This window comes from Motacilla alba, chromosome 2 (genome assembly GCF_015832195.1).
Source record: "Motacilla alba alba isolate MOTALB_02 chromosome 2, Motacilla_alba_V1.0_pri, whole genome shotgun sequence".
In the NCBI taxonomy this organism is placed as follows: domain Eukaryota; kingdom Metazoa; phylum Chordata; class Aves; order Passeriformes; family Motacillidae; genus Motacilla; species Motacilla alba.
The window spans coordinates 124057269-124129357 of NC_052017.1; positions in this window are offsets into that span (position 1 = coordinate 124057269).

Here is a 72089-nt window from a genome sequence, read left to right on the forward strand (position 1 = left end):
AGAACTCCAAATATTTACATAAATACACTAATTTTCAACCCATCACTGATGCCTCTGACATAACCAATGAAAAGATTTAAGAGATTGCTTTTGTTAGGCAAAGCTTGTGGATTGTTGGCAGACATTTTCTCTCTACATTAGTTTAGAAGAAATGCTCACTGCATTTCCTTACTTATTTTCATTCCAAAAGCATGAGCTGACCTTCAGTTCTTTTTTACAACACACGCACAGAGTTCAGATTATTTTGGAAGAGAAAAAACATATTGGGTTTCTCTTGCAAATGAAGAAAATGTCTCTGTTTGGGGCTGCCTGTGGGTCTCTGCTTTAGGCTGCAGTTTATAAAGCAGTGGTCAGGAAATCAGCAGCTGGCTGGATAAATAAAATAACAATTGCACTTTGGAAACAATTTCTAACACAAATTGGAAAGTAATGACAGATAGTGGCATCAAATCTTTTTCTATCAGCATGCAACTATTTAGCTTCCTTCTTTCAGCCCAGTAGTAGTATTGCTGAGTAACCAACTGAATTACTAGCCTACTATTTGTACCTAGAAGAAATTAGCTACAAAGCTCCCAGAAGAATGGAACATTATTTAGTGTCTGAGAAGTGACTCTGGCTACCTAAATCTTTGTCCTGTCGTATTTAAAGTAAGGTTTCTCTTATTTTTAAATTTACTATAGATATTTTTTTGGTAATGTGTTCACATCTGTTAGCTCCAGTTTCTAATTTTGCGTCCAATTTTTCTCAATTTTCTCAATATAAATGTTAATTTTAAGATTATCATTATCTTCATTTACATCATGTTGCTAATGTGGAGTTATGGTTTGAAAAAAGCCCACTAGTAATAAGTGAGGAAACTGAGCCAGCAAGCCACTCTAAACATAGACATCATCTTCTGATAAATAAAGGTCTAATTAAAGCTGATGGCCCATTAGGGGTGATCACTTTTCTTTCCTTTTTTTTTTCCCTTCCATTTTTCAAAAGGATAAGAAAGCTGCTGTTTGGCTTATATCCAAAACACGGTTCATTTGCAATGATCCTTAAAAGTGTAAGTCAGGGCTTAGTCTAAGAGGAATAAGAATGTACAAGAGAATAAAAATGCCAAAGTGGCTTCCTGAAAACCTAACTCCTTTGTAAGCAGAACAATGAGGTATGAGATACAATGTATTACTTATAATTAAGCATGTAACACTCTCATCATCTTCTTTATTATAAAATAAAAGGTAATGAAGGGAAAGAGAAATTCTGATGTCTGTTTTAGTGTCTGCTGGACTCCATTCAGAAGTTGCCTTTCTCAGCTCACCCTCTGCTTTGCTACTCACAACTGCTTTCCACATGGACATTATTATTCATCTTGGATCTGCATACTGGAAAGCAGTCTGGGTTTATTCCTTGTCAGCCATCAATAACAGGTATTTGGCGTCTGGTGGACATTTCTGAGAAAGTTAATTTCTTGCTTGCTTATCCTGTAAGCATATGTAGCAAACCTCCTAGCCAGCAGCACTGCAATCTCTTCCAAAGCAATTGTGTTCAGGTAATGGGTAGTTAGAGAGATAATGCCAATTTTGTAACTCTATTTTGAAGGATCCTGAGGCAATTAAGAAAGTTTATGCAGTATAGCTCTTATTCACCTCCATCACAACCAGTCACAAGAGGAAGTTTAGAATGACTTGGCTCTATATGTTATGTATTTTACAATACTTCTCTGAATATCAATGTGATTCTAAGTTAAGAAAATTGTGGAATAAACTGTAGAATATTCTTACCAGTCCAAACTAAACCCCTTGGATTATATGGAACTTTCCTTTTTCATGTTGCAAATGTCTTTCTCTAAATGATGAATTAACATTAGGAATAGGAATATTTTGACTGCTATTCCTAATAAAGCGCTAATTTTATGTCCAAGTTTCAACCAAGAAACTTCTAAGAGAAGTACAAGAACCATCAATGTGAGTAAGTCTGGAGTGATCCACTCCCTGAAAAAGACCACTAACCCTAAAGATCTGAAACATTTTTTGATATTTTTTCATATTTTTTGTCACTTTTCTCCTGGATAAGAGGACTGGAAAAAATGAGGTGACATATGCACAGATTTCCATATTCCACTCCTGACAGTAGTCTTCTCTCTTCCTACTCCACCATCACACAGAGGAGGACGAAGGTGATTATCTTGTGTAAATAAAAGCTGTTTGTAGTTTCTAGGGCAATAAGAAAATTCTTGCAAGTATCTTAATGTGAAGGAGCCTATTGTATATACCACTTAAACAGATAGCCTAAATCCTACAGGGAGCACAGTGCAAGAAATGGATGCAAAATTTTCTTTAGCTACTTTGTAGAAAACATGTATTTTCAGGAAGGACAAAGAAGTAAGACCTTTGGAGTACTGATGTGCCCTTGTGGAAGATCTCAGATCCTAGAACAGTCATGTATAGCATCACATGCAGAACTCATGCAAGTTAAAACAGTTTTCTTTGAAGAGATATAGAAATTACCTTAAAGGACAGGGAACAAGTTACTACATCTATAAAATCTACTTTGATAGGACAACAGCATTAGTGCAGGTGTTCTGAGTTTATTGTTTATCCATACCCCAACTGACTCCTTGCTGTGCTGTTTCCTAGGGATCTGTGTGTCATCAACATCTCTTTTCATCAGTGTGGGAGTGAGCACAGTAAGTGCAAAATGTGCTACACCTGCTGTGTACGCACAGGAGAACACTGATGAGCATCAGACTTCCTCTGATATTGGAAGAAAACAACAGTCCCTCCTGACAGAAAATTCAGGTGGTAGTAACTTACCCTACTTGCTAACTGTCTCCCACAGGAGCATTTTAAAACAATGGGTAGTAATATTCATGTGTTTGTTTTTGCCCAAAATTTTTAGAAGAGAAGAAGTTAAGAAAATATGAAGAGGCTGGAACACCAATTTGTTCAGCCTTGGCTGAGGTTCATTTGAACATAGATATTGCACTGAAAGGGAAAACTAGGATTTTTCATTTTAAATTGTAAAAAATTAAAAAAAAAACCAAAAAACTTGCTATGATGACATAGCTGATTGGCTCGAAAGATATAATAACATAAACTTCATTTATAAAATTGAGCTTAGTAATATGACTTAGTCATTAGTAGAATATTTTTTAAAAATATCACTTTAAAAAGAGAATTGAAACAGTCTTTTCAAAAGCTTCAACCATGTATGAAAAATTGACTTTAAGGAAATATAATTTTTACATATTTCCTGGAAAACGGTACTTTCCACAAATCAGGGGGAAAACGTTGAATCAATACAGTTTTTCAGAGAGGCTAGTTGTATGAAAGAGGGGGACAAAAAAAACCTCTGTTATGTTTTACTGTACCAGGTTGTATATTTTGGTTTATTTTGCTGTCTTTTTAATTTATATGTGATGCTAGCAAAACATGATCAGTGTACTTGTTATTTTATTGCTTGGAAATTTCTATGTCCCAATGTATTTCCAATATCATTCTTCCCCAAAGCACTCTATATTACTTTCCTGGGACCACAAACACACAGGCACACCCACCCCTATGTGTTGATACACATACTTTCAGACAAGGGGTATTCTGTAGCATGATATTTTATGAAAATCCTTCTGTCAGGATTTTCTTCTCCTTAGAAGCTGAGAGGCCTCAGGAACAAAATGTAAACAATTATTGTCTGCTCTTGTGGAATGCAACAGGTGCATTGTTGATTGGTCCAGATTAGGTGTTTCTAATTAATAACCAATCAAGGATGCAGCTGGCTCAGGCTCTCTGGTCAGTCATGAGACTCTGTTATTCATCCATTCTATTCCTGTCTTGCCTTCTGATGATTCCTTTCTCTCTGTTCTTTTAGTATAGTTTTAGTGTGGTATTTTTAATATAATATATATCATAAAATAATAAACCAGCCTTCTGAAACATGGAGTCAAGATTTCACGTCTCTCTCATCCTTGTCCTGGCTGCCCTGAACGCCACAGTGTTCTTTAGGGGTTGGTATTGATACCAACGCTGTTTAACCTCTTTATTGGTGACACAGGCAGTGGGACTAAATGCACCCTCAGAAATTTTTCCAATGACACCAAACTGTGTGGTGCAGTCAGCAGTTCCCAACTGGAGGGGAGGGATGTCATCCAAATGGACCTTGAGAGGCTTGAACTTATAGCAACCTTCCAATACCTAAAGGGGACCTTAAATAAAGCTGGAGAGGAGTTTCTTAGAAGTTCATGTAGACCAAGGGGGAATGAATTTAAACTGAAAGATAATAGGTTTATATTAGATATTAGGAAAAAATTCTTTACCTGGAGTGTGCTGCAGCACTGGAACAGGTTGCTCAGAGAAGCTGTGGCTGCCTCATCCCTGAAAGTTTCAAGGCCAGGTTGGATAGGGCTTTGAGCCCTAGATGGAAGGTGTCCCTGCCCATGGCAGCAGAGTTGGAACTCAATGATCTTTGAAGTCCCTTCCAATGCAAACTATTATATATAATATACCATGGTTAATATACTATAACCTGTGGTATAGATTTACAACAGTTCCTATTTTATTCTTTGCTCTTTAGGTTTCATGGATTTTAAAATTATCAGTGAAAGAAGAAATTAGTGAACAATGTTCAGTGAAATAATGTGAATAACAATGACATAAACATGTGAATAATTCATTGAAAACAGTTGATAATAATATGTCTATTTAGAAATAATAATGCACTAAGTAATATAGTATAAAACACTATGAACTTACTAGGTTCACATACATTTTATTGTAAAAAATCAGATCCAGGTCTCCATGAATCATCCGGACGAGGCTGTCTAATTGTAGTCACTTTCCTTGGAAAATTCACCTATTTGCATATACTGGACATCCTTGCCAATATCTAAAATATCTCCCAGTACTAGTCTGTATTTGTACTTACCTATGATGCACCTACAGAAAGATCAAGTTCAAGATAGATTCTGCAATCACGCTTGAAACTTTTCAGCTTGACAACTTTCATACTTTTTTACTTATAGTTATTCTACACAGTGCAGAAAATAAAAATATGGTTGCAGTATCCATGGAAGAATAAATGATTGCTCAGTCCATTGCCGATGCTCTCCTCAGAAAAGATCTAAGTTAAGCCATAGTCAATCTTATGTATTCTTTATCTTTGGTGGTCTTTCTGGGTAGTTCTGCTACTTAAAAATATTTTCCAAATTTGTCTCACTCTGCTACTAAAGCTCTTACAAAAAAACACAGGTTTTTGCAGTAGAGATAACATCATTTGGAACTGACTTCTTATTTGCTGAATTGAATAGATAGGCTTTTCTACTCTTTAATCCTTTAAAAGAATACATTTTGAGGAGCTAATCCAATACATAATCTCAAGGAGCAACTGGAATGAGCAGCTAAACGTTGTCTCTTTGGTTAACTCCAGGCTAAATTCACTATTTTAGTACTCTGGACTAGGTTCTTTCATATACTCTCTGTTGGTTAATGGAACTCTCACTTGTCTCTTCAATAGGGTTTAATATGAAATGTTTGAAATTGAAAAAAGGGAACATTTGAAATATCCTCTTAATAACAAGGACCTATTGTCACTCTGTTAAATCTTTATATATATATATGTATATTCCAACTGCAACAGTGAAATGATCTGTCAGAGTAGTAGCACCTGAGGGAGTAAAGGGCAGCAATCAGAACATCAGTTCATTATGTTTTCCAGTGACTCCTAGAATAACAGACTCTGCCTATATAATAGGTGTGAAGAAAATGGAACCAAACAAACAGGGAAACTGATTTGTCTTAACCTCCTTTCATTAGAAAATGGTGCCTCTATTCCTTGATCTGTCGCGTTCTAAGGTCTTTCAAAGGGAAGCTTTTTGCTAGATCCTTTGCCTTGCATGGCATAAAAAAAATTCATTAAAAAAATGCTGTCAAGGGATATTGCTTCACTGAGACTATAGTGAAAAAGAAAACTGCTAGAAAGATAGGGGATGGAAGAATGAATCTGTGTTAGCAATATCCCTAGTCACTGTAGACAGAAATTAACTGTTCTTTTGGCCACTTCCTAAAGAACCTCATTAATCATATATATATGTATATATATGTACATACACAACACATTTTCTTTGCTCTCCAAAAAGGGAAATTAGATTTTTCTAGTTTGGAGAATAAGAGAACTTTGAAGATTTGTGAATAACTGCTCACAATGTGTAGTTTGCATGAAGGCATCTTTCCTAAATCATTACAGAAAGACAGAATCAATTAGGATGGAAAATGCCTCTGAGATCATTGAGCGCAACCTATGACCAAACACTACCTTGTGAAATAGATTTAAGGCATCCAGCACCATGCCGAGTCTTTCCTTAAAGACCCTCAGGGACAGTGACTCCCCCACCTCCCTAGACAGCCCATTCCAATGTGTAATCCTCTTCCTATGAAGAATTAGGAAGAATTATGGAGAAATTCTTCTATGAAGAATTATGAAGAAATTCTTCTTCATTCAAAGGCATTAATTACTGGCAAATAGAACTGCTAGACAGTGAGATTGAGCTTTGGGTAACTAATTATCCGTGCTGCTTTCTACCCTGCTAAATAAAACAGGAATAATCAATGTGTCTAGGACCGAGAGACAGGCTATGTCCAGACTACACTGCACTTGTCCTTCTGGGCTGCATGTGATATTCCTAGAACTGTTGTACATAATTATCGTTTTCTGTGTGATGTTTTTATTCTAGGATTTTTAGAATGAAAGTAGCAAGGATGATTGACATTTGTTCATCTCGTGCAATAGGAACGATTCAAGAACCCTAATACTCTTCTCTGGTGCATGGGCATTGTCTCAAGACTGTATTTTTGGCAAAAAAAACATAGAATAAAACATGGCAGCAGTTATGTAGTAAGACAGAGGAGGTGAGGAATTGAGTGAGCATCCTGGTTCTGGTCAGTGTAATGGTATAAACAGTTTGTTGGTCCAATTCAGAGTGCTAAAGGTCAGACAAGCATGCTATTCTTCAAATGTGATGGACAACACATGGTTTATTGTGTGAGCTTTTTCAAATACGAAATACTTCTGACTTGAAGTATCCATTGCATGATTTTTCTCTGCTGCCCTTCTACAAGGCAGTATCTTGCATCTGTTGGAGTTAGAGCATCAACCACACTCTTCTAGGAATTCTCTATCCTTTACTTCCTGTCCAAACAGTCTTTTGAACTTAATAATTAATTAGTAATTCTAATTAATTAATTTAATAATAACCTAAAAACACATATGATCATTAGCTGATGATAATTAAAAGCTAGCTCTGCAGAGACCTGTGTCAGAATGGAGCAATTTCTGCTGGAGTTTTCTATGCTATATGTTTTGCCAGTGGCGAGCATTGCCAGGAGGTTGAGGGAGGTGATGCTGCCCTTCTACTCAGCCCTAGTGAGGCCACGTGAGGAGTATTGTGTCCAGTTCTGTACTACTTAGTACAAGAGAGCCATGGGGTTCCTTGCGCAGGTCTAGCAGAGAACTTTGAGCATAAGGGGACTGGAGCTTCTCTCCAATGAGGAAAGGCTGAGAAAGGGGCCTGTTCAGTCTCAAGAGGAGACTGAGAAATAAACTCATTAATATCTATCAGTATGTGAAGGGAGGCTGTCAGGAGGATGGAGCCAGACTCTGCTCAGTGGTGCCGAGCAGGAGGACAAGAGGCAATGGGCAGAAACTGATGCACAGAAAGTTCCACCTGAACATGAGGAAGAACTTCGTTACTGTGCAGTGACCACACACAGGAACAGGTTGCCCAGAGAAGTTATGGAGTCTCTGTCACTGGAGATATTCAAGAGCTGTCTGGAAACCATCCTATGCCGTGTGGTCTAGGATGACCCAACTAGAGCAGGGAGGTCGGACCAGATGACCACTGTGGTGCCCTTCAACCTTACCCAATCTGTGATTCTGACTCAGTCAAAGATTTTCTGGAATTTAGCAATATTTTCTCTGTTTGGAAATGTTCTGATGGTAATAAGTTTCAGAAGAAACATATCCTAATAACATTAAGATTAAAAATTCACTGGCCTTCTTCAGAACAAAAGCAAACTAATTATATGAGCTAAGTAAACATCATTAAAGGTACTTATTATTTGAGGGGTAAAAGATGGTTTGTTGTTTAATAATTATAATAGTAAGCCAAACTATGATATCCTTTAAGTCACTTTACAAATAAAGATGAGCATATGTTAGGTACGTACATAAATGCATGCAGTAATTTAAGCAATACGAACTTTGTAATTATCCCCTATCTATTATTGAATCTATGGGGAAGCTAATCTGAAAAAAAATCAGATATTTTTAATATAAGGTAATGGATGTAGGAATATGCAAATATGGACTTGAACACAGTTATAAAATGGAATATATGCAGCAAAGGCAAATTAAATGTGCAATTCAAAATATTTCTTTCCTAATATGGACCTATAAATGCAGAAATGTCTTAATTGGGATAATAGCATTATCTTTGGTACATTTTTCAGATATTCACTCAAATTGTTTGATGTGTAACTATATATTTATGTAGTTCAATGTGTTTGGATTTCTTCTAAGTTCAACTTTATTTCTGAATGTCTGGGCTATATTTCATCCAGGGTCAAATTCAGAACTGTTATTGTCTGTTTTACATTAAGTGTCATTTCCACAATATTCCACCATAGCAGAGCTTTATCTCTTAATTTGAAAATATTTTAATTAAATTTCCAACTCTGGGAAAAAAAAGAAAGAAAAATTCTTAAAGGCTTTCAGTATGAAAAATAATCACAAATCAAAGAAATGTCACCACAAGCAAATTTTTTTGTGTGGTTTAGAATACTCACTTATAATAAATAGGATATTACTCTATATATGGGTTTGCAAGGAGCTGCTTTACCTTGAGATTGAGATTTTTCTCTTGAAAATGAAATGGTTGGGAAATTGAAATGGATGGGGAATTCTATGTAAAATATACTATGTACTCATGATAATTTTTTTCTTTTTTGATTAGTGATAAATAAGGTCTCTGCTTGCAAATTTTTAATATAGAAAATAGCTCATTAAGGTAATTGAAATTTAAGATTTATTAATAGTAAGAATGGATAAGACATACTAGAACAGAAGGATCAGTATTTTTATAGTGGCAAAAGAAATCTTTGTGGAAACTGAAGGTGAAAACTATTTGAGAATGGATTAGTTAACAAGCTCTGTTTTGAGAGCAGTAGACTAAACAGACTATGCAGTGAGTTTTACTGATCAAGACATACATTAAGTGAGCAAACAGCTCCTTAGATCACCTTATGGAATTGAGAGATCCATTAATCTTACAAAATATATGCATAAGATTTTGAAAATAATGGTAGGAAAAAGAACCTAGGACTTGATATTAAAATTTCTAGAAATTTGAAAACTAAAATCTTAATAATTTACAGATTGTTTAAATGATACTTTGTTGCTATTGACTACTACTCTGTCAAAATTGCAAGGAGAGAAGACATGGTCTGGTTTTGGCAGAAGATATTGACAAATATATAAATATAAACTGATAGTGCAAATAGCCACTAAAAATAATGGACTTTATTGCTAATAAACTCAAAAGTACTTATTAATAATTACTGATAACATAGAATTTTAAAATTATATAAATAATCAACTTTATTTGTTTTTCAATGTGTCGATTTAACACCTACTATTTAGTAAGCTTTTTTTTTAATACAATATTCATTATACCACAGTTGTCCCTAAGGTAAAAGGCAGGCACAAATGGATAGCAAAATTTGCAGATATCTGGGATAATTTGGGATTGTGCTATTTTGTTGTCCCAGGTGGCTCTAACATTTCCAAGATATCCACATTCACCCACCACCTGTAAGCTGGTTGTGTGCAGAAAGCCTTTGAGGGAAGGTGCCTAGCAAGAGTGCCTGTGTACACCCAGGCAGAGCAATTCTATTTACACTGTGTTTTCTGGATGATGACAAAGTCTTCCAGGCCCACACCACCTTCAGCAAAGATTCACCTCTGCAACATGGAAATAGATATTTTCTGGGGCAATCAATATTTTTAGACTTCACCTGCTAGCCAGAAGGTGATGTAGGAAATGAAAACAGCAATAATTGCAGAGCAAAGCATGAAGGAATGGCTGTGGAGGGACACCAGTAGCTCCTGGTAAAATGACTGAAGTAAAATAAATAGCAAATACAAGATACCTGGTGATCCATCTCCATGCACTTAAAAGGAAACAATAGAAGACCATGAAGGTTCTATAATGAAACACAGCTTCAAAGTATCAATTAAATGTGCTACACAGTAAAAGAGTTATAAACTCCTCTTCATAGTTAAAACTAAATAATAACACCAGGAAAGTAAGCTGTATACTGTCTTTTATTTTTTATGTAATATATGTTACTGTTTCTATTAAGACTGTTGTACCAAATACATGTCTACCATAAGTTTATGGAATTAACGGAAGTCAATGGAGTCACTAACATTCATGTGAATTTGTCCCTTAATTTTCTAGACTGGTCATTTCCTCTCTTGAGCATCTCAGAACAACTCCATTTCATTTTGTCTTTGAACTCAGGAGGCATTCCAAAGTTTAGGTAAACTTTCCCTAAATATAAAAAATCTGGGGTGGGATGTGTATGAGTCTGTGGAGCTGGAGGGGTGGGGTTGGAGGTGGATTTTTCTTGTAAACCAGAACCCTGGGCCTGAGCTGCTTGTGTTTGGTAAGAAGAGAAGATATGAAAATTCAGAAGTGCATGGAAAATATTTTTTTAGCTTGGGCCATATCACTTTTAAATCTAGTTTGTATATAATCTTCATCCTGTATCTCAAATACTGTATTCCTTCCCTTATATCTAGTTTAGTTTGTAGCTCTTTTGACAGTACCTACAATGAGACTATGCCAGTATTTATTTTTACATATTGCATTTCAAACAGGATGCAGTTCAGTAAAAAACTCAGCTGTTTTCAGCTAAATTCCTGTTTTTCTTTTTAAGTTCTAGTGAAGATATGCAGGTGTTTGAGAACTTTCTTAATTGAAAGACATGCTTATAGTTGGGGCTTTTTTCCATTTGCATAAAATGAAATAAATAAACATGAAAAAATTAGTGTCAAAGTTGATTAGCAATATGAAGTGATAGACATTTTGTGAAGCACTTTTGAGCTATAAATGCTAATGCCTTTAGGCTCTTCTGTGGTAAATAGAGGGGAAAAGAGAGGTTTTCCTCAGAGCATCTAAGTTAAGGTTTCCAAGAATCACCTTCCCTCTCAAAAATCCCCACAAACCCTACAATTCTTCCAACAACTGTAAAGGCTGTCTGACAAAATAGCTGTACTTGACTACAGCAATTGTCAAAATGCCCTGAGTTATTTAATTTTTTTACTGAAACCACTAGCAGTGAAAGACATACAATAACTTTCTGGATAATTGGATCACATAGCAGGTTGCTTTCTTTTTGCTTCTTCAGAAGAGGAGGTTGTAGCTAGAGGAAATTTCCTGCTATTGACAGGCAGTAACTGAGCATCTGTGGCGGTGCATTTTCTCCCCCTTACCTCCTTTCCCAGACCCCACTGTGATCTGAGAAATGCTGGTTAGGCCTCAGCATTGAAAACAGCACCTGGTCTTAGCTCTTCCTGGGCTTATCAGAAACACTGTCTGCTCCCAGAGACTGCTAAGGAGCTCCTGTTTTCCTCATGAACAGCCTTGGAAAAAGTTCTTCTTGCTTGAATGGCATGACATTCCTGTTCTCACACTTTCAAAGAAACTGCTGACCCAAGCTGTGGCCAGGATGAAACATTATTGGGACCAATGCCCAGTCTCTTGTGACCCTATAAACAGTGATCCAAAATGAGACCCTTTGAGCTCTCCTGGACTGCAACAGGCTGCGACCAGCAACCTCCCTCTGAGGGGGAGGCCTCTCTTAGCTTGCAAACTCCCATGTTTGCTATACTTGGAGGGTTGCTGAGCAATGACCAATCCTGGGCTGATACCCTCACTCTTCCTCACTCCACACTCAACCCTTCAGCTGTTGGGAGATGCAAAAGCATCTGAAGTGATTATTCTATTTCACTGACCTCTGAGGGGTAATTTTCCCAGGTACCTTGCTTGCACTGGCTCATGTGCATGCACATGTGCATATGCTATAGCAAATCTGGGAGAAATGCTGCTTTCTTAGACGTTTCAGTATCTTGTATATTGAAGTGAGTTAGGCCTTTAAGTAAATTTGTGACTGAAAACTTAACCTTACGTAAATGCTGCTAAGTGTTGTTCTTTTGTTAAGTTGCTAAATATAATTTCAAAGCTGTAAATTATCTTAAATGCTTCTAAGTTTTATTCCTCTGGTAAATTGTCAAAGTTATGTTATAAATTAAGTTTACTATATAAGTTAGGTATAAGTGAAGTGTTGTCCTTGTGTTAAATTATTAGGTTTAATGTATAAGTTAGGTTAAAATACTGTTTGGTTTAAGTGCTGTTGAGCTTTTAGGCTGTGTTCCTATTTGTCCTATATATCCTTCCCTCATTGTCTTTTGTGACACACATCTAAACACACACACACACACACACACACACACACACACACGCTCTCTCACCCCCACCCAACCCTAGATAGTTATCAATTCATCACTGTTTTGATTGCCTGGATTTTGTTTGATTGTGTTGCTTGGTTTTTCTTGGTGTGCCTTGACTGTCCTGTAAGCAGTAGAGTGAATCTTGCCCATGAACTTTGTCATGCTCTTGCTTACTATTAAATCTGATTTTTGCTCATACCCTTGTGACTTTTCAAATGTTCTTGAACACTCATTCATAAGAGCATCTTGCAATGTAAGTTTGAAAGACAGCATTTTCCTACTAGTATAAGTAGGAGTTACCTGAGTTGTCCACTTCTGACAGTAAATAGTCAGGAAGGAGAGCTGTACAAAAACAATAAAAAGAAGCCTTTGAAATGCAAATTAAAAACAAACAGTAATGTGGGCCTGTTACTAAGTAGAGGGGGAACCCAGGTAACAGAAAATGCGGAAGAGGCAGAGTTACCAAGCACCTTCTTTGCATTGGCCTTCACTGGCAAGAGTAATTCCTCAGGAATCTCTGGCCCAAGAGATTAAGACAAAGGAACATTGGAAGAAAACTTTCCCTTGGTCAAAGAGGATTGGCCTAGAGAGCACATAGGTAAACTTGACATCCACAAATCCATAGGCCTGATGGGATGCATCCATGACTGCTGAGATAGCTGGCAGGCATCACAGCCAAGCCACTTACAATCATCTTTCAAAGGTCAGGGAGACTGGGAGAGGTGTCTGAGATTTGGAAGAAAGCAAATGTGTCCCCAGTCTTCAAAAAGTGCAAAAAGGAAGACCCAGGGAACTACAGGACAGTCAGACTCACCTCAATCACTGGAAAGATGATGGAGAGGCCATCTCTCTCCACATGGATGACAAGAAGTTGATCAGGCGTAGTCATCATGGATTCACTAAAGGCAAATTGCACTAGACTGTCTTGATTGTTTTTCACAACAAAACAGCTACCAGGATGGATGAAATGAGATCAGTGGATATTGTCTACCTTGACTTCAGCAAGACTTCTGACATGGTCTCTCACAGCATCCTCGCGGGCAAACTTAGGAAATGTGGACTGAATGAGAGGTCAGGGAGGTGCATTGAGAAATGGCTGAATGACAGATCTCAAAGGGTTGTAATCAGTACCACAGGGTCTAGCTGGAAGTTTCCCAAGGTTCAATACTTGGCCCAATATTGTTTAACTTATTGATATATCTCATGCTCACATTTGGAAGATAATCAGATTAAGAACATTTGTGATGAAGCAATGTAGCAAGATATTTACCTAAACAAATGGCTGTACTTTAGATAAATGTGTAGGTTGCTTTCAGTTAAAAACCCATATATCTGATGTCATTTAATATCATGCTTGGTTACTTTCGTAGCTGAGAATTTTGAAAATCTGAAATGAAGTTGGAGCAATAGGACATATCAGAGTCCAAGTGCAGTGCATGGAATGGCGTTCTATACTGTTACTTCAACTAAACTCCTTTCTGTTGAATTGTGGTTTTGGAACTCAAATAATTTTTTAAAAATTTAATTTCTTATTTTTATTATTATTTTTTTTTTTTTTCTGACAGGGCATGTTTTGCATGATGAGTAGCCATAATTTATTTCTCAATTGAATATGACAGACAGGACTGTGCTTGCTTTCTATGAAGCTACTTCCCAGAAAACCTTGGCTGGTGAAGGAAAGGAATAGATTTTATTAGATTGTTTGATAGCACACCTATCACTCTTTCTGACCAGAAGTCATTTTCATTTGCAATGAGCAATTTCAGTTACATGGTGCAGTTACAGCTGAGTTCCTTCACTAGTCCAGAGTGCAGCAGCAGTCAATGCTCTTTAAAGATATATGTTGTAGTGAAAGAGATGGATTTAGTAAGACAAGACATTTTCCCTCTGTGGGCTTTGTGATACATAAAAGTCTTGTCAGTCTGACATTTGCTACTTTGCTTTATGATTTTTCCCCACTTTCCTCTTCTGTACCTATGCTATCATTATCATCCTAGTTGAATGGTTCTTAAGTGCAAAGTAAGGTCAGAAGGGAGAGCTAGACGTTGCCACATTGCTCTGCTTTCTACCAGACAGCAGAAAAAAAGTCAGCAGGAGAAAGAGCATTTTTATTGTGTTTTGGATATTATACTACAGTTAAAACATATTAGCCATCTTCTGTATCATCCTACTTCCAGCCACTGATTATTCAATATATATTTCTAAGTGTCAAACACAGTAATTTATTACCTTGCTATTAATCCTCTTACAATCCAACAAAAAAGCCTCCCATTTATAGCATCAAATGTTCAGTCATAAGTAACTGGAGGAGAAACCTGAAACTCTCTTAACCCAAAGGAGGCTATTTAACCTGTCAATAGGATCAAGCAAAAAGCCCATCCCTATCATTAAGGTTCCAAGATTATCTCTTAGGATTTGAACCATTGGCTAGATAGATATATTTGTCATTTTTCATAGAAGCATAGAATGGTTTGGGTTGAAAGGGACCGTAAAACTAATCTAGTTCAAACCACACTCCCATTACAGGGACACCTTTCACTAGACTAGGCTATTCAATATCCAACCTGGACTTCTTCCTGGATACTTCCAGTGATGAGGCATCCACAGCCTCTCTGGCAATTTGTTCCACTGTCCCACCACTCTCACTAAAGAATTTCTTCATAATATCTAAATCTACCCTCTCAGTTTAAAACCATCCCCCCCTTGCATGTACTTGTAAAAAACCTGCTTTTAGTCCTGGAGAGCTGCTATGAGGTCACCTTCCCTAGAGCTTTCTTTTCTCCAGGCTGAACAAACTGTCTTAGCCTGTCTTCAGAGGTGAGGTTGTCCAGCCCTCTGACTATTTTTGTGGCTTTCCTCTGGTTTAGCTCCAACAGATCCATGTCCTTCCTATGCTGGGGCCCCCAGAGCTGCACACAGAATTCAAGGGGGGATCTCCTGAGAGCAACATAGAGGGACAGAGTCACCTCTCTCAACCTGCTGGACATGCTGCTTTTAATGAAGCCCAAGATGGTTTGGGCTAAAAGTGCTCATACTGAGGTCATGATAAGTTTCTTGTCATACAACAATCCGTCATCACCAACAAGCTCTTCCAGTGGGATTTTTTTTCAATGCAAGGGCTGGAAGACACATTACATATTGTATACCTTTACATATTTCATTATGTTATTACTCTTTTTCATTGAATATTAAATCAATGGGAGATAAGAGCATATAGTTATATTCTTAAGTATGCGCTGAAAAAAACCCATATTCACTGCATATAGCATCACCTTGCACGCAGCTTAAGAAACATTAGCTCTGTGTGACATTACTTGTTTGCCTCACAGGTCTACACTTACAAATTATGCAAGACTAATTGTCTTCCCCAAGGCTGGTTGGAACTACAGACAGTCAAAATAGTTTTTCATCATTTATTATCATTATTGCAATTTATCTTCCTATAAGGTTCCAGAGTGGAAGATTTGTCTAACTGACCATATAAAAAATGAAAATTTTAATAATTTTTTTTTCTGTTATGCAATAAAACTACTTCTTTGCCTCTTATTACTTCAGATTGATAGTTCCCAAAATCCTGGTAATTTTATATTCCATTCCAAACCTGCTGCAAATAATTGCTTTCACCATTCAAAGCATTGGAAAAAAAAAATCAATCTATGCTATCTTGACTTCTGTAAGCCCATTTAAATTGTGAGTATTTGGGGTGCTTGGACCAAGGCATTTCTGGTTCATGTTAGTAAAGTTCAATATGATTTCTCTCCCTAAAGAGTCTTAAATATAATCAGAAACTGTGATAAAATAATTTCTATTTCACAGTGTAATTTATCTATGGGCAAAGGTCATCTTTCAGTCTAAACTGAGTTCACTCACTTCTCAGTCCACTGTCATCACTGTGTCCTGGAATTACTATTTCTGAGACCCTGTGGACCCTCTCTTTTCTCATTTTTAGGTAGAAAGGTAGTTATTAGGACTATGAATGGAATCTAACTTCCATCTTGTAACTGCTCTCAATAGCACATATATAATATCCCTTCTGTGATCAATTTTATAGTGAAATCTATTATTTAGAAATATCTAGGGGTAATTTAAAAAAATTAAATCTCTACAGGTATGACTCTATAGCAGTCTCTAAGATTTAAGCATTATCTAATATTTTTCTGGAATGATAAAAGCAAATTCCAGGACAAGCCTCTTGAGCAGTAGGAACTTCTAAACCTTTTACTACTGGTCAGTTATATACCAGAAGGAAAATCCTGATGAAAACTTGAAGGAAATTTGAAGGAAATGAAAAAAAAACCACAAATCACCAAAAATATCTACTTCTGAAGAAAATAAATTTTCCCAAGGAAATTCTGAATAACTTTACTCAGAATAGTCCACTAAATGGTGAAACATACTTCCCTTAGTCTGCTGCTTTGTTTTTTCCCAAGTTAAACCCTTGTGATGGTGTTTATTTTGGTACATTCCATAAAACATTATATTAATGAAAACAACAGATATTTCTACATCTCAGAGAGCTGCTATTCAGAATTACTATTTCCCCCCTTCCTTATGGATTTCCCCAGCTGAAACATGTACACACATGCACAACTTTCAGATTTATAAATTGAGGAGACTAAAACTTGTAGAGCTTTTGAAACAGAAGCAGAATTTTAATGGAAACAATTTTTGCAATCTACTTGCCTGTACTGATAGTAGATCAATACCAAATTCAATACATGATTTCATTTCTTCTGCAGAAAAATTATACTTGTCAGTTCTAGTAAGTGAAGAAGGAAAAGTGAAAGATCATGACTAGAGAAATGCAATGCTTCTTAAGTTAAATTGTATACTGAATTGATATTTGTGCCAATATGGGAAGATTTAAATTGAAAAGTGACAGGTTGACAATGTATCTTTAAATTGACTAATTCTCTTTTAGTATCAGATCAATGAAATGTGCATTAGAGACACATGCCTACTGTGCAACGAAGCCCTACATCAGCTGTGCATGGATCGGATGTAGTTTGTTGCATGTCATGTCAAAGGCACTGAGTCTTAGGAAAGTAAATTAATCTCATAAATATTGCATAATTGCAAGTATGCTATAATCCATTTTAAAGGTGTCACAAACAAAATCACTATATTCACCATCACAATGATTTTTTTTTCTCATTCTTATTCTAAACACTATGTCACATTTCTAATTGCATTTTCAGCAATTTATTTCCTTTGTCTGTCCTGCAAAATTCATTCAATGTCAGTGCTATTATGCCATCAGTAAACACCTTGAACTTAAATTATTGCATTTATTCACACTTTTACTCCCTAAAAATTGCTGAAGTAGTCTATTCAAAAGCATAAATGTATTTTTTCAATTGTTTGAGTGCTTTGTTCTCATTATAAATTGTAAGAAGGAAACACAGCGTTCCTTATTTAGGTAATCCATGACAAATAAAATCTCCACAAATTATTGATTGCATATCCTTTCACAGAAAGCTGTATCTAACAAGACAGATGGTGTTTCCCTTGATTAAGAAGGTCTAATAAATACTATTCATATCATATTAACATGACACCAGCAGGTAGACTGTGTTACAGAGAAAATACATATAGACCTCATATTTTCTACTCATGTGCAAGTATTTTTCCTCAGTGCAGTTTCTGTATATTTAAGTAAGAAATACATGTCCTTTAACGTTAGTAACACCTGTCAAGATTGAGACCAATATTGTAGAAAGATTTTTCCAACAGCAATATTCTATTTTTGTCAAGGAGAGTATTATTTCAAAATTGTGTGTCGTGAAAAAATAACAAAAGACAAAAAATCAAAACAAGTGCTGTGTAACAAAACAATACATTGGTATCTGTAGGCATTTTCCTAAAAGGAAAAATACAGTTGCTTTGATTATTATAATAGTTTTCTGTTTTGATTTTAACAGACATAGCACATATTAATTAACCAACTGGAAAATCTCAAAATTGAAGCTTAGAAGAGAAAATAAGTTCTTATGGTGGATTTCAGGAATTTGAGATGCTTTATGATAAAGTATCACACTCAAAATGTCTTCTTAATAGAAAAGCCACCAATTACACATATTTAGAATAGTTTGCTAGGCTATTTGCCTCTGAGCTGAAAATCTGTACAGAGGAGCAGGGAACTAAAACACCAGTAAGATTTAAGCAGAGCCATTTTAAAATTGCTGTTTTTACGGGGAAATCACTTTTTACAGATTCTCCTGGAAGACTTCTCTGTTGGAAATTGTCCAGTAAGTGTTTTCCAGCCTTCTTTTGGATGGGAAATGTTCACTTATATATCCCTGATATTTAGGGATCAGTTCTTGGGTCTATGTTATCGGTAATTTTTCTCAGGCGGCTAATAGTGCCATAAAACCATTTTTCATTATATTAGGAAGTAAATCACTGAGAAGACACGTCCCACTGACACTGCCAGTTATCTCCAAGTGGGAAAATGAGACATTTTTCTTTTCCTTACATGAAGAATGTCATTGTTGACTTAAAAAAAGTCATGTCCATACAAATATATTTTTAGCATTTCAGAGTCCTCTGTTCCAGCTTCAGTGCATTGCTGCCACATAAGAAGGGTTATGACATCTTCTGGGTAAGCATGTTTTGGTTTGAGAAATTATGACTTTGGAAAACCCTCTAAGGGCTGGGTTATGAAGAATAGTTACATGCGCTAGTGTGGCAGCATGGGTAATTTTCCTGCAAAGGCTGCACTTGCACAAATGCCCAGGCTGCTACAAGAGGTGTCAGGCACCCCTGCTCCCATTTGCACATCCCTGTCTCTTCCTTTGCTCTGCCTGGACTGTATCTGTCTGCTCACCAAGGTCATACACTGGGGCAGCACAGAAGCAATCTGCCTCCCTTAGAATATTTTTCTGATTTAGTGACCTGAAAAGCCCACCAGACAATCAGCTAAGCAGCAGAACTCAGGAAAAAAAGGAAAGGATCTACTCTTTCTCTCAGAAGCCAGCTAGTATATTGATACAGACATCTTGAAAAATAAAGTCATGTTAAGTCAACACAAGCTGATGCTGTTTTCAAGGAAGTGTTTCAGCCCTCCCTTCTATCACTATCTCCATCCTAAGCACGGATCTGCAGAGCTGCACAGTAGATTTTCTGGGAAAATAGCCTTTACGTGAATTGTGGGCTCTAGAACAATTAATTTGATTTTACTACAGTTGTTTTGCTAAAAAATCATAACATAGCTGCACAAATATTTGTGCTAACATGTCTGGGAAGAACTTTTTTTGGCAGCAAGTCTAATTTGTGTCATGCCTTAAGTTTTAGTTTTCATATTTTTCAGATTCTTTACTGCCGTAGCGTGTGACTCTGAACTTCACATAAAGTGTTAGCAAGTTCTCTCCACAGTTTAGTCAGACAAAGCAATCCTTTTCCAGCCTGACAACCAAGGACACTGTTGCAGCTTCAGGTCCAAAAAGGATAAACAACAGCTAATTGAAAAGAGCAAACTCAGAGGATGGGAGTTCATAACCCGAAGCTGTAATTGGACAATTAACCCCAATCTGTAAGTGGACCAAAACTTATAAAAGTGTGAAAACTCATGTCTTGGAGTCCATCTTGGGTGGAGCCACAGCTGGGCTCTTGTACTGCCCAAGGTGTATCCTTTGAAAGCCTTTTTATTAAATACCTACTTTATTCCTTTAACTCTGCCTAGCCCCTGTAGCCCCAGGTAGCCTCTCTAGGCATCTCTAGTCTAAACTGCAGTTTAAGCATAAGGTTGAAAGGACCATTTAAACTAGATATTCTTAAATACAAGGAGAACTAGATGCATAAAATTACAGTATTTTGTTCAATTAAATTTGAGAAAGAAGTTGCAGTAACACTGGGGGCAAAGAAAGCAGTTCTGAAAATCATTAAAGAATGGGGATGCATGATGAATAGTCTGTGACCAAGTGGTCTCAATATCTTTTAGTTAAAAGGAATATGAGATAACTTGATTGTGTTCTGTATGCACCACACATAAATGCAGATTTGACATTTCCTAACTTTTGAGTGTTTGACTTGCAATCTTAATGTACTCTTAAAGAACAGATTTTCATATGTGCATACAGAGTATTCTCAATTTTTTATTAATTTTTTCATTATTTTTTTCAACTTTATCACTTAGTTCCATATCAGTATTTAGAATATTTCCTTATTTATACTTTCCAGACACATTTTTTATCATATTTAAATAAAGATGTTACAGAGATTAAACATGCAGTACAAATCATTAGTAAATAATGATTATGATAATTGTAATGATAATGATGATAGTGATAATAATAATCATCATCATCATCATCGTCACCATCTTCATAATCTTTGAAGTGTTTCTAATTTGAGAAGGAGTATCAAAGTCACTTCTTTGCTAGCTTTCATCACTTCAGTATCCTGAATGATATGAAAATCAATTTTTGTAAAAATTCAAACTGTATCCCTACATCTTTTTACAATAGAAGGGAATATTTAAACTCATGTCTTTCAGATTTTTTAGAGTATCGAAGAAAATACAGAATGTTAAAACAAGATGCATTCCTAGACTGTGTAGATGAAAATCCAGACTATTTATTTATTATATCTGGATTTGCAAAATAAAGTCTAACTTTTATGTTCAACACATTCAATATCTGTTATTGAACAAAAGATTAAGTACGAGGTAATAAAAATGAACATTTCATCAGTAATGAAAAGAACACGAGATATTTTTTCAGCATTTAGAAATACAAATACTCCTAAAAATCCAATACACACAAGTTTTAATAACCTAAGGTTACCTATACATATATAATGGTTTTGTTTGCATCATGGGTTTATTATTATTTTATTCTTCTATTCTATTTTCCCCTTAGTATTCTACAGAATACTAAGAGGAAAACAGCAGTACATTGTCTTTTTAAAATGAAGTATTACAGGGAAGGAGAATGAATATATCCATAACTGAAAGTATTGAATTGAAAAACTTTCTTTAAGGGCAGATGAAAGAGATAAAACTGAAATGAGATCATAAATTTTTGTAATAGTCAAAGCGGAAAAAGAGCAGAAGAAATTCATATACCAAAATATAACAGGAGACAAGTGACACCAGTTTTTAAATGTATTTTGTATATGTATTTTGCTGCTTTTAAGACTAGAAAAAGGACTGGAAAAATTTTGCTGTGTTGAATTGAAATGCAGCTTAATTTAATGAACATATTTTCAATGAGAAATATTTTCAAATCAAAATAACTGTCGTGGTTTGAGAGGAAATGAGTTTTTGGGAGGTGGTAGTGGTCAAACCAATAGGTGCCCAGATGTGGATATTGGCACCTGGTTTGACCATTGAGGATATGGATCCGCCTCTGAGAACACAGGGGTTAAAAGCGAGAGCTCTCAGGGGATCGCTCTCTATTGGTTCCGGTGGATGGAAGAGTTCAGACCTCCCCTGCCCAGCTTCGGGCTGGGTGGGGGAGGAGAAAACCACACGGCCGAGGGAGGTAGGCCGGAGCCTTGGGCAGAGGACGGGAGGCGATGATTTGGACAAGAGTGAGTTCCCCACATCATGGAAGATGTGGGGTGGAAGAGATGGAAGGGTGGAAGAGATGGAAGGGTGGAAGAACTCAGAGAGGCAGCGGGCAGCCCCCCCTTCCTCAGGAGAGAGAGAGAGTGAGAGAGAGGTGCCAGTGCTATCTTGAACTTGATAGTACCGGCCAGGCCGAGGAAGAGAAGTGGGGGGGGCAATGGGAAGCGTGCCCAATGGAGCTGGCGGAGAGCTAGTGTGGGAGTTTCGAGAGGAGCAGAGACTGTGATTTTAACCCTTCTGTGGGACGGTGGAAACCTGGCAAATGCTGATCCTCCGGGAGTCGAAGGAGGAGAGAGACGGATGAGAGGAAATATAGAAGTGTGATGAGAGCTGTGCAAGTGAAGAACGACGGAGAGATGTTGAGAAAATCCTAGGTGGAGGAGATGATGGAGTGGCTTTTGGCTGGACTTTTCTTGTATAGCCATGAACAGAATCTTTCCTGTAATACAGAGACTGCGTTTTAGGGGGAGGCGGTGCCAAAGAAGTGATGGTGAGACCCCTCGGCCCCAGGGGGTGAAATACTGGGGGGGACTGGTGTCCCGAACAGGAGGAGGCGGTGCCAAAGAAGTGATGGTGAGACCCCTCGGCCCCAGGGGGTGAAATATTGGGGGGGACTGGTGTCCCGAACAGGAGGAGGCGGTGCCAAAGAAGTGATGGTGAGACCCCTCGGCCCCAGGGGGTGAAATATTGGGGGGGACTGGTGTCCCGAACAGGAGGAGGCGGCGCCAAAAGAGTGATGTGAGCGGAGACGACAGGTGATGAGTGATGGTGAGACCCCTCGGCCCCAGGGGGTGAAATATTGGGGGGGACTGGTGTCCCGAAAAAGTGAGAGACTGTCGTTCTCTTCTGGAACTGGGCAAGGCATCCTTGAAAGGGAAAACCCTAAAAGCAGCTCTGGTCCATGTGCAGTGGTGAGAGCACTGAGCATGGAAGGAAGAAGTCATGACGTGTGGTGCTGAGTGACGGGGGATTGGCCTGTGGCACAAGGAGGGCTCCTTCTCTCCTTGATGAAATGAGAGGTGATTGTCGGAAGGGTGGAGATGGACTGAGTTGATTATCTGAAGGGTGATGGACTGGGAAGAGATCTAAGGTTTTGTGTCATTCTGTGGAAATTGAGTAGGGGGAGGAGAAATGTTTGAAAGGTTTCCATTCTGCTCTGTGTGTTCATTGTATAATTGTGTGATAATAAAGTTTTTTTCCCTTTTGTTTACAAGTGGAGGCCTGCTTTGCTCTGTCTCTGATCGCATCTCACAGCAGACACCAGGGAAGAATAGGTTTTCATGGGGGCACTGGCATTGGGCCAGCGTCAAACCATGACAATAACCAATCCAAAATTAGAAATGATATTGTTTCCTTCGGGGTCAAAAACTGATAAAAGTTGTGGAAGTAGTGATTCATCATCATCCTAAGGGCTGCTATAGATAGTAAGAGAGTGGTGTTCTGAATTCCCACCTGATAATACCATCCAAGAGAAGGAGGTGAACTGGTAGAAATATTAAGTGGACTGAAAGAGAAAAATTTATTGTTTCTTTGTAATGTTGCCCAAAGACCAATCCACAGGTCATCAACTAATCAAATCCTTAACCCCCTCAAGAAAAATCTTCAACATAAATCTACTGGATAGGGTGCAGCAGTTGAAAAAACTATTTTTGAAGAAAATGTACTGCTTTTGAAGAAAATGTAGATCATATCTGAGGACTTACTACATTCAGAATAGGATTGGATCAAGCTGTTTAAAACTTCTTTCTTGCCCATGAAAACCAAATACAGTATCTCTTCCTCTGTGTCATGGGCACTACATTGGATTGGATATTATATATTATTAAATGTTTAGGAGATAATACATAGACTAGACCACGGTTATTATATGTGATATCCTTACTTTTCTTGAGAGTGTTATGGCAGGGAAAAGAAAAGCAGCACTCACATAAATCATCAGCAAGCCTGAGAGAAAAATCAAAGACATAAAGAGACAAACCATCCCTTCAGATATTCGTGTTCTTGGGTTATGTTTGTTCCTTGTCCCTAAAAATCCTTTACTCTGCTTTATGCTTCTCTGAGATGTACTGTATCATGAAGTAATGCATTTGTTGTACATCTAATAACAAACACTTGGTTTATGTCTACCAAAAAACCTCTCAGGATCTGTGGTTCAGAGACAGTCTTAAAACACTCAGAGCACAGGGCAGAATTAGGCTTTTCCGAAAGCGCACTTGTGGACAGAACATTCTTTTAAAACATCTCCAGAAGTGGCGATAGCAACTCCATTTCATGTAATAGCCTAGGCTAGAGCACTCACTCAGGAATTGATTTATATGGTTTTAATTCTTTTGACTTCCTGAAGAAATTCAAACTTGTACCATCCAGCAGCCCACAAAATGTTCCTATCTTAGGGTTGCCTTGAGGTGAAAACACTCACCTTGAGGACACAAGAGACAGAAAGCAGGATTCATGAGCTGGAGTTCTTGTTAGGATGACTGTACTTGTATTAAACTTTCAGCAGTCACGGGTGAAATGTGTATCCTAAAATTAAATTAAAGATTCAGTGGTTCACAGAAAGGTGATTAAATATACATTAGGCAGAAGACAGATGGAGAGAACTTCTGCCATCTATGTATGATTGTCACCTGGTGTGAGGCCATATTTGTAAGGAGGAAAACCTAACTTCTTTCTTCTTCAAGTGTGAATGTCCTAGAACCTTACTGTTTTTTGGATGTTGATTCCTCGAAACAGTAGCACTAAATAAAGAACAAAAACACATCATGAAGTATTTTCTGTAAGGCAGAAACAGACTTGGGTGGCAAATTCCAGGAAATTATCAAAATGAAGGACTGGATCTTGAACACTATTGTGAAGCGTCTTATCTGACTTATCATAAAGTTTCTTTGTGGGCTGAGATTCTGACTTGGCATCGAGCATGATTCAAATCTACGCACCCACCTGGCTATTCTTGGTCTGCAGCTGACCCTGACCACCATCACCCTCTTTGCTCTGGCTCTGCTTTTCTTGTTGGACATGGTGGAATGGTGTCCTTCCAGGCCTGCACTCCCCTGGCAGCTCCTAACTCACTGCTCTCCTCACTGTAGTCCCTCCTGCAGCACCCCAGCAGAAAGTTCAGGGCCCAGACAGCATCGTGTAATCTTTGCGTGTAATAAAATTAACTCCATAGAAAAAGAAAGTAACACTAAAATAATTTCAATAACAGATTTTGCTTATAAAATCACATATTTTAAATATTGAATTGAGCACAGGCTATTTGACACATGCAGGTAATCTTTCTTGAATTCCTTTAGTGGGTGCAGTGGAACTAGTTCAGCTCCCAGAGGAGCATCAAAGAGACAGAACTTTACATGACTGAAAGCTGTGCTGTTGTTAGCTTGTGTCCTTGGTATGTCTGAAAAGAACAAATCTTTCACAGAAGGCTTAATCATATTGGCTTGTCATCTACAAGAAGACAGTTGAAAAGAAAAATTAGATTTTGACCGATAGAGTGACTTAGGCCATATACAGACACAAAGAGATATCTTTAAAAGTCAATTAAATTTATGTATGTGACATTAAAAAAAGAGTTAAAGAAGTATGTGACTTCTAAAGTCACATACTTATGTGAATTTAAGAAGTATGTGATTTCTTTAACTCATAAAGCAAGTAAAACCTGTCTCTTTCTGCCCCACTGCCCCAAAATTGAAAAAAAAAGTGAACACAACCCTACTATAAGTTAAAGTGGAAAAAACAATTACATATCTAATTAAAATAATGTCCCTTATATATCAACACAGCATATTTTGGCTGTAACTGTGCCAGGCCTACATTCAAGTAGCCATCAGTGGCTCTGAAAACATGTGATCAAAACTACCCTAAGGTCAGTCACCGAAAACAAATGGAGAATACAATTTAGAAAAGAACCAAAATCTAACTTCAGACCCTGTCAACAAACTGTCCTTTGCCCTACCTCTCTTCCAGCTTTTTCTAATGTTATGTAGAAATAAAGATACATGTCATAACTAAAAAAGAACACTTTTATAAATGGAATAAAATATTCCTGAGCACTGAGATCCATGAATCATAGCCAAAAATGAACATAAAAAGAGGGCAGTGGCTGGCAGATATCTTTCACCAAAAATTAAGAGATTATTAAACCCACCAGTTTGGATGATCTAACTAAAACAAGCCAGTTATCAGTAAGTACTCTGGTAAGAGTGCTAAATGTGAATATTTGAAAAACTCCCCTCCATATGCAGACATATTTTAAAATGTTCCTTTAAATTCACAATTTTGCTAAGTGTACTTTATTTTTTTCCTTTGTAAATATAATAGTAGTATATTAGTATCTCAAAATAGAAAATACTACAACAGGAGGCAGCTGAGTGAAAAACAAAGCTTTGTAATCATGAAAGAATTGAAGCCATAATATGCAGTACTGTGGATTGTACATTATCTGCACAATAAAGTGATGTTTTGTGATGCTCCTTCTTCTTGATTAAAGGTCAAAATTTCTGCAGCTTTAGTGAATGTGACAGTTCAGAGTGAATATTAAGTTCTACCGAAAGCACTTCTAAAAGCGTTCCCCTAGAAATACTATGCAGCAGCAGCGTTTGAGGCTGTGCTCCTCTAAGATGTGAATCAATGAACCTCTCTACTGTTTTCCTATCAGCTGTAATGACTGTAGATGTCAAAGTTCCTTTAACTTCAGCAAAGTTCATTGAAAGATATTGCTGGGAGTATACAGTGTAAATCTGTCATATGAAAATTATGCTTATTCTTTTGAGTTTACACAGATATTTTACACGTGCACAAATGCTGCTTCTATGTGTGTCAATCAGATTTGGGTAAATAAAAGAAGAGGGTAGAATTTGAATTATTCTCATCTCATTTGGAGTCTTTGTAAGATTTACAAAGACTTCCTATAGGAAAAAAATCAACAATTAAACATCAGAAGGAGTTGTACACACTGAGTTTTGTTATTCTGAAAACTCTCAAGCATGTAGATTTTAAAGTTTACATGGTCATTCTCCTGAACCTGTGATATAGGAGTCATAGCTGAGATCTAGGTGTGAGACAGGCATTAATGACTGCTTTTATTGATGAAAACCTAAGTGCCTGCACATATTTAAAGATACAAAGCATATAGTTTTGTGACAGACTCCCCCACATACACCTGTGGCTGAAATGTTTTTCTTTTGGAAAGAGAGAATAAAGCTGAAGCAATGAATCATTGATTATATACATTTAAAGTTCCTTGGACATCTACTCTGTTTCTGGTAACATGGATGATCAAAAGTTAAGACACGCAGGTATTTTTTAATTAAATGTTTGTGGAATTTCGAACATGCTGAAAGGAAAACCAGACTTCAGCTTGTGCTGTATATGTCTACCAAGTCAGCTCATTCTCCATTTCCTACCTTCATTTCAGGTAAAATATCCACTGTCAGTTTAAAGTATGAAACAGCTGAGACAGTGAAAAAATATCAACAATAAAACAATGACAAATCATCACTTACACTATGGCAGTACTTGTTACCTACAGACCATGTGTTTAAACTGGCACTTATGATGCAGTAGTATCAGAAAAGTGACCAGTCTGTCTTTAACAAAACTCTTCTCTCATGGATTTTGTGAAGCTGGGAGTTGACATTTTAATGTAAATAGGAATGGAAAATTTTTACTGATGATTGCCTAGTACTGTAACCTACTTCTCATTTAAACATGAATAGTTTGACAGAATTCAAATATGTGCTTTTTTAGTTGAGAAACTCAGGCTGAATTCCTGAAAAATGTGATAGCCTGACTAAGTTATAATGTTATATAGATGACCCAGAGTGAGAACATTACTGGATATTTTTTGTTCTTGTTTCACTTTTAATAATCTAATTTTCCAAGAATGAATGGAATTTCTCCATTATTTTCTAGGTGGGAAAAGACATGAATAATTATAATTTAGCAAGATAACTAAGAAATACCTATGATACCACATGAGTAAAAGAATGAAGATCAATGGATTTCTCATCATATGGTCTTGTAAGTAGCCTCAAAGTTTAATAAATGGTGAAATTGAAGTCATTCACATCAAGAAAGACTGAAATCTTGTGTTTCTTGAAAAGAAATATAAGATTTTTATCAATAACATAATATAGGCTACCGAAGTACACTCAGCAAGAATTCATCAATGACCCAAAGACACACATTTCTTATGGGAAGTTAGTTATAGCCAGCTAGAAATAAACACAGACAGCTCAATATGGGAAAAAAGTTTCAGGAGTGAGTGAGAATTTTTGCATAAGATCATGAGTAAACCATATAGTGCATCCTCAGAGTATCACCAATGTCAGGAATTAACTCCCATTTAAAGAAGATAATTAAAATTTTAACCAGTATATGTGAGAGCCTTCAAAGGCTGCACAAGTGTTCTCTGGGATCATATAGCTTTGTGAGTTTAGCAGTAAGTTTGTTACACAGCTATGAAATGCTGCAGATAAGGATGTACTAGGCACAACTGACAATAACAGAAGCACTGAGTAGTCTGAGTTAGAGGGACTCAGAAGGATCATGGAATCCAACTCTTAAGTGAATGGCCCCTACAGGGATTGAACCTGTGACTTTGGCATTATTAAAACCATGCTCTGACCAACTGAGCTAATCTTGGGATCAGCATCTTCCTTTACTTTGGCTTTGGAGGAAGGAATAATTTAGATAGGGCCAGAGGAAGATTCTAAAACCTTTTAGAGTAACAATATGATCGTGTCTCTGCAACAGCAAAGATGTCTTGACTTAGAGCTATTTCAGCTTTAATTTCTTCGAAGTTTACATGCAGGTCTCTAAAGGTTTGCTAAAATGAGTATCCTGGGCTAATCCAGTTATGAATATTTGTGAGATGAACACTTAAGTATATTAAAGGAAAGCAAAAGCAGTGAAACTTCTCAAGGCTATTTCAGTAGCCTCCCTTGTTGTTTCATTTGTATCAAAATGAGGATGGAATTAAGGATCAGAAAATAAAAGCAAATTTATTTTGCCTGTTTCAGAGTGATCACAATTGTGGCTGGGAAGTTGTCTTTATAGACCTATGCAACCTGTGGGATTCTAGTCAAAAATAAATATTAAGAGGTACAGAAAGGCTATTTTGCTTTTAGGTCTGGAAATGTGGATTTTAAACTACTTATAGGATCAGGATTCATAAAAAGAAACTTCAATGTTGCTCTTGGACTAGTCATGAAAATAAAATGCAATGTTGATTATATAACTAATGTTAGTAAAGTGTTACAAGTGAACATGCTGTAAACCAAAACTTTGATAGTCTCTTTCAATTTGCAACAAAAACTCAACAAAATAACATCGATAATTAATGTTCTGATGGTGATTCTAAACAATTTCCTTAGTTTTTTTGTCACATTCTGGACAATAACTGTAATTCCAGTAATTGGGAAGGGCACAGGCTGTTAGGGATATTTTGTGGTAAACATTGATGGCTGCATCCCTAATTTTAAATCATTAACTCATGTAATTAACGTGTTTTTATAAACTATATTTTCATTTTTTTATACTGTTCTGCCTCTTTTGTGTCTGCACAAACATACAGAAGCATAGGGCAAGAGGAACAGAAAAGATAATTGGACATATTTTTCTATTCCTATGAAAATATTCTGTGTTAAAATGATGGTATTTTTAAAGAAAAATCCTATTTTCTCATAACTTCATACCCATCGGTTTGCAGCTCTTTTGTTTTTACATCAAATTTACTTTTAACAGCGTTATTACATTTTTCATAGCACGTCAGAATCTTTATATGTGACATGACCTAAACCCATTTTCAATTATTATATCTTCTTAGTGACTGGCTGAATATACATTTAGGATTATATTGTATGTTGCATAATACTATGTAAATTATAGATAGATACCATAGATTTACCAGCAGGAAAGAACTTGTTCAGTTTCAGTTTCAGTTAGTTTAGTGAAATTACCCAAGAGAAGAGTGAGACACAGGAATTTTAAATTGCATGAGTCTTCAGTGAAGAAATATAATAGTTCTAAAGGGAAAAAGTCCTTCTCACATACCTTTTAAAGTCCCTTCCCAGTCATCATCTCTGTGCAGAGAAAATGAGAAGATAAAACTCATCTCCATAGCACATCATAAAGACTTAAATGTAGCAACCCTGGTAAAAACAGTTCTGGCCAGACAGAGCTAGGTTGGATCTAGAGGATGTGTGGAAGAATAGGTCGTCAAAAATGCTCAGACACTGAACATCCAATATCCTCCTGCTTAGTCCTGAGGTGGGGGTTAAGTGTGTCTATAAAGCAAAATATATTAAGCCTCTAAAAATTTATATTCAAAACTGAGCTCACGAGAAAAACAGTTGACCTAGACTGGTGATGTTGTGTCTCGATCATGGGAGGTGATCGGCACGCACTCCAGGAAGGGCTGCTGGCAGGCAGCATCATGGTTCGGCCACTGGCTGGCGTCCTAAACTGTCAGAGGTGGCCGATATACATGGACACAACACCAAAGGATCAAGGCAAAGGGAAAAAGGAAGGACTCTCTGCTTGTTTGTTTGAGCTGCTTTATTTCTTTCCCATGCAGAAGCGGTGCCGGGGCGGCGCCACTTGGAATCAGCAACGTGGAACGGGAGTTATTGTCTCCCACGGTGGGAGCAGTGCCGAAGCGAGAGAGATGACACAACACTTGTGGGCAGCGGCAGCGGCAGCGGCAGCAGCAGCAGTCTCTCATCCCACGGCAGGGGCTGTGCATACAGGGGTAGCTCTGGTGGCGGCAGTGCTTTCCCGTCACTGGAACGGGACAGCTGATGCCGCATGGGTGTTCTTCTTTCTCGTGGCGGAGAGCTGTGCTGGCTGCAAAGAGCTGCACAGCATGGGTGCCAGCGGGGCACTGGTGCCATGCAGCTTGAAGAGGGGGCAGTGGCAGAGAGCGGGAAAAAGAGAAAAACAGCTTCTTGGAGGAGGGGGTTGGAATCATACCCTAGAGCGGGAAAGTCACATATCAATGGCAGAAAGGAAAAATCATAACTGACAGCGAATTCTCTACATAAAGGGGCAGGATTTTTGAGGATAGACAGGGAAAAATCTGGAATTATTCTAACTGCCACGGTGGGACAGGGACAACTTTAGGCATAGACTAAACATCTTCAAATCTTCACTGCCACAGGCAGGGCAAGACTAAACATCTTCAAACCGCACTGCTGTAGACTGAACTTAACAACATAAAACCAGCACTGTGCCCATGTGGTCAAGAAGTCCAGTGGCATCTTGGTATATATCAAGAAGAGTGTGGCCAGCAGGACCAGGGCACGGATTGTCCTTCTATACTGGGCACTGGGAAGGCCACACCTTAAGTTCTATCCCATTTTGGGCCCCTCCAGCACCCCCTCAATGACACTGGGGTGCCATGTCCAGAGAAGGGCAACAGAGCTGGTGAAGGGTCTAGGGAATAAGTGTTATGAGGAGTGGCTGAAGGAGAGAAGGCACAGGGGAGACCTTACCCTTCTTTCCAATATTTTAGTAATTCAAGGAAAATCTTACTCGTTACTTGTGCTTAGTGTTTTGGAATTCCAGCTCCAGATATTCATATAAATTTGTCCAACTGCAGGTACAAACCAGTTTTTTGGTCGAGTGAGTTATGTCTTCATCAAGTTACAGGTACAACCACAAACTAAATAAAAAATGTCTAGCTCTTCTAAATACAATCTAGGAAGATTTTAATAGCCTTTGCAGCATGAAATGGAATATTAACAAATGTCAGCACTGGGAATTAAAGTCCTAGCTAATTTTAAGTCTCCTCATGAAGAATATAACTTAGCCTGAAGAAGTTAATCATACTTCTATGCAAAAAGTTAATGCCAATACTACCATTTTGATTTTATAAATCAAAAATTAACATCTTCAAGCACAAGAGAAAATTAATTCATGATCATTAATTCATAAATGGTAATTGTATGCAGAGGGCCTTAGATGTTTTATATACTGTATATATATAAATCCCAGGCGTCTTTTCTGAGCATTCATGCATTCTCTGTTGCTTCTGTAATTTTTTTTTTTTTTTTTTTTGCTTCACTAGGGACTAAGAATGTGTAGAGGATGCAAAAGTAGAGCTTTGGGTTTTTAAGCATACCAAAGTACATTCATACATGATTTTGATCAGATCTGACTAAAAGTGCTATAATTCAAACTAATGAAATTTTGTATGCATCTCTGAACAAATTTTAAAGGTACAAAACCCAGAGGGACGCAGCTTCTAATAGAAGTGCTGACAGGGCCTTATGAACGAGCATAATTATTTCAAATATATTAAGCAAATACCTTTAATCAACAGCTGAATGGTAGCATGCTGTGATAATTATTTCTGGTTGATGATGAGAAGACTGATTGCGATTTCCTCATTAACTTACTTTTTCCCCACTTCCATAAGTTTTTCTCTCTACATACTTTCTTACTTCAACAACTGATATCTTCTTCTTGTTGCAGTATTTTTTAGTCACAAAATCTGTTCATGTTCTTATGTCTATTTCCTATATTGACGAGTCATAATATTTTTTTTTTTTCCAAACAGGAAATATTCCCACATTTATAAAAAAAAGTTTAATGTCAACCATGGTGTGTTACACTGTATTTGTTATGGTTATGGTAGTTCTCCAAAAGAAAATAAATTGAAATAATCCTTTGCCCATTCTTTTTAAGGAATGCTTAGAATAAGGATTCCTTAAATAAATTAAGGACAAATAAATTAAACAACTTTTCACTCTAGAAGAGTATGCAATGTACTTAAACACAAAGATTTTCAGTTGTGAGCTTAGGGGTTTCTTTTTCATCAAGGCAGTTTTGGGTATTTGAACCATTTTTATTAATTTTTTAACAATTAATTTTTTAACCATTTAACAATGGTGAAAGAAAGTAAAATGAAAAAAATACTAGATTACTTTTTCTATTTCAAATTTCTGTTGGTGTCCCTTTGAGACAGAAGAAAGGAGGAGTCAATTGCCTCAAATATCATAATCATAGTTTAGAATTCTCACTAACACCTTTAGTGTAATCTCTGTTAGGAGTAAGGATCTGCATAATTTTTTTTGTGAATGTGTTTGAGTCATACCTATTATATATCCTTTTTACAGAGCAAGTAAGTCTATTAGAGGAAAAGAAATCTGTAATCTGAGCAGAAGTATTTAGGATATCCTGTAGTATGTTAGAAATATCATTGTGGTTACTTATTACTTAAACCCCAGTTTCTCTCTCAGAAGTTGCATTTACTACTTGAATAAGATTGAAATTATTTTGCTTATTGAAAAGGGAATTTTGCATATTATGCAGGGAATTCTTCAACTTTCTTCTGAGAGTCAGCAATCTATGTTCATCTTACAAAATTAAAACTGGACAGCCAGAAGAACTAACTCAAGAACCAAAATAACCTTGGAGGCAATATGTACACAAAGAAAGGAGAAATGTCCTGTGTTTTTCTCCTTTAGAATGAGTAGTACACATGCTACATATTTAATTTATTTAGAGAAAAGGTTACTTTAAGCCATAATACAGATTGTGCTTAGCCTTGCAAAGTTTGAGATCTACCATGGTTTCTTACATATGCTTAGCTATAGGCATCTTTCCCAAGTTGGAGTAACCTTTTCTTTCAAAAATAAAAATACTTTGAATGTAAGTTTCTTGCAACCAAGTTTATAACAGTTTAATAGGTCAAAACCATTCAGACCTCAGCATGGAACTCAAAACAAATCCACTGGAAAACAACCAGATTTCCTTTCTATTATTTTCTTTAAAAAATTTTGATTGCATTTCAACAGCTATGGATGCTTTTTGCTATTCAACATCACATAAATATTTCACTAGCTTTTTTACTTGTTTTGCACCTAAGTTTAATACTTAAACCTCTTTTGCACATCTGCCTATTCTTGCATTATTAATAACAATAATTTAATACATTACTGGGACATGCAGAATTCACAGAAAGGATTAGAATTATGCCAGCTAAATATATACCAGTATACTGTCTTATATCTGAAGAACCCAAGCCATATCCTGTTACAATCACTTGGATTCTTCCTAGTAACTCACTTGATTTTGAATTTGGCTTTAAAAAATAATTTGCTGACACAATATCCTGTATTTACTGGAGATTGTTTTGTTTGTTTCTAAAGGTGAAGAAGGAAGTAAACAGTGGTAATTCCAAGATCAACCAGTAACTGAGGAATCAGGCGTGTGAAAAATGCAAATCTTTCAGATTCATCCCTGGAGTTATAATATGGAAAAATATTTTTAGGCTATTTTTAGCTAATCCATTTCAATATTTTGTCATGGAGCATGGATATTTTTTAAAATCTTCCTTTCTTGCACTGGAATAATGTATCTCAAAAATCAATAAATTTTTTTTAATGGATTTTTTTTTCTCATTGTGTCTGTATAGGGACATAGAGGAAAGGCATAAACCCAAATCAAGTTTTTTTGGAAAAACTCTATCAGGCAAAATGTGGAAAAAGTACTCTAAGAAAGAGGCCAAAATTTTATTTCTGATATTTTCACAATTGAGAATATCAACATAAAACAGACTGGAAAAAGTAAGTTTAACAGGAACTGAGGTGGGAAATAACAATATACCACATACAAATTTGAATGTCAGTCCAAAAAGAGGAGGACATAATAACATGCATGCAGTCCTGTATGCTGGACCAAGACAATGTGATCCATAAAATACAGAAGGGAAATTCACTTAGTGAATGAAGTTCCAGTAATTTGGTGGAGTTCCCTTCACTGTCTTCTCATGAGAAATACATATGTCTCGCTATTATGGGTTTAATTTTTCTCAGCTACCTTAAATTCACGTGAGGTGTATTAGTCTAGGAGCAAAAGCTTCAGGTCTGCATAACTGACAAGCAGCTTTACTTGGTTCTGTGTTAAGTTGCTCTCCTTAACCAAGGATTTTAAAAAGTTTTGAGAGTCAAGCCTTTTCTAGAATATCCAAAAAGATGTTTCCCAGGGGTGACTGAATATATTACAGAATGACCTACAGGAATAAAAGACAGGAAGACTCCTCAGTAATTTTTGAGAGTACAGCAAATGCTTTAAAACAAAGATTACAGAAGCTGGTTGAATAGGAAAAAGTGAGGTACTTTTAAACCCTTTCTAAAATATACATCTGTTTCTCTGTACATCAATATTTTCCACTTTATAATGAAAATCATTATTCATTCAAGTGTTCCTCTGAGATTAAAACCTGTGAAGTTATTTCTTTTTTGATGTTGGAACAACCATTAAAGGAAAAAGCTTTCCTTACAAGTATTGTAATTTCCACTCTTTGCTCCACCTTCCCAAGGCCAATTTTACTTTTTAAACACTGTCTAAAAATTCCTTAACTGTCCTTAGTGCATAGTAAACTATGCACTTGCATTTAGGACATAAAAGAAAAAATGCCTGACCTTTTGGACAGACTTTACAGTTTTGTAGAGGGCCTGAAATTCTCATTACAATGGAAGTGGTTTTTTTCTTTAAATGCATCCTAATAAAAAACAAATGATAAATATTTGCAAAAGCAAATTTGACTGTTAAACAAATTCCTAGAAACATAATTCCAGAAAACCTTTGAATATGTAGGATGCATTACTTCTCCAACAGTTGAAATGTCTGTAGCTGTTGTAAAGCAGGAAAGTGGTTATACCATAATTAATGTATGCTGTATACTGGATTAATTGGAAAAACAACAATGTTAACAGAATATTCTGCTATCTCTGTATATATTTGGCAAGAAATATAACAAATAACAAATTAACATAGGAACATGAAGATCATTTTGGTACAATACAGTGCATTATGTAAGGCCTGGCTGACAATATGACTCTGAAAGCACTTAAATTACCTGGAGGTGTGCATGGAAAGACAATGTGTAACACACTGTCATACTTTTGGTTCAATGGAGACAATCTATGAAAACATAGTAGGGTCAAAATACTACAAATAAACTGGTACTTAAACTTTTGGTGAGGCTGTTATCAGAGCTGGCTATTAATTTGTTATCATTTGTCTTCACATAAAGATATTTGGAGGATAGAGCTGCCTTCTCTGCTTTTTAATTTCAGACTATAGGTCTGACCTTTACATAGGACTGTAACTCCAGCTCAGAGTAATTCTAGCACACCTTAGTAGGAACAGTTCTTCCATATTTGTTTTGTTTCAGTCTACTTTTTTTTCCTGTTGAAAGAGTCCCACTGTTCCCAATTACCTACAGTTAGACATGGGGTCAAGACCTTCTTGACTAGACAAGAAAAACTTGTAAACTACCCTGACCTGTTCATTTATTTCCCTTTAGGCCAACACTTTACTCTCACATTCTTTAGCTGTAGTGACCACAAACAGGACTATCAGACATCTTATGCTTTAAAAAAGCAAAATGGCAGTTGAAGTGTGATATTTCTTTACAGCTCTACCCTTGATGATGTGTTGTCGTTTATTCATAACTCAAGCTATGATTGGGAAAGGAAGGGATCAGTCACCAGCACATGTGACACAGGAGCAGCAAAGGGCCTGCAGTAATTGAAATTGTCATACATTAATGGCATCTACACAACCATATTTTGTCTTGCTTCTGGCCTGGGCAATCTTTAGCTTATATGGATTATATTCTGAATTAAATGTGAGAATAAAAATTTTTTTTCAGATCACTGTGTACTAAAAGAAATGATCTTGACTTTTTTTCCATTGACAAATGGTCAATCATCTTTATTACACTCAAAATGCTTTTAAGGAAAAAAATAAGGAAATTAATTAAGGAAAACAATCTGTTGCTAGATTATTAATGTTCTAACAGTCCCAATAAAATACAATAAACAGCTATTGTATGTCAGGTTATAGTAATATTGACACAATTTTAATGATCTAATAATTACAGATACCTTGTTATTAACAATAAAAATTGCTAAACATGATCTTCTGACTGCTTCTAAATTCCAGATGCTATCTGTTTTACTGTTATTTTTCATATTTTTAAAACTAGTTTAACCTGATTCACAAAGATGCTCTTCTGAAGTGACCAGTGTGATCTGTGTTTCCTGCTTAAACCTGTCTTTTTCAAAACTAAGATTTCTTTCTAGGATCATGAATTACTCTAAGCAGAATAACTACTTCTTAATATTGGCTATTAATTGATAGTAGGTGTTCTAGCACAAAGCTACATTAAGGTAAACTAAAGTAAAAACAAATCTAGGCAGTAATATCTGCCCATTAGACAGTTGCTCCTACAACTAGAATCAGATCAATCAATATATGTCTTTATGTGAATATATACTTTATAGTATCAACAAAATCTCTGTGGGTGTTTAATAATAATGGCAAAATACTACTTTCCTTGTTAAAATTCAATATGGCTAAAAGTGTCCTTGCACATTTTCCACTAAGGCATTCTTGCCTGAGAATTGCATTGTGCATAATTTTCTTTCCTATGCTGCATTTCATGAACAGCATTCATCATGTTGACCAGAGCTGAGTCTGCTGCAGTAGCCAGAGAGATTTTTCTCACACTTATCCTTATGAAGTTCTCTCCAGTCATTTGATAAGTCCGTTAAAGTCTCAGTTTTTAGACCACTAATTTGATGATGGGTCAGGTAATATCCTAGTGGGAATTCCTACTGGATTAACAAGAATAGATATTGCAAAGTTTCAACCTGATTTCTGGTGATCTATCCTACAAACACTCAAGTGTTAAGTTGGTACTGAGAAATCTTTTATTCTGCAAGTAAGGTTAAAGTATAATTTCTCAATGAACTTGTCAATAAGAACAGCATACTATTATGTCATATACTACGATAAAATTTTCAATATACTCACACTTTTCTTGGAAAAGATTTATGCCTCTCATTCAAGTCTTCTGGGGAATCGATAAATGTCTGTTAATTTAATTCCTGGTAACATAACTTGTTGTTTTGACTGCTTCTGCAGTCAAAATACTAAAAAATAGAACCATGTCTACAACATGTAACCCTGTCAGATCCAGGTCAGACAGAGGGGAACTGCTTGCAGTAAGTGCACAAAACTAATCCTGCAGGTCATAAAATCAGGTATAGCTTTCAATAACTGTTTTCAGAATTGATTTTTGTAGACAGCAGCATCTGAACTTCTGGCATTAGTCTATACATTTCCTTTCCTGTTAATTTGCAGCTGGTGGTGAATATAGTGTCATGCTTTTCTCAGTACTCAACACCAACACTGAATGTTTCTTGTTTAAATAAAAACATCCATAATACTTAGGAAATCACAGGCTGATCACATTTCAGTCACTGAATAAAGTGAAAAACTAAACATATTTATTTTCTCCCTGGCAGCCATGATCTACAAACTTGTGTGTAGGTTTTGGAGTTCAGTGCAATGATTTATGAAAATGTATTCTGGAAGTTCTGAAAAACAAAAGAAGTAAAATACTGTTTTTATGTTAAGTAATTGCATAATGATTAGAGGGAACTTCCAGAAATCTGATCATAACATGCGAATAAGGTTTTCTGCAAGCCACCTCTGTGTTCTTATACTCACTATCTCTTCATTGTTGTTGGTCATCACTCACGCTTTCCTCCTCTTCTACAGTGCTTTTGGGAACCTCACATATAAAAAATATTCAGTAGAACACCCAAATAGAAATATGAAGAAAGAGATAAAAGAATGCTATCAGTTGACTGAAAAAGAAAAATATAAAATAAAATAAAATAAGATTAAAATAGTTTTCTAATTTGATTTATTGATGCTATTAGGTACAGGATGGAATAATATTGATAATCAAATAGAATAAATAATGAAAATAAATTTTTGGTTTTTTCAAAGGGTTTTTTGTTTGTTGGTTTGGTTGGTTTTTTTTTTTTTTAGGGTTTTTGTGTTTTTAGGGGTTTTTTGTTGTTGTTTTAAGAAAGAAAAACCCCAAAACAACCCAAAGGCAGACCAAACCCAAAAATCAGTTACTTACTTTCATTTACAGAAATAACATTCACATTAGTATTTATGAGTAGCTATCATTTTTTTTTTCCCTATGCTTTATGGACTATGTTTAAAAAATGCAGTAGAAGAGTATAATATAAAAGAACTCCTACATTTGAACACCTAGTGCTGTAGGTTAAATTCTTTCCGAAAGTGCATAGTAGTAGCTTTTTTTAAAGTAATCTCTACCTTAAATATCACAGCAAGTGTCAGTAAAACTTGTGTCTAATAGATTAACAGTTCTCTATATGGCTGACCACTGGTTGTAATTACAGCATACCAAACTGATGTTGCTGTGCATAAATATTATTTTTTAAATACTACAAAGAACTGTATGAGGGTAATTAAAATGAACAGAAGTAACATGGAGAATGATGAAGCCTAGATTTTTAAAAGCAAACATAAAGGTAGGAGAAAGGGCAGCAGACAAAACTTAGCCAAGAGACGAAGAAAAAGATCACTTACATTTCCTTAGAAAATAACAGAAAGAAAGATTCATACCATAGCAACTTGCTATGGTATAAATCTTTATGGTATTTATCTTTATGGTATAAAACCCCAGAAAGAAAGATTCATACCATAGCAACTTGCACAGTCTCCCACCAAACTTGGAAGTGAAATTAATTGTTTCAAACTGGGCTTTTGATTAAGATTTATTTTTATTGAACATGAAGAATAGGAAATTCACTTAAGAGATCATATTCTTCAGGCAAGAAATTCATGACTTTAGGACAGCAAGAAATTTCAAAAGCTCATTGCCCTCCTGAGCACCAAATTCTTTGCAACATGCCTGAAAATATTTGGTTTCAGTTAAGATGAATGGTGAATAATTTTTTAATTTTCCAGAGTCTAGTTATTTGTTCTAGTCAGGGGCAAAGACATTCTGAATTTAACAGCTTTCCTCTACAGTTCTGTGCAGACCCTGTGCAGTTGCTACACACCCTGCTGACAATATGATTATACATGTGCAACACTGGCAATTAAAAGTGTGGTTTCCACTGGCACCCCAGGGAATAATATGTGAATTCATGGTGACACTCCCAGAGTCAAAGGAATTCTCTCGTTAAAGGTGATTTAAATTGTTTTCATTGTCTGTCAAACAACGGCAGCCCCCCAGCCAATTCAAAAGCCAGTTCAATTAGTTTCCTTCCACTTATGGTCTTCCAAAAAATCACAGTGTAGTTAAAAGCCCTATCCATCAGACAGATCAGTTGTAGCGGAGCTATTAAATATCTATGGGCCATAAAACCATTTTTTTTTCTGCGCAGAGCTACTGTGTAATAAATGTGTAAGTTATTTTAAACAAAAATGCTATAGAAAGGCAGTTTCCCATGATAGATGAGTAGATAGTCCTGGGATTCAGGATGCTCAAACTAATAATTTTCCTCAGAGAAAAATCTTATTTATAAGGTCATTCTTAATAACAAAGTAAAAGACACTATTTAATTTAATTTAATTTAATTTAATTTAATTTAATTTAATTTAATTTAATTTAATTTTATTTTATTTTATTTTATTTTATTTTTTCCACCAGGTTGTGTGAGCTTTCTGGTCAGTTTTGGGATTTTCGTTCGTTTTCTTTGGGGTTTTTTTTTGAGAACAATAAGAACCCGACCTACTTTTAAACAACACACTGATATGTATAGATGTATAGGTATATTTATGACTAGATAGTTCTATATACATTTGGAAATAACTTGTAAATAATATGGGAACAGGACAAGTGAAAACATGCTTAGAATATCTGTGCTCAGCCAACTGTCTCATATACAGTTAGGTATATGGACATATTTGACAAGACATATTCATTGTATTATGAATGGGATAGTAATTAGTAAAAAGGGTTTCCTTTCTTAAAAAACATCATCTTAGCAATGGTGACTTCAAATAGGGAAACAATCTAAAAGGTGTAATACGATAAAGCATGACGAGCCTTTTAATGTGCCACTCATTTTTGTTGCTCAAGGGAGATCATGTACGAAATCCTTATGGACTTGTCTTATCTATTGCTCAGTTTATATGATTTACTCTAATTTATTCTGCTATTCATACATCTTGAAGTCTTTTTTTTTGCAATTTTTTTTCCTGTATCTTGCCCTTCACGTCCTGTCTTTCAAAGGCTGATGAGAATTAACTGCTAAATATTGTTTAATAATGTGTGTGAATTTCTACTGTTAACTATCATTGCTTTCTTTACTTTGGGCATTAAAAGCTGTGACCAGGCAAGACAGTCAGGGATTATATCAAATTAATGAAAATGACAGGACAAAATATATTTCTAATTCACCATTGGGCCCCATTGAAAGACAATTGCTACAACTTTACTGAAATCTTAGCAAGTTTGTGGAGCTTTTTAAAGACCAAATTTTAAAATATATTAAAAAAAGTTATTGCTTTGCTAACAAAGACAAAAGTGAGCATTCCAAAAAAGTTTTAGTCATAGATTTTTTTTTTTTACAGCATTAAACAAAACTTTGAGGACACTTCCATTACTCATACTGGAAAGTTTATACTGGTTAAGGCATTACTCTCTGAGAGGTTTTATGAGAAATGATGAAACGCAACTCAGCTTAAAAGGAAAATGGAAGTACATTGATAAGAAAATCTTCATGTATAGATTTGCATTAATTACATATTTGCCAGAGCTATTAGGAGACCTCAGCAATGAAGTATAGATTATATGGTGCTGAAAACACTGAATTCTGGGTGAGAAACTTTTTTTAAAATGGTTTGTTGTCCAGTGGGATAAGAGAATTTAATCGGGGATCATGACATCTAAGTGTAGAGGGCTGCACATACCCATGTCATGCAGTGATCATTACAGCTCCTGAAAGCTTATGAAGTCTTAAATCTGGAAAATTTACAAAGGTGAGTTACTTTTAAAACTTGAGCAGTTTTATTGAATTCAGTGACACAGTCCATATTAGTAAAACTCAGATTTATTGTAAATATTCACAAGATGAAGCTGAAGTATGCACAAGAAAAGCAGACCAGATTAAAAGGAAAAAAAAAAACCAACAAAAACTTATAAGGAGAAATTGTAATAAACCTAATAAAAATAATCAGTAATTGCAGTCCAAAATCCATGACAAATATGGATCAGAGAACGGTGAACAATAACTTGACATTAAATGCTTTGTAGTAATGCAAAAAGGGACACATTCATAAATTGATTACACCTAACATTTAATACACAGGAGGAACTGTTTGAAGAATATATTTCATTTCAGGCTCGCAAAGGTTGAAAGGCAAAGTGGAAACCAGTTAAACTGTTAAATATTTTTGACCTGTACCTCACAATTTAGTGTAATAAATAAATTTGATTAAGCTTAATATTAGCAAGACCAATAGACAAGCAATATATTTAAACTTTCAAAGAGTGATGCAATTTAAATTTGCCACAAAATTCAAACTGACAAAATATTATACTTCCATTACGAAAGCTTATAGATTTTCATTCACTGTATATAAATATGCAAATAAAAAAAGAACATGATTCTGTATAGAGAACGTGTCTTCCATATAGACAAAAATATCCCTAAATTAGTTTTACTTTTGTGATCTTTCAATTGCAAGTTATTACACAAGATATGACAATAGCTCTTACTAGGGATCAGAATGAGAACACTTACATATGATATCATTTTCTGGTCTGGTATACCGAGTTGTGGTTCTGATTGAGAAGAATGAGCCATTTTTGTGAAATATCTCTTGATCTCAGTTAATCATTCACACTGGCTGGCTATACAATGTTTCATAATTTACAGACTGTGTCGAGAAAAAGACCCTTGTTTCATTTCTCTAGGTACATAATGGATGAGAACCAAAATGATTCAGGTGAATGGACACTGGAGGGATGCTATTCTGTTGTAATATATTACCACTGCCCTGCTAATAACAGAACAGGAACAATGTCCCATTGTCCAAAGCTAGAATTTAAGCTTTAGTAAAATTCATCAAGTATATCAAGTGCTTCCTATAAAAGCAGACATGAGGTAGTTATTTTCCATCGACCAACATAAATCAGACAGTAAGTGCAGCTTTGTGTCTGTGAATGAAGTTTTGGTTCACAGCATCCCACCACAGCTTGATTTTTAAAAGGCACTTTTTAATCTGCTATTAAAAATATAAAACACAACAACAACAAAAAATTCAAGACTTTCTGAACCATCTAACTGAAAATATTCTTGGCTGCAAAAGTAAAAACATTTTCAGAATACAGATTGATTGTCTCTATGTTAGTTTAATTTTTCTTCCTTTCTGAATTGAGTTTGGCACAAGTTATGAAAAAAGGGTTGTGGGGTTTTTTTAACTCACAGTTTTCAATATTTATATTCTGATTTTTATTATTGCAGAGTTCAGTATTTTTATCCTTCAGTGGAATTAATCCATGTTAAGGTAAGTCAGTGAAATGAAGGAATTGTGAAGCCATGTGGATGCCCTCACCCACACTGAATATTGAATTCTTTGACCAGCCTCTGTATTTTCACTGTGATTTCTGGATTAAGATTCTACTTCATTAGACTACAAATGTCAATTTCTGTCCTGCAGATATCAAATGTAAAACTATTACTCTGAATATCTAAGTAATCAGAGAATTTAGACAGAATGGTTTTTTTTCATTAAAAGTACTTCATGTTTGCAATATGTTTATGATTTGGAGATCCCTTTCATATTTAGCTTCCCACTTGAGGGTCCTCTGTTTTGCTGTCAGCTATGCTAGTTTGAACTATTATTTTTCCTGCCCTTCTGGTACTTCTTTTTGAATTTTATGGTGTTCCATATGTGTCTATCTATGTTCAAAAATCTCATCCTTGAAAACTAGCATCTCACAATGTGAGCTTCCAATTCCATTTAGTATTTACTATGCTGGTCACAAAAATCCTACCTGTGACGTCTATAATGATTTAAAAATACTGCTTTATGCCATGTAGACAGCCATTTCCTGACTTGCCTTTACCATATCTTTATCATCAATTCTGAATTCCAGGTGCTGCCAAGAATTACTTGATAACAATATGAACACAGATCCCACAATTCTCAGAAGCAGGTTGAACCAGAAGGATTTAGATAATTGATAATTTGGATAATGACTCTATACCATTTCCTCACTGGATAAATTAAATAAGCAGTTCACGCTGAAAGTCATCACTCTGTCAGTTAAGGGGAAATAAAAGTGGAATGTACTTATGGGAGGTGACAAATCCAAATAGCAGAAGGAATTAGTAGCAGTCAGAGAAAGGAGAATGCCTTGATTGCATCAGAATTGATTCAAATGATTTGGGAAATAACATGAGAAAACTGAATAAGCAAAAGCAACATTGTGATGAGCTATATTTGTATCTCTGTACATAATTTAGAAATAACCTTGCATCAGTAAGGTATTTTTGAGAATTGTTTTTGTTTTTGTTTTATAGTGAGGGAAATTACATTTTTTTTTACGCTTTGTTAAGTACCAATTACAGGGCTAAATCTGTATTTGAACTCAGTTACAAAGAAAGGACATTGACTAGAGAAAATCTAAAACATGAAAGAATCTTCAGAAGGCTACAGAGTGGAAAGAGAGAAGATAGAAATGCATTTTGGAGGTCAGCAAACAAATAAGTCATACAGTATAATAATGTAAAAAGAGCATTCAGGGTAACTAAGAAAGAGGGGATGAGAATCAGTAAAAGATAGCATAGATTAGAGGTGTTAAAGTGATTCTAAAGAATTCAGGCGACAACCTGACTCAGAGAAGAAAATTTAAAAGAGAAAAAAAAAAAAAACCAAACAAAGAAATAGTGGAAAAGAGGTAGGATTGAGAAACTACAACTTCTTTCTGGCAAAATTGCTGCATCCGTCTCACTATATGAATTTAATGTTGATGCAGTGTTGATTGTGAGGAAAGAATGTGCATAAATGAACACTTGGACAAACTGACCAAAACGTAGCACCAGAAGGACAAGGTTCTACAAACTATTAGATGCAAATATTATGTTTCTTATCATCCACAAGAGATTTCTCTCTGTGTTTAGGATAAAAAGCAAGATAAAAGGGCTGTGGCTTAATTAGGGCATGAATTTATAAGCTTGGCTCTTGTGGGAACTCTTGCAATAAATTGTACAGTGCATATCAAAACACATTCCTTAATTGTTTTCACATAGTAAAGTTATATGATCAGCTGTCATTTCTCCCTTTTATCCTATCCATATTTCTTTTACTCATACCCAACTCCCTGCCATTTTTATGGAAGCAATAAAAGGCAAAGGAAGATGGATTCACTCTTGTTACTCCAAACAGCATATATATAAACTCATTTCTCAGCTTTGGGGTATTCCTTGATCTCTGTCCATTTCCTACTCTGATTAATCACACATCAGAGCATCTGTAGAACTGACAAATTCTTTGGACTTTTGCTTCAAATAAGCCTTCAGATAAGATCTAGTGCCTGGTACCTCCTCCCATTTCAAATTTACTTTTCAGATACCTTAACAATTTCCTTCCAAATTCATTCATCCTCATCCCTGAATAACCCATGTATTGAACATGATATTTTTGGTGGATGTCCATTAATCCTCCTGCTGCTAATAACTGAAATGTTATCTGGCCTTGTCAACCCTGGAGATACCTCAACATGTCCTTTCTGAAAAATGTAGCCTCTGGGAGCAACTGGCACTAAGAAAAATATCCCTGACCTGTCTTCTTTTTTTATTTTTTATTTTTAATTTTTATTTTAGTTTATACTTATTGATCCTTTTAAAAATCTCAGTAGCCTTGCAATGAAATCACAGTTTCAGGGGTCTGCCCTGGTGAATGGTGTTCTGTAGTGTACTCCTACAGAATCTGAGGACAGGTGGAGACACAGAGGAAGTGGCCATGTGTCCCATGTGGGCAGAGCACTGCCCCTCCACATCCAGACACCAGCCAGCATGACTTGGTGTCTTCCTCTCTTTGCAGTGGTGTGTCATTCCTTCAGCTCAGCTGAAGCTTACAAGCTGAAAGTAGAGGGCTGTCATCTCTGGACCCCATGAACTCTGCTGTGTACATGCCTGCTAAGACATCGCATTTCACTCAGAGGGTAATGAAAAAACCAATGAAGAAATATTTAACCTCCATAAAAGGAATAAATTATATCTGTTATAGAAGTTGCTAAATATTAGGGCACCATTCAAAAGGTTATAGGCAGAGATACCAGTTTGAGTTTCCTGATGTACTACTGGCATAATAAAATCTTGAATGATCAAAACATGCTACTTCTGATGACAAATGACAATAACCATGCTAGACATGAAGTGAAATATATGTTTTTAAGAGGCAGTTACCTACTAAATTTAATCACATCCCCCCCCCCCATTTTCACATTTCCTTTATTATCCCTTTACAGTCTTCAAATGGATGCTGATCTGCCTCAATTATCATGTGTTATATGTGTTCACAGAACATATTTTTTCAGGTTCAAATAAATAATAAATACGAAAATGCTGACTTTTATTTAACAATTAAAATGAACAGAATTTGGACAGACTTTTAAAAGGAGAACTGGCAGCTCTCTTTCTTCAAACTTTTCTACATATCTGCGCTGTATGCTAAATTGTTTTTATGCTAAATGAATTAGAGAAAGAAAGCCTGAATGACAAACATTTCATTTTTAGCTGATTTATTACCTTTTGGTATTAAAGTGGACTCTGGCAAGGTTATATAATTTTGGGGATTTTTTGGTGCTTATGGTTCTTATAGTTAACCACATAAATTTATGCTTAGTATCTAATGGGTTACCAGCTTATTGCTTTTTAAGTGAGATTTAGTTTGCTCTTAACATACAACCTTTCCCCTCTCTACTTTTGTTCAGATATACAAGGCACAGTTGTCAGCTTGGTGTCCATATTAAAATGAGTTGTCTGCTCTTCACCTCTCTAGGAAGCTTCAAAAAATGCAGATGTTGACAAAAAAATATTTTACTTTTTAGAAATTAGCAACTTTTGTGAAATTAAACCAATGTCCTAGTTATTGCTTCCATTTAAATGGCCCCATTCTGCTGATATATATAGATTTCACACCTAGGTTCATCTTCTGCTGGTACAGAGAGAAAAACTCTCTAAAGAATATGTGTTCTATTAATTTCTCTATTTTTCACTATTTAACATTTCCCTTGTTATTTTTTTACCTGATTAAGTTGACTAGATGCAGTTCTCAGGATTCAAAGTCAATATTGTAGAACAGACTTTCATAATTGTCTTTTATGTTTTTTCCGGCATTGGTGTAAAATAACTAACAAGAAATTGTGTAATTTTACCTGGAAGAGCACAGTGCTTCTTCCATAGTGGCTGATGGTTCTGTCACCAGTACAAATCTCTATTATTTGTAAAAGGTTGTTGCTTTCTTGGATAAATTTTGTTTTCTACTGTTTGATTATATTCCTCTTCTGTCTGATCTATGCAGCAGTATTGTCTTTCTTGGGCTCCTTTGAGTGAATAGCATGCCTAAGGCATGAAGGGCACGGTTAATTGTTTTTCAATATTTGTTGGGGTTTTCTCCAACAGTGACCAAGGCCAAAACATTGTTTAAGGGTTTCTTTGGCTGGTTGGTTTAGTTTTCTGTCTTTTAGACTTTATTTATTTTGGTTCTTATTCTGCTTTGCTTTGGCACGTGTTAAATTACCAGTCTGTTTTTCCCAAACATGCCATTTTATTTTCTCTGCTTGAAGTGAGCATACACTTGTCCACATGGATTATTTTTAAAACACCCTTTCAGTACTTTTTATGTAAGTTAAAAAATAGTTCTTGTTTAGCTTTTCTCAATCTCTATCTGTCTTAGCTACATTCTACAGACAGTAGAGTGGTTCAGATCTCCTGTGTCATGCAGACAGACTTCTATGGATGTGACCTGTGAACTTGCCTTGAGTGTTTGAAAAATATTTACCTGAAGAGAGAAATATGGTCCTATGCCTGGTGTGTGACCTCTCACCTTTGGCCAGTGAAAGCATGGGAACAGTATGCTTTAAAGAAAAGACTATTGTGCTGAGGTTTTTTTCCCCTGTGTGTACTCAGGCAACAGAGAAGAGTCATCCACGATACACTGGGGCCAAAGAATCAATCTAGAAACCCACGAGAGTGGCAAAGAATTTTGAGGAACTGTAGGACAGAAGTGTTGCACACACTTACATCTCAAAGCAAAATCTTCAACCAGCATCCAAAGTACATCAACCTTAGGATCTTTCAGTTAATTTAGTGAAATTTAGGATATGGGAAAGCTTCTTTGAACCTATGCTTTTTGATTGGCATGAGGCAGTGATTTCACATTTCTGGCCATAAAGTTTAAGCTTTTACTACAGAGACACAAAAAAAACTGAAGTCTTTGTTATCCTGTATGTTGGTGAAAATATTGAAGTGGTTCTAGAAAATGTCTGCTTTTCATGTCTTACTACTAAAATTTCTTTTGGAGAAAACTAACAAAGATTTGTTGATTAGGAAAATATGTTAGCACTATGTAGGTGGTGTTCTTTTACTCACAACTTGTTTGCATGTCCTTGTGATGCTAACACACCTAAGAAATGTTAAAAGTGTTGATTTTAAATTACACGGTAAGGACACAGCAGTATTTCACAGCACTAATGAGTCCAAGATAATGCTATTTGAAACTAGAGCATAGAAGGTATTGTAACACATCTTTTCCACAGCTATCCTACACTCTGACACATTTTGTGAGCTGCATGGCATGTGGCAGACTGCATAGTGCAGATAGAAACCTCCTACAGATCTAAATGCTTTACAGACTGAGGGAGATTTTTGTGCATAACTGTCCCTGCAAAATATTTGTCTATCAAGGTGATGTATCATCTCTGTATTTTTCTACAGGGATAAAATTATTAAAAATTCTTAAAATTGAAAACCTAAACAATTTTTTGTGCTACACGGAATCCTTTTTCTGTTACTTCAAAGCTTTGTAATTATATCAAGAATCAATAGCCAAAGATAAGAAATGGATTGCAACTGATTCAGAAAAACACTCTGGGTGTGAACTGTGAACTTATGCTTATTGTTGGAAATGACCGTAGTTGTTGGTTCATAAAATAGTTAAAGCCATTTGCCTGTAGAACATTGCTTTGAGGAAATTTTAAATAAAACTGAGAAGCATGCATGGTGGTGGTTTCACTGCATGGTGATTTCATTGAAGTTGTGAAAGCTGCCTCATTCAAATATATTTCTATATTTTTTATATATACATATATATATATATATTTATATATGTGTATATATATATATATATATATAAAATATATATATATATATATATACACACACACACACACACAATACTCAAGGGGTTCTTCATCATTTTTAGTCCAAACTATGATGTTGAAAGAAAATATCCTATGTCACGCTTTTAGGGAGGAGTGTGCGTGGTATTCTGCCCATATCAAAAATTCTTCAGCGAAAATCCTTTCCCATATGTTTTTCTTAAATAAAAAATGAAAGGGCTTCTCAGAAAGTACAATAGGAAAGCTGGGAGGTGGGGGGGGAATCGATCAGGCTGAGACTAATTGGCTGAAGCTGAGCCTCTAGAGATTAGTCATCATTAGGCAAAGGAGAGCAGTTAAACTACCTTGAAATAAACCGGGTCACATCTACTTTCAGGAATAAATTAGTCTGTAGATTTGTTGACACAGCAAACTGTTCCTTCCTGGCACAATGTGTACAAGGGGAAATTAGACAATAAATAATATTTGACTTTGATCTGATTTGCACAAAGTGCAATATTGTACTTTGCCTTTCTTCATTTATCATATCTGATTTCATCCCAAACCTTGAGCCTTTATTTAGTTCCCCCTACACACTGTTTAAACAGACTAAATTAGTAAAGAATGCAGAGAAGAGTTAATGAGTTAAAATAAATTATTTATTCTCATGCCAGAAAAGAAATTAAAACCTTCCAGTTAATGCATAGTTAAAAAAACGTGAGCCATCAAATAATAAGTTTAAGTGGGTTGAACAAATGTCAAGATGAGTGTAAAGAAATTAAAAAATAAACTATCATCAGAGGCAATTGAATGTGGGAGGTATAGTGCATCTGTAATGGAATGAAGAATAAAAAATAAGCAGGCTTATGAGAGAAAGATATGTAATAAATAGTAAGAAGTATATCATAGCTCAGATGAATACTATTTCTCCCACTTACAAAAAGTTCAAAAGATCATAAAGAAAGCCCGATGTCTAAAAAATATGTAGCTGACCACCTGGGTAAAACTTGCCTTGAATAATAATTTTTTTCATTGCTTTGATATTCAGAAATCAATATGAAGGAAAGGATCCTGGAAGTAGCACTAGAAGGAGAAAGAATGTAATGGAAAACATCACAAGACCATTAATAAATTAAAGTCTATTTCAGTTAATCCTAACTAATGTCAGGGTAGGTTTGTCCTCTGCTGTTGGGTGCTATACAGACTTATGAATACAATCCCATTTCTAAAGCCTATGGTTCACACCTACAACCCATGCCAATAAAAGCAGCACTGCCAAAAAAACTGCCAAAATTTTGTATCCTTCAGACCATTCCTGATCAGTGATGGAAGGCAAAGGCTTTGTATTTAGGAATAGATTGAGTTAAAGGAATAATATTTCTTTCTTATAGGAACTACAATAGGTAAAAAATACAATAAAATAGAAAAAAATTTAAAAATTGGTCCAGTCACACACATACAGGAATCTAGTTTTAGAATACTTTCTCCATTTCTGCCCTTCTTCTCATGATACTCCAAATCCTGATTTAATTACAAAAACAATCTGTCTTATTGGAGAAGATGGGAACAGTGATATATTTGTCACTTATAAAAGATATAGTCCTGTTTTCCCTTTGGAGTATTATAAATTGTTCATTATCAAATGTCTCAACTCCTAGAAAATCAGAGGCTCAGAATTGCTGGATAGGTCTCATCTCACAGAATTATCTGCAGGAATTCCTCTTGTATCAGCCTGGCCTGGATAAATATTCTTAAAGCTGATAAAATGGCTTTGAGAATTTTGTGAGCACTGTAATTCTATTGTGTGGTGAACCCAAACAAACCCAAGATATCATGTGAATGAGTGCCAATACCTGAAAAGTTATGCTTATGGCTAAAGAGAAATTAAGAATGTGGACTTGGAAAAATACAAGATATCTCACTTCACCTCTATGGAGTAACTTGGATCAACAGTGTTATGTGGGTTTCTGCTTGCCATAACAATAGTCAGCAGTTAAAAAATATGAAATTGGATCTGTGAGATCAAAGGAGGGAGATATGTTTTTAGTACAGTGAGAAAAGTGTGGTTTTAAAATTCGGTTTGTATCTCTTTGTATGAAGAGGGCCAAGTGTTACATCTGTCCAGGCTGCTCTGCTCCATATGCAGTTTATAGAAAAAGATGAATCTACTGGTATGTGACCGGTAGATTACATGTCTATTAGAAAAGAGTAAAAGTTTTTTGTTTAAACCTTAATAATATACTCCTGAGTCATCAGAAGTCACTTTGGTGAATATCTCAGTAGGAGAGGACACAAAAGATCATCATCAGCCTTTCTTAAAAAACAATGTGTTCATTTTGGGGGTTAATTTAATCACTGCTGTATTTGTTATTTAAATTTCATTTTTAATGGAGTAATTTCTAAAAGTCATCCTTATTTCATTGGATCTTTTCTGGCAAATGCAAAGGAGATGCAATAGAAATGTAATTTGCTGGGGTTCCTGCACATCTCTACTCCCATTCTTTTCAACTGACTTTGTCACAGTGTTATTGCTGTTACTGTTTCAAAATGACTGGAATGTATAGAAACTTGGCTATGAGAGATTCCTGAACATTGTCTGTGTCCCACTCTTGTATGACTTACATTATGTAAGTCTGTAAATAGGAACATGTAAGGCAGGACAAGCTGTTAATTTCCTTCACCCTCCACATCTCTTTTGAATATTTCTGGCTCAGCTATTAAGCCATTAGAAGTTTTGACACATGGCTGCAGAAGACTCATTTTCCTTGCAGTGTATAATTTTCTGCCCTTTTTACAAAGTAGAGACCCCATTTTCATGAATAGCTATGCTTTTACACTTGACTACAGTCTGTTTCTCCAGCACTTCAAGTAGAGATCTGTACTGTACATTGTAGATGGCTGTCACTGAGTTATCTCTGTTGTCTCCATCACATCAATTTTAAGCCTATTAAGAAACTACTTTCTCTTTTGGTGCATGGAATCTTACTTACTCAATTCACTGGAAGTTTTTGAATGGTGCAGGAACTGAGAGTGTCAAGATTGTAGATTTTGTGATGAGGAGGTGCCAAAGTAGAAGAATTACAAGGCAAGTCAGTGCACCTGTGAATAGGTCTTGAGGGGCTGGAATACTGGAATGAAGCCAGGGTCTGAAAGGAAGACACAGTGAAAAGCATAACTCTGACTGTGCTGCTTTACCCTTTGAAGAGATTTTCAAGTTCAAGGACATTTATTATGCATGGTCAGATCTATCTTTATTTGAACTTCCTAAGAGCTTGGACATCAAATTTTTCCTACAAGGCACACTAAATGAAAGAGAAAGTATGAGCAAAGTCAGCCTATGAAGAGAAAGGTCTCAAAAAATTCTGTAAAGGTTTTATTTTATTGCAGTGAGGCATCATCAAAAGGTTGAAGGAAATTAATGACAACCATGAAAATAATGAACATTTATCATGCTGTGGATCATTGTCCCAAACGAAATGAAAGAGATTCAGCCTCTTGGGAAATTCTATGTCAGGCTGAACAAAACACTTGAAAATCTATTAGTTGAAGCTTAGTTGAGGCAACTTTCAGATGAATGAATTGAAAGACTCTACAATAATGAGTCCTTTAACTCATTTACTTCAAATAATTTTGCTAGAGAAAGCAGAAGAAAGTTGTGCTGGGATGGCAAAGGAGAAGGAAATTGTGACAGAAGAGGAAAGTTTGAGTTAAAGCAATCTAAATCCATATATATAGAAAAAATGTAGATAACTAGGAAGAAGAAATGTTTCTATAATCTACAAAATGAGGAAAAAAGTAACAAAAAGAAAAAAATAGAAGAAAATGAAAGTATGCATAAAAGGATTTCAAATTATCAGAGTTATAATATGTCAGAATAGGATAAGAAAATAAAGACCATATATACATAACAATATGAAAAAAAAGCAGTGATAAAAAATTAAAGAGAGAGTTAGAAAAAAATAATTAGCAGTCAGAAACAAGCTATGGACAAATACAGGAAGAAAATTGAAGTTTTGAATATTATAGTTGCTGCATACAGCAAACAAATGATTTTGCACAAATAAGACACAACAACCTACATTGAAAACTGATGTGTCGCACTGTCTGATGTTCACATGCTGAGATTGTCTCAGAAGACAATTTATTGCATGTTAACAATAACTAGTATACTAAATTAGGTTTTCCTTACCACCAAATTAAATGTTTATTTTTAGTGTTTAATATTGTATCTCCTAGCCAAGATTAGGAGACCTTAATTAGATTATTTTGCTGATAAATTTTGTTCTGAAAATTAGCCTGTATTTCAGCCTATCCTATTTTCATAGAAGTTTATTACATAATTATTTTTCAGTCAATCAATCTTTTTAGTTGATTTTTGTATAAAAAAATATTTACTTCCAACTTTCTCAAAATTACAGATCTATCCTTAGTAATTGAGTTTTTTATTGTGCTCTGCTCCCACCCATTGAGAAAAGAAATAAGAGACACAGGCATTTTCCAGTGCCTGTAGGATGGGATTACTCTAAAGAAACTATGCAAACAATTGATTACACAATTTTTCCCAAATGTAAAATTCAAAGTTATCTGTGAACAAATATGAAGATGAATGATTCAGCACATGTAATAAGAGGATACTAATGACATAAATATCTAGTTGAGTGCCTATATATACTTGAGGGACCTTTCTACTTTTCCAGATCTCAGTCAAAGGTACAAGCATTGCGGAATGTAGGATTCTTTTTGGAGGTGCTCATGAGAACACCAGTCAAGACTACAGCAAGAGAAACTCTTTTAAGTCTAGCAGTACTGATTTCTAGGGCGCAGTAGAGACCTCCTGTTTCTTCCAGGGTCAGCTTAGTGTTTTTACCATCAGAGGGAAAGGTGAATAACAGGTCTTGGTCACATTTAGACCACGTAAGTTGCTGGCGTAGCGCATTGTGAATTATTGTTCAGGGCACTACTATTTCCCTGCATTGCACACTTTTCCATTCATCTCACTCCACTCATATATATGATGAGGTGTACTCTCCATTATGCTAGCCTGGAAAAAAGGCTTGCATAAATTTATTACCAACCTGAACGACCTTACCTTCCTCAAACCAAAAGCAAATTTGAGATCTCAGTCAGAAACTACAGCAAACATTCAAGACCTGTAACTTGTAGGTAAAAACCTGCTTCTGTGTTTTCTTCTACCTGTTCCACAATGGGCAGGTGCTGACTTGGTCCTACACCTCTGCACAGAGGCATGGCCTGAAGCAGAAGATTTTTCCAGAGTGAAATCATCTGGCTAATGATGGGAAGTTACAGAAGCATATCCTTAATGATTCTCATTCATTATTTCTTCTAAAGGACCTGTGTCCCTGATTTGCTAGAGCTTGTTAAGCCTAGAATTTCTGAATTTTTGTTGATTCATGTGGATGCTCCTTTATCATTCATGTGTCCAGGCTGGTGTTGCATGAATTAAATAGGAAATTAAATGGCTGAAAAAAATGAAGCTTGTGTGTATGACATTTAGTCAGTTTGGTCCTATCAATACTGCATTACAGTTTTTAATGGACTTCTTCAAGAGATAGATTTCCCTGAAAAGCAGGGATTTCCAGAGATGTACACATCTACTTTGAGCAAAATCTAGTGTAACCATACCATCTCTGAGAGATTTTTATTAAGTATACTCCTTGACTCCGAAGGCAAGTAGATCATAACATATCTAAGTATCCAGAAGCTCCTTCCCATACATATCTGAAGGTTCAAAATGATAAAGCAAGTTAGCTACTGCACCTGTGTGCAGGTTTTCACCCTCTCTCAGCATGGTCCTCAGTTTCTTTCTCCTAAGAGACTTCCAAAATTAAATAAAAAGAGGAAAATGAAAAGAAAAAAAAGACACAGTTTTATATGAATGGGATGGAAATAGAATGGTAACAAGGAACAATCAACAATAATTTATACTTTGTATCTTAAGAACACAGGCAACTCTTCCAAATTTCAGTACTTGTAAATGTCAGAAGAGGCAATTAGACTAAACACTATTAGAAAAACACTTTAGATTTACTCAGTAATGACATGAGGTTTCTTAAATGCCAGCCAGAAAGAAAATAAATTTTCTTATCTCAATACTCTAAATTTTTAGAATATCTAAATTTTGTCATCTTGGAACTGCTGCAATAATTGTGTAGCATTGAATATTTAGTTTGTGTTAAAAAATAGCATATCATTATAAGGAAAGAATAAGAAGTGTTTGACATTGAAACAGTCCATGAAATTCATTTCAACTTTCTTTATTTTAATGGCATTTTAAATTCTGAGAAATAAGCAGGCAGTATTTTCCTACATATCTACATGAATACAATGCTGGACACTTTGCTATGGCTATTTTTTTTGCAATTTAGAGGACTATTTTCTGTCTTTTTTTTTTTTTAACCCATGCTTTCAAAGTAATAGGGTCTAGAAACAAAATGAGGAATGATCTGTGGCTGTCCTTTCTTGTGGCATAAATTAATAGCATTTGGTTCAGAGAATGTCAGTCTCTTTCACTCCAGTCTAAGACTTCACCTTCGTTGTTCTGGGTTTTTTTTTTTGGAATTGAGAATATTGGTAGCTCTTAAGTAACTAGGATTCAGATTCTTGAAAGCTTTGTCCATCAACAAATTCTTGAGTTGTACTTACTGAAGACTTCTGTGTAAAATTTGAAATTCACTGAGTCGTCACAGTCATTTATTTATAAAAATCTATCCTTTTTTGAAAATAAAAATTGAAAAAAAGGATTTCACATAGTGTATGTCTTGTCAGGCACTTTGCACATAAGCAGATTCACTCATTATGTGTACCAGTGATAATACAACTGACAAAACAAGTGAAGATGTAACAGTTTGGTCAGTATTGCCAGTCTAATCTTAGTAATACATATCCTGAGAACAGCTCAGAGAATTGTCCTAAAAGGTTAGAAAGAAAGCTGGATATGTCTGGCAACTGAATCCAGAAATGCAACCTCTCACACTTCAGCCTTCTGCTTGAAATCCACCATGAGAGACTGGTGCGGTCAGGAAAATGCTTCCACTTTCAGCATGCCCTGGTTGTGTGGAGAGAGGCCCTTGGAAAGGTGACTCCTCCGACTCCTGTATGGAAAGACTTGCCTGGTCTGTAGCAACTGTACATATTCCCACAGGCCGGTGTGGTCTGGGTTGTTTGGGTTTTTTAGTAGGAGCAGTGCTTTCCCTCAAATCACAATAATACTTTCTTGCTTTGTGTAACATGGCTGTGGTAGGTCTGCAGGACAAGAGAGAACAGAGATGGACCTTAATTCTTCATGCCATAGGAGAAGACAGATTTTATAGTAAAGAATTTTCCATTACAAAATCAGTCTTTCTCATTTCCAAAGTATTCTCATTTCCTCTCCTTTACCCACCACCTGTACCCCCATCTGGCCTGGTGATGTGTCCACAGCAGAAGTGGCAGCAGCACCAGAGCTGTGCTGGGCTGCAGCTCAGCTGAGTTGTTGGCTGTTCGCCTTCTCAGGGAGCAGGCAAAGGAGCACGTGGCATGAAAGGAAAAGGAGCTTTTTAACCAACAGGTTCTTATGCCTACTTCAAGTCTATTTGTTTAACATCAACTAAAAAGATGAAATAAAGTGACAAAATCCTCAGCTGTGCCATCATGGCAAACAATAGTCCTAAGTACATCCAGTGGAGATGGGTAAAGAACCTAGTCAACTTTCCTTTCAGACAGTTAGATCTTCATCAAGAGAAGATTTTCTAAAGATATGGTGGTTATTAAATACTCTATATTTTCTAATTTAAGTATATATGTACTATTAGGATTTACTCCCTACAGCCTACTGAGTGAAGCTTTATAAAAATCTACATTTTGGACCAAAAAATCTTGACGTTCCTTAGCCCTAGGCTTCTAGGTTATGCAAAATTAAGGAATTAATGTGATCATTTTCCCTTAACCATACATGTATCCCACCATAAACAGAAAATTCACAGAAAATAAACCCTTACAGTACTTGAAACAATACTTTGATTGAATATAATTACTGGTTTTAGCATTTTAGTTTTAAAATATCATTTAAATGAAAAAAACCCCAGTATATACTTGCAGATTATTTATTCAATTACTCTTCTTTGCTGCTCTCAGACTCATGCTTACACTTTGGTGCCATTATGTCAGAAGGCATCCACACTGGATGTTAGGATGCAATGGTGCCACCAGGCTGGGAATGAAGGCAGACTCAGATTACTCAATCCAGCTCTCTGACTGCCTGGATGTTCCTTTGCTTGCTCTTCCTGCCGCCTTCTCCAACCTAAACCCTCCAAAAAAATGCTCCCTCATTTTAGAAATGACAAAATCAGTACTCTATTTTTAGTAGTGAACGGGAACCAGGTTTCTGGTACAATTCAGTGACTAACACTGTCCAGTGTGCTATTGGATGAATAATCTCAGGAAGAAAGAATCTTCTACACTACTCTGCCCTTGAAATTGCCCTTTGAGCATATATTCTTATCTAAGATCTATATAGTTCAGAAGTTATTTTCTTTTAAATATGAACTTAGAATTAAAAATACATGTAGGCATATGAGAATTTGGACGACAGTTCTCTGTTGTTCTTTCTTCATAAAATCTACTGAATGGAATTTTTTCATTACGGGAGACTGCTTTTTTTAGGAGGATTTAATACTCACCACATTTAAGGAAATGAGGAACTTCATCTAGTGAACATGTTACAAATTAAAAGATTGATTCCATAAGAACAGCATTACATGTACTCAGTCTGTGCAATAGTACCTTTGCATAACTAATTGGATGAGCTCTTGCTGTATTTCAATGGAACCTCACACCTACATTTACCTTTTTGAAGTTTTGTATATTGAGATTTTACTGACTACCACAGTTTCAAAAGGCAATTGAATCCCGTAGCTGTGATTTACTTCTGCTAATAGACCTTCACTTTGGAATTCCTCAGATTCACACAAATATGTCAATGGTTATTGAACATTCATACTCATTTCAGCAAGGACTTCTTGCCAGGATGAAGAGGACTGCAAAAGATTTAAGAGTTCCCATGGTAGCTCTTTGATGCAGCTTTGATTTGGCAAGTTCATCATACCTTAGTACAGAGATGACATCAGTAAACCTCCAGCGCTTACTAACCATAAACTTCATCTGTTTTGTGGCTGGTCTCTGCTTGACTACTGATTAGACCTTTTGTTTACAGCTAGGTGATTTCAGATACTACTTTCTTCTACTAAGTCAGCAGAAGTAAATCTCTAATTATGCTTTGGGAACAGTCAACAGAGTCAGCAAAACAAAACCCATTATGTATTACAAAAAATCCAGCAGTGAATAGCTCATGCAAATTCTTCACGGAGTTACAGAAAATTTCTTCTCTATTAGCAGAAAAAAGGTTCTGGCATGCTGTCACCTTGGTAAATTCTTGAAATATTTTTATTTGTTACATTAAATTGCAGTTTCATACATTCTCATTTATATTTTTTTGGCAAAGTTTTTTATGCAATAGGCGTTGTACAGAAATCTTCTAAAACACTGAGAATTCATTAACTCTTACTCCATTAAGATGTGAGTTTTATAAATATATCTTGGATATGGTTGGTTTGCACTGCAGCAAAATAAAGCTCATGTTTTTCTAAAAAGTCTTTCTTTTTTAATCCCAGTTCCACAGAGGGAAGGGGATGAAAGAGCAGGAAAACAACATATGTGTAATCCTGTTTAACTAGTCTGCTGTCCTCTACTTTTGCCCGACTTCCAATAATCTCCATAAACTTTGTGCAAGTATTTTGTAAAACTATGTGATAATACAAGGCTTGGACTATAGCTCTTCACCATTTTCATGCACTCTTGAACAACTTGTGGATTTTAGATACATTTGTGGTTTAACTGCTTTTCTCTTTTTTCAGTGAATGACCATTTGAAGTCTGTTTTTCCTCTGTGTATATCTGATTTACTTCTCAATTCTGTCTCTGTGTTCAGACCTAAATGAAGGATGACCTAATGACCTTCTTTCAGTCTTCTCTTCCACATAGAGTTATTAAAAAAAAAAATTGCTTAAGGAGGGATTCTTTAGAGCATGCAGAAAGAGATAGTTTGCTGATTGCCCTCCACTTGCTCCCTTCACATCTACTTGTCTGTTTTGCAGTCTTAGATTCCAGCAGAGAGGAAAACAGTGAGGAACCAGGAAACAAAAACTAATAAAAATATTGTTAAGGAGATTTTATTTATGTTAAAGGCTTATATTAAATTGAATATTTGATAATTTGCATATTGCAAGGGAAAAACAAAAGCCTCTAACATTAATACTGCTCAGAATTACACTCGATCTAAAAAGTCAGGTTGCTTTTGAAGATAAATACCAGCATCACTCTCATCCCCAAAAACCAATAAACACCACTGTTGGCTTTTCTAAAATATACTCCAAAAACTTGTGCCCCCCCCCAGAGCCTTAAATATTACAGAAAATTTTAATACTTAAGTATTTTGGAGTGGTTTTTGTTTGTCTGGTTTTCTTTCTTTGGTTCAGTCTGGGATTTTACTTTTTCCTTTTTTTTTATGAAGCAAGTGTCTTTTTGTCTTGTGACTAATTAGACACCAGCTTCAGCTGTAACTGTGCTATTTCTATTTTCTGAGCATAAATTGAAACATTTCTTCCTTTTCATGAAAGCTGATAAATATTTTTGCAAATTATTATGATGCTTTGAACACCAGTTTAGAAATTTTCTCATAATTTCTAACTTTTTCTGCATCCAGTCCTAGACAGTTTTTTTTATGAAGAGTATAATAATTTTTAAAATTCAATTAGTACCCAAAGAACATGTTTCCTATAGGAAACAAGGAATATTTAATAGAGATGTACTTGATTATATATGTCTGGTCAAACCTTTTGAGCTCCATGTTTAAACACAATCAAGTTAAAATATCTGATATGCAATGCTTGGAAAATCTCATATAATGCAATTGATTTTAGCTATATTGTTTCTGGTCCTCATAGATAATGAAAGTAGGATCAAGTTCTGTGCGCATTCGCTTTCATATTCTTTGAAATATACTAATTTACATTTTTCTTTGCCTTTCAATTAAATAGTTTAGAAAGGTGAAGTGCACTTGTTATCTTAAATACTAGATTTAATAAGTTCCCTAACACGAAAATTTATCTTGAATTTGTAATACATTATTGACTTCAATGAACAATATTGCTCTTGATAGTCAGCAGCCAGTGTTATGACACTGCCACTGGGATAAACTTCTGAAAATTATAAATATCAAACTTACAAAGATATCCACTTTTAATTACAGGCTCTGGCAAAAATGCAAATATTTTTAATTGCAATGTAAATAAGGATTTTTTAACAGTGCTGTGAATAAGAACCTCTCTCAGCTGACATTTCTGCCTTAGAACATATATGTGGTAAAGGTGAAAGAGACATTATAGACAAAAAAAAAAAAAAAAATTATATGGACAAGTGGGCATTAACACTACATCCTTTCACTGCAAACTTTCTATTTACAATGTTATTTAAAATCAGTCACAGTCAGTGCTCCTATGATCTGTTTTATATGCTTAAATTCCATTTGGAATTGACAGCATAGCTATTATATTTCTCACAGCAAGAAGAACAAAGGCAAGGTTCTGTTGTAATAATAATTAGAAAGTGATACTGTAGCATACTGTTGAGCAATTTATCTTCTTTTGTTCATTCGAAGGCACATAACATTGCAGTCAAATCACAAGACTGGTCTTCATTCTGCACAACTCTTTTTTATAGTGGGCAAGGAAGAAAGGAAGAACAGGGAGAAATGACAGGAAGGAGATGACAGGTATCTCTTTCAAATGGGAAAGTTTAAGTAAAATTCTGACTTGATTGTTAGAGTAGATAGAGATCATCTAATTTTCTACTTTGATGACATAGAAAATATATCATCATCATGCAAAATTAGAAGTGCTGAAGTACTTGCTTAGGTAATGATTGTGCTGTTTCTTTGCTTAGATAATGGCTGTTTGAATTTGTGCTACTGTGGCTCTTTGGACAACATTTTAACAATACAAGTGATTTTGCTCCTTTTCTTTCCCTCAAATTTTTTGGCTTAATACCAGTAGAAAGCACGTGATGCTCACCCCTGACAAGCATTTGTTTTCAGCTTTTTCTCTTTGTTCAATATATGAACATGTGCACTGCTGATTGAAACCATTCCAATTTTCCTTGTAGACAAAGAAGTAGAGTTAAATATTGGCTGCCCAGGAAAGTCTATCTGCCAAACTTCCTAACTGTGAATGCTCTACATCAGAAGTTTTAAAACATTTAAGGTGCATTGGCAGTGTATGGTTGGAGTATCCAGTGAAATGCTATAAATATTTATATTAGATAAAACATTTATAGAATACACAGCAGTAAACCCCATTTGATTGTTTTCTGATTATTTCTATTTACAAGGAAAAAAACTTGTAAAAATTAAGTCTAATCAGAAAGACATGTAAAGAAGAAATAGCAGACATTCTCTAGATTCATCAAAACTTCTTTATTTTAATGCAAATGAGCTCATGTCACCATGAATATGAAACGTAAATTATTTTCTGGATAATTTGTTTATAGATATAAGTACATTTGAAACTCTCAACCAGTAAAACCAGATTTGCAGTTATTTCTTTATGAAGAAGTTTTATCAGTCTGCAATTTTGTTATTACAGAAACAGATTACTTTTACAAAGAATAGCATATTTAAGACATGCATAAAAGATCATCAAACATGTACTGCGATAGAATATTAATATTCTGACAGAGAACATGTAACAAGTGCTGTTTGGTTGGAGCAGTATATTATTACTCTATTTGCATTCCTCTTCATTCACATAAACTATTTTTCTGTCAGAAGTTATATTTGCTTTAAATGAACAAATGGTCATGTTTCAATTATAATGTTTCCAGGAGAGCTTTCATGTTAAGCAAAAAGTTCCAGGGGAAAGAGAAGCAGGAGACACAATTAAGCCTAGAAATTAAAATATTTGCATCCTTCACAGACATAAGAAGAGTTTCTCCCTATTATTTTACTGCTACTGTTTCATTGTGAAAGCCTTTTTTTCCTTCCCTTTTTTCTTTATTAAAAGTTATGAGAGGTTTGTGGGGGCTTTTCATGTGAGTTTTTTTCTTTGTGGGGGGTTTTGTGGTTTTGTTTCATTTTTTTTTTTTGGCTGGTTGGTTGGTTGGTTGGTTTATTTCAGTTTTGACTTTCTTATCTTTTTTCCTGGAAAACAATCAAAAAATTAATTTCTTTTCTGTATGAAAATTGGGTTTTAGCCTCCCCATTCATTTAAAATTTACATTGGAATGCTAACATTCAGGTTTTAGTTTCCTGTTGTTTCCTCAAATCAGTTTGTACCTAGGAGGGCTTTTTTTGATGTGTCCAGTAGGTGTTGAAACATGGAGCACCTAAGCTATATGGTATCAGCTCCCAGAAGGAATTACTGGCAGAAGCTATTAAGCAGAAAAAAAATCTCAGAAATGGGGTCACCAGTACTGCTGTGGATGAATTTGAGTATGCAAATGTATAGGTCTGGTTATCAGTACTGCGAATGATTCATTCTAGTTACTATTTAAGAGTACAGTTGCTTTAGCATTTTTATTGCACTGTTCTACAATGATTTAGCACAGTGCATTAAAGTATTACAGAAGAAAAAATCTGTAGAACAAAAGAACCTGTTCCCCCTAAAAAAAAAAAATTCAATTAAAAATTACAAATGTGCTTATTTCTGTTTTTAAGATGATCATGAAAAAGGTTATTCTCTAAAGGACAGCATTATCAAATGTACAGCCAGCACACAGTGCTCTTGTCTGCTTCATGAGGCCAGCACATTGGGAGAACAACATAGGTAGACATGAATGAAGATGCATCAGTTAAATATGGTTGAATGTGTTGAATGTGTCTCAAGGACTAGGAAGATGCCAGTGGGAGCTGAGAGCCTAAATTTTATCTGTATACCTCCTGAACTGATAGTGTGCTTAGAATCGTGCAGCTCATGAAAATGTGAAAAATCATGGCCATTACATAGCTATAAAAATCAGATAGAGTTTTTCTGGTTTATATTAACATTACTGCATTGTCTATCCAACTTATTTAACTGAAAATAAAATCTGGTGCACTGCACTGCCTTTGGTTAAATTTCTTTGTATAGACATACATGATCTATAATGCACAGGCTTCCTCCAAAACAGAAGGTAAGAAGCTCCTATCCATGAGTCTTCCTCACCTAGAATTATCCTCATTTCCAAGCAGAGACACCTTTTATTGAATGAAGATGATTCTGTACTATTTTTCACCCCTGCTGATAATTTTTCTCACCCATTTTAGAGTATAATGACATTAGGAAATTTAACTCTCCTATTATTTTGAGACTTTTTGCATATCACCCAGGGTTTGTTTTTAATCAAGCTCCATGGGCTAGAATAAGCGTTTAGGATTTCACATTCTTTGTTCCATGATAAGATTTTCAGTAATATATCTAATAGATTCAAATAGTAATAGTAGAACAAATGTAGACATATTTCTGTCAGAAAACACGTGTAGTTACTATATTTTCTATTGCTTATACGGAAACCCTTCATAAAGATGTCCTATTCCCCTTAGAGATACATTTTCAGTTTTGCTTTAATCTTTCCTCCATTTAGCAGTCTTTACTCATGCTCATAGCTGTGATGTTTTTCTGCTTTGATTTTCTTAAGAACTGTGGTGTTTTTTTCTGTTTTCTTTATCTGCTTAAATAATCAGCAACTGAAGTTTATGGTTTCGTAGACATGTCTTCTGCTATCTTTAAACTTGACTGCTCAATGAAATTAGTAGGGTGTAGAATAAGTGAAATTCCTCTTAGTCAGATTTCCTACAGATTTCCACAGTCATAATTAAACCTCTTTATACTAATTCACATCTGGAAAGCTCATTTTTAGGGCAAGTCTTTTGAGAAATAACATAAATACAAAAAAAAAAAAAAAAAAAAAAAGCCATCACAAAACCTGAGAGGGCAAAAAAGACATAACAGGTGATGTAAGATTATGCTTTTACACTTGGGAAGTCCCTTACATTCTTTCATGAACTCAAGATATGAACCTTCATTCAAACACTACCTGATGAATTCTCCTCTGACTAGTTCTTTGCGGTTCCCATCATCAATCAAAAGCTGCATTTCCTTTTCAGTTATTTTCACTAAACAGCAACAGAATCATAATTTGCTATTTGATTTGTAAAGCACGGATGTGGGTGTTACTTCTTTTAATTAGAATTAAATGCAGGAAAGTTATATATACCCATTAAACTATGCTGGTGCACACAAACATGAATCTTCTATAGTTTTCAGGAATCATTTTAATTTTTCTAATACATGGATTGATATTACTTAATTAAAATAATAATCAATTACTTCTTGCTGCTCACAATAAGAAATAGAACTTTCCAGCAGAACTGCTCCATCTGCAGTATCGAAGAAACATCCATTGAAATTCGACTTCATGAATCATTTTTCATCTATTTTTTGTTCCTTGATCAAAAGTTATTTACATAAAATTGAAAGAAGCTGTGACTGAATTCTTTTCCCCATTTGTGTACCCTGAAAAGTACTTAGCTAGCATGGAGGAAATCATGGAATTATTTCTTTTTCTGGAAGGTAACTGCCAAGTAGGAGTACAACAGCTGCACTACTACATCTTTCCACAGTTGTCAATTAAGAGGAAACAGATCATCAAAACTTGAATGCTCCATTTTATGATGATCTTCTACATTGTGTTATTTTAAAAAGGCAAGTGCCTCTTGACAGAGCTAAAAAATGGAAAGTGGGCTGGGAGGGGGAGTTTCTAGTGCTGGCAGCTGATATTGAGCAAAAAGTTTTTTCCAAAAGAAATAAAAAATTGTGAGTATCATTTTCAGTTTTCTAGTTCTTCATGCCAATTCAAATAATGAGCACTTTAACAGCACAGATTTGAAAAGTGTCTATGATGCTGCTTCCTGGAGAAATAATGAGGTTTATCTTTGTTTTTCATAAGAATTACTTTGCAGAAGTTTCACAGACCTTTATAGGATAAAAATAAGGGCATTGACCATTTTTTCTGTTCAGGAAAGTCAGTTTCTGGGTTGGCACTTTTAAACAAAAGGAGATAAGGGAAAAAAAAAAAAGGTCATAAATAGTACTGAGATACAACGAACACTATTACCACTGTTTTGGTCCAGTGGAGCATTTCTTCTTCTGGGCAAGTGAACCCTAAACATTTTATCTGGGGGAATCCTCACAGGGAAGAAGACTGAGTTTGTGCTATCTTACTTAGAGCCAGACAACCCTCCATTGTATTATTCATTATGACACTGTGTTTATCTTGCATGAAATACTGATATTCTGTACATAGCTGTAAGACAGTTGATAATATTACTGTAACAGAAAGTCTTCAGAGGGGAAATCCAAAGGGAAATCATAATAAGAGAACATAAAATGCATTGTAAAAACATGAAGTCACTGAAAATTGATTTGACACTATTTCTTTTGTTCCTCTAATTTTCTACATTTTATGTCAATGTCTTATCTGTCTACTATATCTTATCAGCTATCTTTCAAGTTTTCAGAATGTCTTTTCACAATATTCATCACTAGGCCCTAAAATATATGAGGTCTCTAAATACATGCAATAAAAACCGTGGTTATTGATAATATAGCACATACTCCTAAATGATTTAAACATAATTTTAGAGATGATTTTTCTCTTATTTCAGTTTCGTATCTTAGCAAACTTTTCCCTTTTATTTTTTCTTTTGTAACATTATTATGTACCTGAAGAAATGAAAAACAAGTCAGAGGGATATATTTCACAAGTTATATAACTATTTCCAAAAGCACAGAAAATAGCACAAATTTAACAGCTAAATTGTATTTTAAACCTCTCTGGTTCCACCAATGCACAACAGGTAATACATACCAGAGAACCTGTGAGTAGATTATTTTAAAACTTTCTTACTGCAAATTCAGGTTCCAGTGAAGGAAAAATACCCAACAGAAATGTTCCTCCCTCAGAATTAATTGATAAAGAAGGTCTGGAACAAACAAAGTAATGATTTCTACGAGTATAGAAATACATAGCAATTCACAAGGGATAATTGAAAATTGCATCACCAAACGTGGCACAGAGTAGGAGATAGGATGCTTCTCCTATCCTGAGCCATGTCTTGAGACTGACAATGAATGACATGATAATGAACTTTATAAATACTCATAATTCTATACAGTCTCTAGCAATTGGAGTTCTTTATTCTTCCCTGTCCTTTTCAGGATTTTTTTAACAAACTTTCTGTCTTTTATTATTTGTAAAATATCTAAATCATGCAAGTTAATTACAAGCATTCAAAAATATAACCATTGACCTCAGTCAAGTTCACCACATATTTCAAATTAAGGAAAAGAACACATGAAAATATGGATTTTTAAAGTACTTTTCAGGTATGGCTATGTTAATTTTTTACTTGAATGGGTCAGCACCCATATTGTGGCAGGATTTCACATGGCCACTAGCCTATGGTATATAATCAGATTAAATTTATTTTCACAAGTTTTCCTTTACAATAAAGTTTTCTTCAGTTTTACCATTGAAGAGGACTAGGTTTTATTGATTTAACTAAAATGATGAAAAAAAATCCAAACCCAGAAATTTCTGGTTTAAATTTCATCCTTCATGGTTTTCTCATCTATATTCAACTTGAATATGCTTCCCCTGGTTTATACAATACAGTGGATCGTTTTCATTAGATCACATAAATTTTAAACATTTTAATCAAAAAATAAAAATAATTATTTTCTCTCCTGTAATATATTTGTAAAGCCAAGGATGACTGGATCTTTTGTTTGGAGTTTAAGGGTTCTTTCAATTTTAAACTTATACTTGTGTGAAGTGATTTATTCTTAATCCTTGAGCATTACTGCTTGAATCTGGTTAGAAGGTCAGGAACTGCTCTATATCAGGAGATTTTATTAACCTTGGACTTCTATTAATGACTATTCTACCCTAATATTTTGATGTGATTACCTCTGAACGCAGTTTTATCTTTTTTGTTTTTCTGTTAGGAGTCATTAATCAACTTGCAAAGGTATTTTTTATTATTTAAACAGTTCTTTTAACAGTCTTTCCAGACTCTATGTTTTGGATTCTTGTTTTTGTTTTGTTTTTTTCCTTATTTTTCTAGTGTATTTAAATGTTTTAAACTCACATGCTTAATTTTGTATTTGCAGCCCATGCTAAGTAGAAAAAAAGGCATATAGGCACCAGCCTATATATAGGCATATACAGGTCTGAGAATATAGAATCTAAAATACTTATTCCAGAATTTTTTTCACATGAATGGAGACTATTAGTTTGGATCACAAATTCGAAGGAGCACATTTATTTCAGGACATGAAAACCAGTTGATCATAGATATCATAGCAAAAAAGTAATTGATTTTCTTTTTATGCATATACAGTTCCTCATATTTTGAAGGCTATTTTCATGTAACAGAACAGTTGACCTATTTCACTTCAGTTTGAAAATGCATCTGAAATTATCATTTTGGATGCCAAGAATGATTTCTAGAGAAAGCTGAATAATATTCATGTCACAAATAAATCAACAATTAACATAATTCTGAGAAAGAAATAAAATTTAATTTTGTTAATCTTGTGTGTTTGATGTCTCTCATCACTTGACATGTATTTCTTTCAGGGATGGTGAGACTGTCCCAGCAATTTGTACAGTAAGAAATGGGATGTAACATCTTCCATCTACTTCTATCTCTGGGTTAGGTATTTTCCCCAAGTTCAATCATTTTTTCAAATAATTAATAAAGAACACAAAATACTTCTGTTACTTAAAAAAAAAAATCAGGGCTTATATTATAACACTCTATTTTATGGGTGTAAATATATTTTTCCCCAAGAAACTATGCAAAGAGGAAAAATGATAAATAATTATTTGAAGGATGAGTTTACAAGGAAAAGGCATTTTGACAACAGTAGTTTTGACTTCCATTCTGACCTGCAATATTTCTTGCATTCCAGTTTGAGACCCATATGCAACTCATTCTTGTCAGTATGCATTAATATCTTGACAGTGAACTCGTTTGTGTCTCTGAATTTTTAAACATATACATGCAAGCCTTACAATGGTGTATCTTTTCATCTTTGGCAGTTTGCTTTGAAAATCTGGGCTGCTGATCAGATTTGTGACATTTTTTCCTAGATATGAATAAATCATCTGCCACCAGTTTACCATACACAGCTTCAAGTGGTTAACACCAAAGTTCACATCTTAGACATATGTACAGAAGTAACTAATTTTATAGAAACACACAAGCATATGCAAATATATTTGAATTACTTTCCTGAGCACTCTATCTTTTCTCAATTCACAGTTAATATTTTTTGTGGCTATTTACCCACATCCTAAGCATTTAAATTTCAATTCCAATGATTTCCCTACTTTGGGTAATGTGGTGAACATTTTGGCTTTTTTTTTTTTTTTCTTTTTTTGGTGTGAAAAGTAAGAGAAACAAAGCTGGATGAACCTTTCAAGGTCATATAGTCCAACCTCATATCCCCACAGAGGATCATGGTACTTTCTACGTGCTCTTAATCTCTCTTTCCAGAATTCACACTCATTATTTTTGCAGTATCTATCATGGCCAAAAAAATAAGATGTTTTCTCATTTCCTTTACTTTTGCAGCATGCTTTTTATCTGTTGGAAGACTACTATAGAATCCTCATCCTTCTCACCTCTGAATAACTTCTGTTCTTTTATCCATTCCTCATCAGTGACATTGCCAGAGCTCTAGGCATTTTAATTATTTCATCTAAACTTCACTGAAGATCAGAACCTCAAACTGAGCACAAACCTGCAAGTGAGATTTTGCCTATATAAGAGCAGTGTGTCTCAAAAATATCCTACTATTTAAAAATCACTCATTTTCCTCTGCAGAAATCACATTAGATAATCGTTGAACCTTTTCTGTGATAATACTGCTTACCTCTGTTTTCTTAAACCATGTTCATAAACCTAAGTATTCTTGCCTACATGTAGGTACTTGCATTTTTTGTTAAATAGCAATTCGTTTTATGTGACAACTGTCATTTGTTTTCTGCTATGTCTTTACAGCTATTTGGGTTAATTTTTCTTATAGCACAGGAGAAATAAAAGTTAATTGAAGTTTTAAAATGTTCTGGCTTCTAAAGTCTTGTTTTTGTAAAAACAGACCCTTTTCCCATCACCTGCCTCTGTGGCTTTTCAAAAAAAATTGTTAATGTTGTTGATTTTAATTCATTGATTATCTTAGGGACACAAAGATGAGTTTCATCAACCCTGGATTATCCAACGAATACCTAAGTTTTCTCACTGCTTTAAAAGGTCTTCTTTTTAGTGCAGTAAACAATCGTATCAAGTTTTCTATTACAAAAAAATACCAATGGAGTTAGAGAAGTTTACTTGTTTCCTAAAGATAAAAGTGAACAATGCAATCCAAACTTTCATCTTTCCGGAAACAGTTTTAGTAGCTTGCTATTCTGCTGATCAGAAAAATTTGTGAAGACAGTTATAATTTATAATTAGATGTTTCTCTCTCTCATCTGTCATTTCTTCCTAATCTTTCCCACAAGGCTCATCTAACTGTTTTCTATGCTCATTAAGTCTACCTTTTCTGAAATCTATTATTTTCAGCCTGTTACTCTCCTTCCTTCCATTTCTGATGGTTAGCCACATTCAGTTGATGTGGGCATTCATCAGCCAGCCCTCCTTCAGAATTTGTATTCTTATCCAGTTACTCCTGAATGTTTAGAAAAAATCTAGACTACTCTGTCTTTAGGTTCAGTATTCTACCTGTGTATCACAGTCCTGCTTTTGACATGTTCCTTTTCTAGCAGCAAAGGGTTTAACTAGCCTAGAGGTTGGTTTTTATCATGTTGGTGGCCACACAGACCTAGCTGTGAAACTTCCATCATATTATTAGCTATTTATTTTTTATAGTAAATATCTGATTTGAACATGAGAATGAAACATACACATTCCCTGACCTTCACTGTCCCCCTTTACTAGTTTCCATATATCTTAAAAGGAATCTACTGTGTGACTTGTTAGCATTTATAAACCTTACTTAATATCTGTGGAGTAAAATGATGTGTCTCCTTTTCCCCTCTGCCTATAATCTCTGAACAATGTGAGGCTTCTACACTCATGATCAATCATATTGCTACGGGAAAAAATATTCTAAATATTTGGTTTATAAATATTAATATCAATTAGGGAACTAGATGTCATCATGGGAGAGTGTAAAGGAATGCTAAGTTGGGTCATTTTCAAACTTCAAGAACCACTTTGCTGATTGACAATAAATCATTACAAATATAAATTGTCAATGTTGTGTATTGACTTACTCATTATCAGCTATTATCACTAAATACTCAAACAATTAATCCTTAGCACTCTAGCTTAGCTATGGGTGTGCTATACCACATTGACTGATACCCTGTGACTGATGCTGACAATGTTTGCTCTTTGCAGTCTGAGAGCAAAGTTATGCTCCCTATGGAGAGCTGGATATTTTCTAGCTTGCTCAAAAAATGGTGCTCACATTTGCTCCCAACATAGCTCATCCTATTTTGGAGAGTATACTTGCTTTGGTTTTACCAGGCATCCTTCTTGCTCACTCTGGAGGGTTATCCTTATAATTATTTTACAAGGTATCCAGAATAAATATATATTTTCATTATAAAAGACAAGACAAGTAAATGAGGCCTTGAAATAAACTCTTTTCTCTCTCTTCTAAATGTTTGGGTTTTATCTTGATTTTACTGTTTTCACTTTTTCCTTTAGCCCACTTGTAGAGATGTCCCAAAAGTTTCCACATGCTCTTCCCTAGTTACATATTATTTCTGTGTTTATGCTTCACTCTGTTAGGAAGGAGCTGTGTTCATTGCTGGTTATGATTATTATCAGTGCTACAGTGTTACAAAATGGTTGTATGCAGTCCACAGTTACAGTATTCAGGTAAGAAAATATCTTGGTTCAAGGAAAGTAAATAGTCTCTACATCTTGGTTAATACACTTTGCCTCTATGGATGTAACTGCTTTGGCTTCAGCCTCAATATTTTGATAATCATACTCATTTTGTGACACAACTGCTTGGCTATAATTTCTATTTCTAATATTTAATTATCTTTGTATTTACATGTCTATCAAAACATGAATATTCTGAAAATAAATTTTCTTTTCTAATAATGTGTTATCAATAAAAAGAAGCCACGAAATAATCTTACAAAAATACTTCTAACCTTGAGCAGAAATTCATGCTAACACTCTCTGCATTTCTTTTTAAAGACACTTTCAGTGCAAGCATGAAGCTTTAGTTTTAAATTCACCCTTAGGATACTCTCCTGGCAGAAAAACCAGGACACTTACACCGTGGTTATTGCAAAGACATTGGATCATTTAAGTCCATTGCATAAGAGAGCAAGTCCTCGGGGTGTCTGTGTGTTGCATTTCCAACTGACAGAAAACCTGACCTACAATGATGTGTTGATCTGGAAGCATAACAGCAAAGAGAAAAACTCCCCAAGGAACCAAGAATGCAGTTTTGTTTGATAGAGGAGAAAAAACTTATACTGACGTGTAGGCATTGCACTTTCTTATTACAGTATGGGATAAGTCTGTCCATGACAAGAACAGAATTTCCTAGAACTTTTTCCTGTACTTGTCTCTCACATTAGCTTTTAGAAAACTGGTGAGGGAGAAAAATGTTAA